The 72089-nt window shown below is 43.2% G+C and overlaps 2 protein-coding genes across 6 annotated transcripts in view; one reads left to right on the forward strand and one right to left on the reverse strand.

The window, feature by feature from the left end:
- The first annotated feature begins 16783 nt into the window (after positions 1 to 16783).
- On the forward strand, positions 16784 to 30656 carry rtbdn (retbindin). Its single transcript, XM_086185049.1, has 6 exons — positions 16784 to 17033; positions 17967 to 18136; positions 19296 to 19395; positions 20361 to 20489; positions 25543 to 25639; positions 29487 to 30656. Exons 2-6 carry the CDS (start codon positions 17977 to 17979, stop codon positions 29823 to 29825), a joined length of 825 nt encoding a protein of 274 aa, XP_086041175.1. The 5' UTR covers positions 16784 to 17033; positions 17967 to 17976; the 3' UTR covers positions 29826 to 30656.
- A 6236-nt stretch (positions 30657 to 36892) lies between these two features.
- septin12 (septin 12) overlaps positions 36893 to 72089 on the reverse strand; it is an 80125-nt gene continuing 44928 nt past the window's right edge. For all 5 annotated transcript variants that reach the window (XM_086183918.1, XM_086183921.1, XM_086183923.1 and 2 more), the window contains 7 exons: positions 63347 to 63428; positions 62445 to 62582; positions 50250 to 50367; positions 50066 to 50161; positions 49563 to 49659; positions 48907 to 48958; positions 36893 to 40029 (listed from right to left, as the gene is read on the reverse strand). In XM_086183918.1, coding sequence (XP_086040044.1) covers positions 39864 to 40029; positions 48907 to 48958; positions 49563 to 49659; positions 50066 to 50161; positions 50250 to 50367; positions 62445 to 62582; positions 63347 to 63428 — 749 coding nt within the window. In that variant the 3' untranslated portion in view covers positions 36893 to 39863. The remainder of the gene's footprint in view (positions 40030 to 48906; positions 48959 to 49562; positions 49660 to 50065; positions 50162 to 50249; positions 50368 to 62444; positions 62583 to 63346; positions 63429 to 72089) is intronic.

The following is a 72089-nucleotide window of genomic DNA, read 5'->3' on the forward strand; positions in this document are numbered from 1 at the left end:
CGTCACCGTCGGAGTGCAGCAGCAAAGACCCCCAAAACCATGATACTATGCAAAAGCCCTCTTTGCCCTACATGCTATAAGAAGATGCCTGCAAGAGGAGCTTGCTGAGCAACTAAATAATATTGTTATATAAGGTTACCCGTTAGGATGACCTAACTAACCCTAGCATGAAATGAGTAAATAGCATCGCACAAGTTACACCACACATTTTTAGTTTTGGGCAGCAAATAGGGTGCTAATGGCTTGAGCTACAGAATGTAGATAACGTTCATACCCTTTCAGCACAGGACCTGGAGCTACAATTGCTGCTGTTGTTGCTGCTCCTATGCGGAAGGAATAAAAGTTTTATCGATCTGGTGAGAGCCCACAGGATTTAGAAAGAGGCAAAAGTGAGCCACAGACATGGTTCTTCCTTCCTCTGTGGCAATGAGGGGCTCCTACTAATGGGGGATCATGGGGGAGAGTCAACAGAAAGCAGGATTAGTCTTTAGACTAAGATTAGAGAGAAATAGTGAGGGTTAACTGTTACATGGTGAGGTCACGTGAAGGGTTGAAAGATCTTGTGCATGTGATGCTCTCCATCATTTAGAAATCAATAAAAAGCTGTGAGGAAGTTTATAAAAGTAAATCCGTATAGAATCAAAGCACCCATTCCTTAAATGTGTGAACAGTTTTTGTAAGGGTGATAGTGTGAAAGGGAGATGAATGTCATTGTTTTGAGGTTTTGTTCCCTTTAAAGCGTTTAGCAAAAGATTAAAAGATGGATTTTCTGGCAATCTGCTGATGGATGGGCCTAAACAGCCGAGGTGAAACCAGATACCTGTGACACCTTCGATGGAGGAGGGGCGCATTTTGGGTTACTCAGAACAGTGAACCATAAAGGCATATATATGATGGAAATATTTACAAGCATAATAGCAATGGAGAACGTGGCACAGAACGAGGTGAAGTAGTACCATGCATAATCATACATTTACAATGTACATTTAGCTGATACAAATCTAATACAAATCACAGTTGACAGTATATACAATTGCAGGGATGAATTTAATGTAACACCATTCACCTGAAAGGAGGTAAGGTTAACTGGATGGCTCGGCATGCACAAACAATAGGTAGAATTCCTGAAATTCTCATAGAGACAAAGCTTCAGCAATCTTGTTGTCTAAACCTGAAAATGTGAGCTGCAAGACAAGTGAAATTCTCCAGCACAGACACATAGTTAAGGTGCCCTACAAATCTGTTGATGAATGGAATTGAGGAACACACTTTGTTACTTATATTAACAGTAGCTTCCTTGATCAGTGTTTCCCTCAGAGAACGTATGCTTTAAACAATTTGGTACAATTCCATCAGAGACACAAACCACTGGTTATTGAAAAAAAACTCAAAGCCAATGAAAGGGTCAGCATCTGTGTATAACCTAATGGTAAATGAGGGAGAAGAATTGAGATACCATTCCATTCTTTAAGCATCAAATGCCAGAACCAGAGCTCAGATCAGCAGCCTGCATCCAAGCTTACCTTGTCATACAGATTTTTTTTTTTTTACACTTTTGAGAGGTCAAGGTTGGATATGAAAGAGTGGCCCTGGGGAATAACCCACATGGCATAATTGTCCTAGCAGAGAGAGCAAATCTGTTTTTGAAATGGCAACAGAATAATGTGTTTTCTTAATATCTCTGATGCGGTTTAATTTTGCGTCAGGGAAACTTGCATTAGATTGCTATCTAAATTTATATCCAAAAATTTGACAATGTTGAGTTAACCTTGAAGGTTTTTGCTAAATGGATGGATGGATGCCATGCAAGGCACCAACCTACTCATCTGGAGCAATTATGGGTCCAGTATCTTGCTCAAGGACACTTCGACATGGTCGCTGGGGTCGAGGATCAAACCAGCGACCCTTAGGTTGCTAGATGGTGTGAGAAAATGAGCTTTTGATCATGTTCTGTTCATATGTCACCACCATATCAGGAGTTGATTGTGTATCAGTACATGACGTGATATTTTGCATTAAGTTGTGCAGGCTGCTAATCGCACCCGAACTGTCAAGGCTGAATGACAAAAACAACAGGACAAGACGACCTGACTGTGCAGGAGGCAGGAGTACTAATCAAGAAGTGTGATATGCATGAGTGTAAAATTACGTATGCAAAAAGGTGTGGCTTCAAGCATTTATTCACTGTCTGTTAATATCTTATTCAGAATCTCTGCTGCACTCTCAAGGTGCATGTAGTGGGGTCTCCAGATATATCTGTGTCTGCTTTGTGGTGTGAAATAAAGTGTTGATTTGTCTAAAGCAGACGACTCCAGTTGATCTCTTCTCATCAACGGACCCGGTGAAGTCGGCGTACTACAACAACGGCCACTCTACCCCTGAGCCATGCCGAACTCTTAACTTTTTGAAGGTATATTTCGGTGTTTTGATACTATGAGCTGGTCTTGCTTGAGGGTATTTATAAGAGGAAAATCATCTAATAGGTGAAGCACAAATGGCAGTATACTGCTTTTTAAAAGGATCCAAGCTGGGGCAGGGAGTGGGTCCAGTGCTGCCTCCTTTACTTACTACATCATTGCAGGCATGGTGGTCTGGCCGGTGCTCTTGGGGGGGGGGGGGGGGGTTGGTCTGGAGGAAGATGAGGGTATGATTGTTTTGTCCGGGGGTGGCGGTTCCAGACGCATGTGCTTTCGGCTCACCCCAGCAGGCGGGCTGGCCCTCTCGGGGGAGTGGGGGGTCCTGGCTGGCTGGCTGGATGTGCCCTATAGCCTGAAGCCCGCCTGCTTCAGTGGGAGAACAGGGGATGGGTGGAGGGGATGAGGATGGAGGGTTGGGGGGGTTAGCTCTGGTTGTTGTGGTGGACTGTGGTTGCCCCGCCTGGGTGTGGGGTGTGGGCGGGTGTAGGCCTCGCTGCTGGCGGACCTCTTAGGGGGCTCTGGCCGGATCTCCGGCTGGGGGGGACTCTATGCCCCTGGGCTCTGCTCGTGCTGTGGGGTGGGGTGGGGGGTGCCCAGCGGGACCGGGGTCCTCTCTCTGTGGGTTGCTTCCGAGTGGGGGTTGCTGCTCCTATGCTTTCCTGCGGGTCCTGGCATGAGTTGGGCCTGTGGCTATTTCCTGGGGGGAGGGGTGGTCCCCCCAGGAAACAGCACTGAAACCTGGCTCAGTGAAGCCGTACCTGACCGACCTGATTACATCTGCCAGGCTTCTCTCTTTATCGCGCAGACCGCGCAAAGGAGCTCTCGGGGAAAACAAAGGGCGGTGGAATATGCTTTTACATAAATGAAAGTTGGTGCACATCTGTCACGGTCCTGTCTGAACATTGCAGCCCAAATCTGGAAGCTCTGATCATTAACTGTCAGCCATTTTATTCGCTGCAGGAGTTTTCCTCCTTCATCATGGTCGGAGTTTACATCCCCCCCAAGCCAACGTGAGTGAAGAGCTGCAAATTCTCACTGAACAATTAAACGGCTTTGAAACAATACACCCGGACTCACTCTTTATTGTTATGGGGGACTTTAACAGAGCGAAACTTAACCAGGAACTTCCAAAGTACAAACAGCACATCAGCTGTCCACACCCTGGACCACTGTTACACCGTTATTAAAGGAGCATACCACCCTGTTCCCCGGGCAGCTTTGGGACACTGATCACTGCTTGGTACATCTCATCCCCACTTACAGGCAGAAACTAAAATCTGCAAAGCCTGTTGTGAAAACTGTGAGGAAATGGACCAATGAGGTAAAGCAGGAGCTACAGGCCTGCTTTGACTGCACAGACTGGAGTGTCTTTGAAGCTGCCAATGACAACCTGGACGATGTGACAGAGACTGTGACAGCCTACATCAGTTTCTGTGAGGGCATGTGTGTGCCAACCAAAACATTTCGGACTTTCAATAACTGCAAGCCATGGTTCACCGCCAGACTGCGTCAGCTCCGACTGGCCAAGGAGGAGGCCTATAGGAGTGGGGACAGGGTCCTGTGCAGACAGGCCAGAAACACACTGAACAAGGAGACCCTGCTTCAGTGTGGAGGGGCCTGCGAGACATTACCAACTACAGGAGACCCCCCCCCCCCGTCGAGGCAAACAAAGTCCTGGCAGACAACCTCAACACCTTTTACTGCAGATTTGTGAGGAACAACTTCACACCTCTCACCCACTCCGGCCCACCTCTCACCCAGACCATCAGTACTGCAGTGACCCTCGCCACACCTCCAGCTGCTCCCCAACCTGCCCCCCTTGTCACACTCAGAGTGTGTGAAGATGAGCTGAGGCGGCTGTTCCAGAAACTGAAAATCAAGAAAGCACCAGGCCCAGACGGAGTGTCACCATCCTGTCTGAAAGCCTGTGCTGACCAGCTGGCTCCAGTCTTCACCAGGATCTTCAACAGCTCCCTGGAGAAGTGTGAAGTCCCCGCCATCTTCAAACACTCCACCATCATCACGGTCCCAAAGAACCCCTCCATCACTGGACTGAACGACTACAGACTGGTGGCCCTGACGTCTGTGGTCATGAAGTCCTTTGAAAGACTGGTGTTTAGCCATCTAAGGACTGTAACAGGACCTCTGCTGGACCCCCTGCAGTTTGCGTACCGGGCAAACAGGTCGGTGGATGATGCTATCAATCTGGGACTGCACTACATCCTGCAGCATCTTGACAGCCCAGGGAGCTACGCAAGGATCCTGTTTGTGGACTTTAGCTCGGCTTTCAACACGATCATCCCTGAACTCCTCTCCTCCAAACTATCCCACCTCAACGTGCCTCCGTCCATCTGTCAGTGGATCACCAGCTTCCTGACAGACAGGAGTCAGCAGGTGAGGCTGGGAGACTTCACCTCAACAACCCGGACTGTCAGCACTGGGCGTGGAGGCGTCCCGGGGGGGGGGGGGGGGGGGGCGCGAGTCACCCAACGTCCAAACATTATTTCCCCCCTCACCTTTTGCTTTTTTTATGGTTCCACCGCGAAAAAAATTCCGACGTCCAAACATTAGTTTCCTCTCACCTTTCCCCTTGAATGAAAAGGGCATTTTGTTTTTAATATTACAGTATTATCACAGGTGGCCTAACCGACCTCAATAAATGGACCTTTGATTCATTGAAAAATTCCCTTTAAGAATTGTATTTGATGTACCCCTCTCTTAGAAAACAGGCTATAGCCACAGATTTGGGACATAGATTGGAGGAGTGTGATAAGGATCCACAGATGGAGCAGGAGAGGGGTTGATAGCCTGTGTAATACTTGCTAATAAGTCAGGTCAAAAACTGACAAGTCCAGTCTTTAGCAGAACTTCTGGATGAACTTTGTAGCTTTGGCAGAGAATGATTTTACCATTGATAGAAAAGGGCTCCACCAAAGTGCATGGCTTGGTCAGTAATAATGGTGAGATAAGTGTCCAGCTCTATGGGATGGATAGACCTCACAGATATAATTTCTGATTACACCAAAAGCTACAGTGAATTCTGCCAGAGTCTTGAAGAGCTGAGGATCACTCTCTTTCAGTGTCGCAGAGACATCACAGTCCACAACGTACTAAACTTACCGAGTGACATTCACTGAAATCTGAGTGCAACAAGATTTTTACAAGATTAATGTCATTACCTGCAAGATCTGGCTTTTCAGACTGGGTGAGATGGCAGCAAGAAGCCTCATGGGTTGTTAAAATATCAAGTCAAAATATAGATGGTACAGCACTGGCTTCCCAAAGCTTGGAACGTGAGTGAAGCTGGCATCCCACCCCACGCCAGACAATAGTCTGTTTCGTTTGTGTTTCGTTTGTGCGGTAAAAATTACCGTTTGTGCTGCTATGGTTTTTCAGTTATTAAAGATTATTTTTTAGGTCATCCAGAGTTCACCCAGGCCCCCATTTGCTCCAAACGGGACGAAATTCAGGTAAACATGTTACACTGTTGGATCTTTTCTCGACAGAAAAACTTTAATGGTACTGATTTTCCACTATCTTGTGTGCGAATACAATTCTTTTAAATGTGTTGTTTTTATATTTATTCTTAAATTTTCTCATCATTCGTTAAGTTCATGTTATTATTTTTTCATGACAGCAGACGGGGCTGGCTGAAAACCAAAAAAGGGCAACGGATTTTATTTAGCATCTGGATGATATGGGTACAAGGTTGGAATTTGTTAATTTTTGTGTGATGTACAGCCCGAATTTATGCATTTTCGATTGTTTTTCCCATAATTTGTGATGACGTGTTTTGGCTCGCGGAAGCGCCGGTGAGCAGTAGCTGAGCCATAGCGTTGGTCTATTTTAGAGAAGTTCAAGCCAGTCACTTCAGCGGTTGTCATTAATACAACCATGAATGTGAAGTTGATGACAGCGTGAAGAAGAAACTCAGGCTTGTAACAATGACACAACACATGACTTTATGGGCAAAATGAAACATGGAATGTGGAAAAAGCAGAACCTTGCACCAATCATGCAACCACTGCTTTGTGTGGAACCCAGCATGTGGGCGGATCATTGTGTTCTCTGATGCTGCTTTCACTTGACTTCCCAGGTCATCGTTCATCTCCCAGACACATGGAGCCCTCCTGCAGTCTGCTACATGATGTCCAAGAGCGTCCAGAGTCAAGCCCCTTTGAAATGCGATGACTGCCTACATGCGTCTAATGTGAACACGTTAGCTAGCTGGCTAGCAGAGATAAGGATTTTCAGTCATTGTGCACTGTAGATGTGGCTCACCAACTATTTATGTTGCAGAAGGCAATGTTTTTCATTCATATGGTAAGTTGCAGGTGCATGGCATGATCATTCTTTCAAATAAAGAGCAAACACTGGCTCTGTAATATATTATTTTTTTATTGGTATTCAAGACATGTTTTTGGTTGACAGGACTGTTGAACTGATCCATCAGCTGATTGGGGCTGTCTTTAGCTTGGTTGCCATCAGCTGAGTTAGCCAACACAGCTTGTCATCTGTTGCCTGCCTGAACTAATGCTACACTTGATTTTTTTGTTGAAGTGAAAAATTATAAATCCATTTAACACTCAAGACTCTAAATTATATATCTTTTTTCAGCAAGAAACACATTTCTTCATTGTTAAATACTCTTGTGTTTATTACAATAATAAAATGTAGGCTAATTTGTATAATATTCAATAATATACTTTTTGTATTAACTTTCTGTAAAATTAAAATGTGTCACTGTTAAATTTTATAGCCTTGTGTCAATAACATGAATATGCTATAACCAGGGGTGCACATAACTTTTTTGCCCAGGTTCTCAGAGGAGGACCTGGAGATGTGACTTGGTCCTCATTGAGCTTGCGAGCCAACCCGCCTGACATGATAAAATAATGATACAAGCTTTACTTAGAGCAAATTACTTTTAATGATTATATTAATAATCAACGCTTTATTAACATTCTTAAGTATGTAAACTGGCACAACAAAATTGCCATAACTTTGAAGTGAAATGTAAAATAAAACATAAAATCACTAAATAAAAAAAAGTGCATTCTCTATGCATCAACAAATGTAATTTTTATAAAAAATGAAATAAAATGCTCTCACTGTTCTGTTCTATTCAAGCCTAGGGTATAAATTGTACACTCTCCTCCTCATCCTCACTTTCACTGCTGGTACTGTCCTCAATCTCAGTGGTTGCCTTGGTAGCAGTAGGCCTACTTCTCTTTTGGTTGAGTCTGCGATCAGCTGTTTGCATCCACAAGTCTACAGCAGGTTTTGGATCGAAAGTCTCTGTTGTCATCTTGGACATGTGGATGTGCATCAGGGATGAGAGGTGAACATCTGAGAGGCTGGTTCTGTATTTGTTTTTTATTATATTCATGTGTGAAAATCCTCTCTCACATGCAGCACTACTTAAGGGCAGTGTTAAGGACAACAAAATGACTTTCCAAATGTCGCTGTAAGTTTCTGGGTTGCTTGTCTTCACGATTTTCACCAAGTCATATACAGAGGAAGATGCTAAGCGTTTTGCTGATTGCTTTAACCTCATCCACTCTCTCAGAGTGGACTCTTTGTCTACAGACATGATGGCCTCATAACTCTGCAGAATGCCAGAGAGTGTGGTGTTGCCAAAACTGTGGAGGTCTGTCATTTTCTGTGGCCAGGTTGAAGGATCAAATATTAAAAACTTGTCACAGGACTTGAGTGATTCATACCTAGTTTCAAACTCCTCAATGAGACATCGCAGTATGTTATTTTTGTCCATGTCAGCAGCTGCATTTGCATTGGTCTGTTTCCTGTACTGCTGGTCATCACAATCAATTAAAAGAGTCAACTGCCCGACAGCTACCATGAGCTCATCTTTGCATTCACCTAGAGTGAGTTTATCTTGCTGAAACTTAAGCGAGAGGGACTGCAAGACTTTCCCTGTGTCAAGCATGTTGGCAAGGAAACACTGAAACCGCTCTGTGCATGCATGTTTCAGGGCATGATCATCACTTGAAGCAAGCTGGACTTTTATGGCAGGCAACAGCCTCCATATTTTCAATAGAGTCTCCTGTCTCCACGCAGACCATCTAATGTTGTGAAATTTGCCTAATTTCACAAAAGCAATGCCATGCTCGACACACAATTTCTTTCGCTGTGCTGTTCTCTTTGCACCCCCCTTCTGTAAATAGAAGCTAAGCACCTTGACAACAGTACGATTAAAAGACTCACAGTATGGCACCATGCGATCCGCTGATTTCGTGCAGTTCTCCAGCGTGTGGGCGGTGCATAGAATGTGCACAAGGGAATCCCAGATGACGACACTCTCACGTAGTTTAGGAATAACGCCGCTGTATTTTCCCACATTGACAGGAGCTCCGTCTGTGCACACCGAGACCAACTTTGTCCTCCACTCGTCTGTTAATCCACATCTTTGGAAAAGTTGCACAAGTCCATCGTGAATTTCCTGTGCGCTTCGCTGGGCACCCAGATTGATCAATCCAAGGAAATCTGAGCAGTATTCTCCCTGGCTCGATATGGACACAATGTACACGATTTCCTGTTCCATTTTGTTTATGTCCTCGGAACCGTCAAAGAGCAGCCCCCAAAAGTCTGCAGCCTTTAATTTTTCATGCAGATCTGAGCTGATTGTTTGAGCGATTGTATGCATGAGTGTGGTTCCACCTTCGCGTGAGTGATACGCGGTTCCCACCTGAACTCCAAGTCTTTGCAAAAGTGGCACGTCCTCTTCATGAGAGCGCATAGGACGTGCATGTTTGGCTTTGTGAAAAGCGAGCAAAAACATGTTTGTCAGTGCCTGGCGCTGTTCATCATTGATTTTATCCCACAAGTGTGCTCCTGGCTCCCTTCGATAGCTTGCTCAATTGTCGCATGCTCTCTGCTCTTTTCGTGCTTGTCAAAGTTTGGATGGCTGAAATTCTTTGTTCCCACATAAAATGCGCTGCTCTTATCAGCCACATTGGGATTTTCACGGCAAATCTTACACCACATTTCCGTGCGTTCGTCATTTGTTTGTAGCCATGGCACCTCCTGCAGCCATTTTTCAGCAAAAGCTCTTTTTTTTTGGTGGCTCCGGTGACGACTGTCTGATTTATTTGTGAAGGGGGTGGGGAAACACGAAAATAATTACTTAGCGGGGCCTGTCTGTTTGACATTTTGAGAAGTGCTTTTCCCCGCGGTCGGTAGCAGTCGGTACGCAAAAGCGTATAAAAGCCTTTGAAGCCGAACGCATTTGTCCAGGTTCCTTACGCATGCGCGCATGCGGACCACTTATGTGCACCCCTGGCTATATCATATAACAGCTGATAATATAAGTTTTGCAATTATTTTTTGAAAAATACATATTTTTTATTTTTAAGAGCCATGTGTCGATATCAGATTGAAGCCATAATATATAACGAACACACACACACACACACACTATAGTTTATGCAGTCATTTTAGAGAAGCAACAAAACAAAATTTTGTGGTCATTTAAGGTAGAATACTCTGTTTACCTGATTTTCTTCTTCAAACTTTAGGCAAAGCAAGGCAAATTTATTTGTATTGCGCATGTCATACACAGGGCAATTTAATGTGCTTTAAATGAATAGATTAAAATACAGGAAGGAAAAAGAAAGACATTAGTCTAAAATCAAATGAAATGAAGAGAGAAGAAAAGAGAGCATGACAGTGCAGACTATGAATAGGCACACGAGAAAAAGAAAGTTTTCAGCCTGGTTTTGAATATATCCACGCTTGGTGAAAGTTTAACCTCAATTGGTAGCCTGTTCCAGTGATTTGCAGCATAGTAACTAAATGCAGCTTCTCTGTGTGTATTTGTCACTCTGCTAAGCACCAGTTGTCCTGAGTTCACAAATCTAAGATTCCTACAAGGTTTATATGTTCTAAACATGTCACACAGGCAATCGGGAGCTAACCCCTTTAGGGATTTGTATACTAACAGTAATGCTTTGAAGTCTATTCTCTGAATAAGGTAAGGGTGGCTTTTTAGAAGTTATCAGAGATATTAACTGAGCGCCCTTGGTCTAAGGTTCTTTTCAAGGAGGAGGATTAAACAATTACGACAGATGAGTGAAGTTGAACTACATTGCCGGCATTTATTTAAATAAAGAACACAAAAGAATTCTTGTCTTTGTTTTTTTTTTCTTTGTATAGTCCCTTTAAATTGTCCTTTAGATTGTCTTTCAAGTCCTCAGAGAGGAAAATAGAAGAAATAGAAAAGTAGAAAAAACCTCAGAGCTCTGAATCAAAATAAAATAAAATGAGTAAACCCAATGTCCATCTACCCAGGTAGTTTGTTTTTATGTATCCCACGTGCGGGTGTGTGCATTAAATCTCCTTATCTGGAGCCTTTGGATGGAGACACGGGAAGTAGGCGAGTGGCAAGATGCTCCTCTTCTCTCTACTGGCCGCGCATGCATCCAGGGACGTTCCGACGACGAAATCAGACTCTCAAAAAAACCCAACCTGCATAGCAGGGTAACAGTACTGTAAATAACTCCTCTTAATCCCTCTAGTCAGATCTGAAACTTATTCTTCATTATCTTACTCAAAGTGCAGCATTTCAAACATAATAGTCCATTGAGTCCATAAAGTGCACAAAACAAAACTCAGTCGCTAGCTGAGTAGCTCAATAACATGGATTTGAAATGGTACTCACAAGCATGGCAGTCCATTAGTTCAGTGCAACTCCAGTTGGTTTTTAGCTTACAGTCAAAATGCATCAAAATTGCTCAAAATAAGCTTACACAACGAAATCACACAACTACTTGAACCAAATACATCATCATAAGAGAAGTTTTACATGCTCAGTTTGTATTTTTACCAAAAACCATGAATCCCAACCGTGTTTGCTAAGCACTCGCCTTGCGAGGGAAAAAAATGAAAAAAAAAACAACAACTCACCGGAGTTTCTCAGTCAAGGAAAGCATGTACACGATAACAACGCTGTCCAGGTCTTTCCTTGCACAAATGTTGCTTCTCAACGAAGGATTACTCAAAACAAAGTAGTTTTTAACTGTATCATATGAATAAATAATGAAATCAACTCGTTTTTAATCTTTGCTTCACCGTTCTTCTTCTGTTCATGCAATCATGTCTTGGATCACGCTCTGTTCACATATACAGTAGTTACTCTTCATCTACTAACAATCTCCCTTCCTAACAGTGTTGCTACTGCCCCTAGTGGACAGGAATTGAATTTCAAGTACATAGATAAATGACACATAGTAAATATAATAGAAAATGAGAAATGAGGTGAACAGGAGGATTTCAGTGGGTTACATCTGGCTCACTGGAAGCCAGTGTAAAGTCTTCAAAACTGGTGTGATGTGTTCTGTTCTTTTGGTACAAGTTAGAACCCTAGCAGCAGCATTTTGGATCAGTTGTAGCTGCTTAATGCTCTTTTTAGGAAGGCCTGTTAGCAGACCATTACAATAGTCCAATCTGCTGAATACAAACGCATGGATGAGCATCTCTGTGTTTTTGGGTGATAAAAGATTTAATTCTATTTTTGTTTTTGAGGTGATAAAAAAGCAGTTTTGGTGACTGCGTTGATGTGGCTGTCAAAGGTCAGATCTGAGTCTGTCACAACACCAAGGTTACGGACTTGGTTTGTTGGAGCCCGTGTCTCAAGATAATCTGTGATGGTGGTCCTTTTGTCTTTATTTCAATGTATAAGATGGATTTAAAAAAGGTCCATCATCTGTAAGGTCTATTAAATAACTAAGTGAGTAAAGTCAAATTATTGAACAGCTTGAACAGTTCTGTAGGTTCAGTAAATAATATCACTTTTCCTGTAACATGAACAAAGCAACTTTTGGTCATATAATTGTTATCTACCTAGTGCTGGTGTTAGGTTTATTGCTGTAACTCAGTTCAACAAATCACTGAGGTCCATACAAGTACAACTTAATGATCCCTTGCTGCTCCCTTACATAAACATCTACATGACAAAAACAATTAGGAGGGCAGGAGGAGAGGCAGGGTGTATTAAGACGTAATGCATTTTGTAGACATTTAGTGTAAGGCAACAAGAAAACAACACAAGCTTGTTAATTTTACCTAATTACAAACCAGCTAATTAGTTACCTAAAAAACATTCAAAGCTGTGCTTAGACATGCTAATGAACTGACTAATACACTGCCTGGCCAAAAGAAAAGTCGCCACCAAAACAAAAGGTCACACACTCTAATATTTTGTTGAACCGCCTTTAGCTTTGATTATGGCATGCATTCGCTGTGGCATTGTTTCAATAAGCTTCTGCAATGTCACAAGATTTATTTCTATCCAGTGTTGCTTAATTTTTCACCAAGATCTTGTATTGATGATGGAGTGAGGATGGAGAGTCTGACTGCAGCGCAAACTCTTCTCCAGCACCTCCCAGAGATTCTCAATGGGGTTAAAGTCTGGACTCTGTGGTGGCCAATCCATGTGTGAAAATGATGTCCCTGAACTACTCTTTCCCAAATTGAGCCCAATGAATCCTAGCATTGTCATCTTGGAATATTCCCGTGCCATCGGGGAAGAAAAAATCCATTGATGGAATAACCTGGTCTTTCAGTATATTCAAGTAGTCAGCTGACCTCATTCTTTGAGCACATACTGTTGCTGAACCTAGACCTGACCAATGGCAGCAACCCCAGATCATAGCACTGCCCCCACAGGCTTGTCCAGTAGGCACCAGGTATGATGGGTGCATCACTTCATCTGCCTCTCTTCTTACACTGATGCCCCCATCACTCTGGAACAGGGTAAATCTGGACTCATCAGACCACATGACCTTCTTCCATTGCTCCAGAATCCAATCGTTATGCACCCTAGCAAATTGAAGCCTTTTCTTCCGGTTAGCCTCACTGTTAGTGGTTTTCTTAAGGCTACACAGCTGTTCAGTCCCAATCCCTTGAGTTTCCTTCGCATTGTACATGTGGAAATGCTCTTACTTTCACTATTAAACATAGCCCTGAGTTCTACTGTTGTTTTTCTTCAATTTGATTTCACCAAACGTTTCAGTGATCGCCAATCATGATCAATCAGGACTTTTTTCCGGCCACATTTCTTCCTAAAAGAGAATGGGTCCCCACTATCCTTCCAGTTTTTAATAATGCGTTGGACAGTTCTCAACCCAATTTTAGTAGTTTTTGCAATCTCCTTAGATGTTTTCTCTGCTTGATGCATGCCAATGATTTGACTCTTTTCAAACAGACTAACATCTTTTCCATGACCAAGGATGTGTCTTTCAACATGGTTGTTTAAGAAATGAGAAGTAACTCATTGCACCATCCATCCATTTTCTTCAGCTTATCCTGTTAAGGGTCGGGGGGGGGGGTGCTGGAGCCTATCCCAGCAGCTTTCAGGCGTGAGGCGGGGTTCCCCCTGGACAGGTCGCCAGTCCATTGTAGGGCAAACATCTGTAGACAGACAACCATTCACACTCACAGTCACACCTACAGTCAATTTAGAGTATCAATCAGCCTCGTCCCCTCTTGATGTCTTTGGACTGTGGGAGGAAGCTGGAGTACCAGAGAGAACCCACACAGGAACAGGGAGAACATGGAGACTCACACAGAAAGATCCTGTGCCCAAGCCGGTACTCAAACCCGGAACCTTCTTGCTGTGAGGCAGCAGTGCAACCACTGCACCACTGTGCTGCCCTGTCATTGCACCAGTTGGGGTTAAATAACTTGTTGCCAACTGAAAGATAATCACCCATGCAGTAATTATCCAATAGGAGGCTCGTACCTATTTGCTTAGTTAAATCCAGGTGGCGACTCTTTTTTTTGGCCAGGCAGCGTAAATGGCATATGTTTACTACTACTTATTACTTTTAGCTCAAGCTAACTGATTAGTTAATTAACAAATGTTTAGGCAGAGCCATTACTTTTGGTTTAGCTAACTAATGAGTTACCTTCCAAATGTTTAGGCTTGTCTGTTACTTTCAATGTTGTTATTTGATGGCACCCTTACTGGAAGGTACGAGACTTATTGTTCTGTTAAAGGTTTTACAATATGTTCAGATTTGACGTCATCACACTCTGTGTATGTGTTGCTATGGAACTGATGAGACACTGTTAAAATGTTTTTCTGTGTTAAGAATAAATACCACGCAGCTGCATGTGTCAACAGAGAGAAAAACATAAACTAATAAGCTTGGCTAAAATGATAGAACAAAGTCAATCCTCTCCATGCACCAAAAAAAGGCAGCTCAAACTGTTTAGCTGATAAACAAATGTTATGGCTTGTTCTTTGTTTTTGGGTATTAGCTAACTAATTGGTTGACGAACCCTAATTACTTGTAGCTAACTATTAGCTAACCTATTCATTGATAAATCTAAGTTTGGGCCTGTCTATTGCTTTTGCCTGTACTGAAAAAAAGATATTAAGTTTATAGCTGGGAATGTCAACTGACCTGACCACATGCAAACTAGTTTCATACAATCAGGTGTTGTTTTTGGGTTAATATAATATATTTCCCTTCTTCTCCCAATTAATATAACACTTTGTGGGATCACAAACAAAATTGCTATTTTTCATTTGAGCCTGATTCGCTGAACTGACATTTCTGTGTAACCGCCCCTGGCAACTGCAGCCTGAGGGTATGTGTTCCATTGGCTGTGAATCCCTGTTGTTCCATTAATAATTTTTCAGATGTTTTCTAGTCATAAATATTTGATGCTGGTTAAAGTGCCTTGCATTTTGGATAAATAGGTCAATAGAACAAAAGAAACAAAGTCTAAATAGGGGAAATTAATGTCCATCAGTTGGCGAGTTGAGGATGGGTGACACTATTTGCCAGCTGAGGGCAGCCTACAGCTCAAATGAAGGCACTGATCCAGCCCTGTCAATTAGAATGACAGCAAGGGTACACGCAGAGAAACGATGGCCGACTTTGTCCTTCCTCCCTCTGTTCCCTGAATAGCTTTCACACAAAGGATATCATTATTTCCCCTCTAATTACCAGATGGTGAACTGTTTGTCTGCCTCCTGCTACTCTACTCTCACCCCCAGAAATAAAGTGCTCTGTGGCAGTGACAGCTCAGAAGTTATGGAACAGTTTAACAGTTATGGAACGTGAATGAGCCTATATTTTTTTCCCTTCAAGTCCTGCAGTAGAACCTCAGTTCAGTTGTAAAAAAGTCTCCATTTGCTGTTGATGATGTTGACTTTAAGATGTTCTTTTGCACTTTGCTGACATTCTGTGTAATCTGACAAAAAAATAAGAGAAAATTATAAATTTAACATTGAAACACAGTCATATATAATGGAAAAAAAACCTAGTTTTCAGACATTTCAATTAAATCAAGGAAGAAAAATATAGTCTTTTAAATCACACTGTCATTTTTAATGACAACTATATCGTATATATAACCTGTTAATTCTGCAGTTAAAAAACAAACAAACAAACAAAAAACGACTGTCAGTGGCTGCCAGAACTTTACTGTAATAAATAAGTTAGAACTTTTTCTATTATGACGCTGGCAGGGTGTTGACATCACAGTTACAATACATTTACATTTACATCTGTTTGATAATGTCTGATCTCTTCTTGTCCCTTTGTTACCAAAACCAATCATGTGTTAGGCATGTTGCCCAATACCAGTCTTGGTTTTAGGCAGAAATATCTAGGCCACAAGACACTCTCCATCTGCTCTTTTGTGGCCAAAAGCCTTAGGAGAGCACAGTGGAAGACAGAAAGAGAGAGACAGAGAAGTAGAGAGAGAAAGAGACTCATCCAGGGATTAGGTTGGCACATCAGGTCCAAGGGGAGGTGAGATTAAAAACCAAGAGCAGAGCACACTAATACATGGAAGAAAAACACAAAATCATGTGTCCATTTATTCCCTTTAAAACCATATTTTTGGGTTGTCATGAAAAAAGGGGCATGTTTAAACTGTAGCTATGAATGTGCTCCTATGGATTCACTTTAAAACAGCATGTTGAAGGCAAGGTCACATGTCTTCTGATTGCCCTAAAAAATTAACGGACACACGGGCTGAGTTGAACTCTGTTTTCCTCGGCATAACACAGAGAATTATATCTAACCATCCTAACACTCATATGTCGGTGCAGGGATAAATATGATTCAGCCCCTCACGATCCTCTCCAAATCAAGTGCAACAACACATTCCTCATGGGGGTCAGTTTTTTCCCTTGTATTCTATTTACAAAAAAACCAAAACTAATTCAGATTTCTGATGAAGAAAGGTTTTCAACAGAGAGGATTTGGTCAATGTCTCAATGGGAGATTAACTGAGAGGGAACCCAGTTTTCTCTCTGTGTGTGCGTGCAAGAGAGGTAGGGAGGAGGAGGAGGGAGAGCGAGAAAGAGAGAAAAAGCTTCCCAGCATGGGGCAGAGGGAGGGGTGAGCTACCCGTGGTAAGGACCAAAATGTCCTTCATATAAACTGGTGACAGAGAGGCGACCGGCAATCCCAGGCAGCGGACAACCAAACCAACACAGAGGGAGCCAGAGAGAGGGTGAGACGTGAGCACCACTCTACAAAGCTGGACGAACACATTGGGGAGAGGAGGACAAAACACCCCCATACTACGACATAGAGACAGAAGCTAATCCAGACGCATCGTATACCCCATCACAAGGTAAACTGAATTTGATTTATAAACAAGTAATGGCAATATTTAATTCTCATAATAAAAACATATGTTTATATTACATGGTTGCACAGCCCCAGAAAAAGCAACACAAAAGTGCTTCAGGGTCAATGGAAAATTAATAGTAAGAAAAAACAACCTAGAAGAATTGGTTATTTGTTTACTTAGGTTTTATAGGCTGCAACGCAACCTTTTTAGACATTTCAGTTATTCTACAGGTTTTTAACATGGTACAAGATAGCTCCATATCTGGCCCAAACTAAATAACCTAAGACATGACATCCTGGACTTTGTCTTTCATAATGTCTTAAAATTAGGCAGATTTAGGGTTTTTGACCCAGCTTGTTGAGTGTGTGTTTACATCCAACTGCACATTTTCAAAAAAGTCAATGAAACATAATCAGATATCATAAAAATGAATATGAAGTGTGTCAAATTCCTCTCTTTGTTCTGCCCTGTTTTATACTTTTGTGGGACCACAATAAAACTGTCCAGGAACCATGACATTGCCACTTCCAGCAAATTCTTGTTATGTAGGCCATACATTGGCTAACAGCTTGTCAGATTACACAAGTACGCATGTCATCCATTTGAGCCCAGTGTCTCAGTCCCACCTAATTAGCCTTAGCCTCTATACTGGGTCACTGCAGGTAGAGCTGTACCCAGCTAAACAGCCTGCTACAGCCAGTCTCACTGTCTCAACATACCTCTATGCTAATATGAATGAAGCTTGTCAAGTTTCTTTTACAACTGTGATTTTTTTTTATTGATGTGCATGAATCTGAAGTCATGTATCAAATTAAGGTTGAAGAAAAACCACTTCAAGTGGTAATAATCATACTCTTATAGCTTGCAGCGTGATAGCTCAGTGTGGTATTGTATATGTGTGCCAGTGTCCAATGGGCTGAACTCTTCCTGCAGACTTGCTGAGATGGACATGCCCCCTGGCTCCCTTCTTTTGATATGTGCTTACTGGGTAGCTGTGCTGATTGGTGAAATCCATTCAGAAGGGATGTGTCTTCAAGATGGCAAGCACAAGACCATGCCCAGTCCAGAGCCACACCTGAGGGAGTGTGTGCTTTATGCTGAGAGTAAGTGAACTTACATGGAGTAGACAGGGAATTTTAAGATTTCTCCTACTTCAATCCCACCTATTCGTAACTGTCAAGAGTCAAGGCTTATAAAAAGATCCCATATTATGTTGGTTTCTTCCATTATAGTTTGGTCTACTAATCAACTTGAATGTATAAATGAACTCCAATAATATCAATAGTGTTTATGTATGTATATATATATCTATATCTATATATCTATATATCTATATCTATATCTATATATATATATATATATATATATATATATATATATATATATATATATATATCTATATATATATATATATATATATATATATATATATATATATATATAAAAACAGAAGGCACAGCACAGATGAACGAAACACAATGAGGGAGTATTGGGGCCACTGGTGGGGAAAAAATTTCAGGTTTGTTCATTATGAACTTCAACTTTTCAAAAGTTGAAATTTAAGAATAAAGTTAAACTTATTCATTGGAGTTTTTTTACATTGTGCAATTTGAGACTAAAGAAATAAAGACAAAATTTGGAGAATAAACTTGATATTTTTCCCCCTATTTTGAAGTTTTTCTCAACGTTTTGTCTTTTTCTCACCGTTTGATTTTTTTCAAAGTGCACAATGGAAGAAAAAAATTCTTCCTCTCATTTTTTCTCTCTTCCCTGGCCTTGATACGCCTTTGTACGATACAGTGAATACAACTAAGCTGAGCTAATGTTATAAGTCAGCTTGCCAGAATGAGTGTCACAAGGTCATGATGCTGTTTTGAAGAATTTTTACAACAATAACATTATATTCATATTTTTTATAAACTTTCATAGTTTGACAATATGTTTCCAGTCATATTTTGAGATTACCATCAGCAAAATAAAAAAGCTTAAACTTAAAATCATTTCACAGTCCACTAGTGGGTGCTCTCTGAAAAAATACTGGTTCAATATTTAAAAAAGGTAAAAACTGTGTTGCGCATTTTTAACAGTGTACCTAAAATAATTGTAACTAAAACAATTTCATGTTGTCCATTGTTCAAAAAAAATGTGCATTTCAATGTCTTTATATGTGGTACCGCCAATAAGTAACTGTGAATTGTAATCACTTAGGGGTGAAGGTTACTGCGTACTGACAGTTGGCTGTTCTTCCCTTGTTGCTGATAGATAGTTGCTGCACAGAGGAGGACATTCAGGACATCTCCCATGTTCCCTCTGTCAGCAATAAGAATGAACCCTGGGACAAGTGTGGGCCTCTCAGCCCCGTGTAAGTACACAAGAGTTTCCCATTTTACCTCAAAGTGACCATTTTGTATAATATACAGATTGAGCACAAATGAAGTGATGCATAGTAACTCTGTTAATTGTTTTAGTTTTATGACTTAAATCTTTTTATTATGGCACTGATTATCAGAGCATTTGGCTGTTGTCAACCAAAAACACACAAAAAATAAAATAAATAACTACACCACTTGCTATTTCCAGGCAGAAACATTGAAACATTTAGCTACTACACACACACACACACACACACACACACACACACACACACACACACACACACACACACACACACACACACACTAAATCAAGACACATTCAAAACATATGGTCGTTCATTAAGACTTCAAAATTTCAGTGACGGAAATTAGTGGATGTTTTGATCAGCACCATCCAGCAACAATACATTTTTGTTTAGTTTTTGCACAATTAGAGTGGCAAGAAACCAAATAGGATGAATACAGCTGTCTTTCTATTCTTCTTGTATGCCTCATTAGTGTCAAATTTCCTATCCAGCCTCTTTGGTCATGACATTCTTCACTTGTTAGTCACCAATGTTTAGCATGTCTAAAAACACACAGTAGAATCAATCAATTTCACATTTTAGCCTTTGATTAAGTCTATTTTGATAATCTGATGACCTGGCCCACTATTTCATAAAAAAAAAAATTGTGCTAAAAAAATTGTGCCCAAGGCCAAATTAATTCCCGACCATAGGTTTAAATTAACAACTATGCTAGCTCACTGAAGTCAGATTTAGATACAGTTACAGTAAAGTTGTCTGAGCAAACCCTAGAAAGGCAAACTAAAGGGATTAGAGTCATTAAATGGCATTAGAATTAATGAGATTAAAAAATTGATTAAAAAAACACTACAACACATCTTTATTGAGTCAAACCTCCCAGGATGGAGAATTTTTTTCAGCATAACCGCTCCTGTGTCTCCCTACAGGTGTGAAGGCTTTCTGAAGCGTGTGTCGTGTTTTTACCGCTGCTCTCCTGATTCTGCACGCTGGCCTCATCCTCATCATCGCTCATACATCCAGGCTGTGCCACTCTGCCACAGCTTCTGCCGTGATTGGTGAGGTTTCTAAGCACATTATAGAGAAAGTCTAAATCCAAACACAATCACAATTTTCCTCATCGCTTTGGCAGTAAAGAGCTAGTGTACATGTGAGTAAAGATGAGAGAAAAGTGGAAAATATTGAGAGGGCTGTACATCATACCTGACACAAAACCCTTTGTCATTAGGGGTCCCAACCCAAGTGGGGTGAACTGAAACTTTATTCTATTAAGTATAAATTTGTGTGTAATGGAGTCCAAACAAGAAGTGCTTTGTAACAGAACGTCTTATTATCTATTAACTTTGGATTTTTAGTCCCTATGCCCCGGTGAACCTTGCCTAAAGTGGGAGAATATCATATATATCTCAGGAACAAAAAGTCTAATCATCACCAAATTTTGGTACATTAGTATACCTCCAAAAAAATGACTCAAAAAAGCAAAGCTACATGGCCAATAAAACTTTTTGGCAAAGCTGCAAAAAACGTGAAACATATTTTTCACAATGTTCTCAGGGTCAATGTCTGATTTGCACAGAATTTAGGAACTTAGGAAATGTAGGATCCACTGACATTCTTGACAAAATGTAATCAAAGGACTTCAGTATCATGAGAACTGTAAAAGTTCTAACCAAAATGCTTCCTGTATATTGCAGTACAGTGTTGTATGTCATCATAACAGCTTATCCAGATAACATTAAAGTTGGTCCAGACTTTGCAGATGAAATACTGAATATCTCTGGTAAATTTTGTACAAATCAGTGGATAGGTGGTGCTCTTGCTCAAAATTGTGCAAAATGAAAAACTTAATTTTCCAAGTCCTTTTACGCTGTTTGTCCATCTTGGACAAAAATTTGGACAAGTAATGTATATATACTACAGTTATACAAGTAGTTCCAAACCCAGCAAGGCATTTAGAGCGCTCAAACTAGCAGGAGAGCACATGCCACTCATCACTATAAATGTGAATAAATCCTGTTATGCATTTTGATTTATTTGGTAGTCTCAGTGTGACAGAATAGTTGGAAGAGGCTGAGAGGAACCAGGATGTACTGTTTAACTGATGCTGAGCCATCCTGCTATAGCCGAGAGATTCTACCCTCTCTTGTCTAAAAGAACCCAGACAGAAAGTAATTGTGACTGCACTTAAAATGTTTCTATAATGTTAAACACTAACAAATACTAACTGAAGCTGAATATTTTGCTAGATAGGATCCAGTTGTGAGTTTTTGAAGTCATTACTTCTATCTTTTTCACTTAATTGTAGCTTTTGGGTGACCAAACTAGAAATATTCTGTTACTAGGTCATTTCTAGGTTGGACTACATAAATTCCTTTTTGATGTACATTTTTATTTTGTCAGTAGTTGTTGCATAATCACAATATTATATTTGAGGGTGGAGGTTTAACATTATTTAGTTATTACAGTAGTACAGTCAGGATTGAGGATGTTTGTTTGTCCTTTTTATTACTATGGACCTACTAAGTTTAGTAAGAGAAGCAGCATGTCTTTACTCTTTTTGGGACTTTTCACCACCACATCTGCGGAACCTGTGAGCCGCCCCATTGTTTACAGCCGGGATCAGCTGTTAGCATGGAGCAACGGAAAGGTACTCCCAAAGAAGCGACCCGGTATTCTGAAGGAATTACGGCGTCGGAGAAGGAGCTGCAGAGCTGGAGCGAAGTACCGTGAGAGGAGGAGACGGTACAAACCGAGCATTCCATCTATTCTCATTGGTAACATAAGCTCTTTACCCAACAAGATGGAAGAGCTGACGGCACTTACCAGACTGCAGTGGGAGTACCAGCAGAGCAGCCTCCTGCTGTTCACTGAGACTTGGCTCACGGACCAAACTTCGTCGTAACTTTGGATGGCTTTCAACTGGTGAGAACGGACCGAAGTGCGAGGGAGAGCGGTAAGAGGAGAGGTGGCGATGGGGGACTGGCGATGTCCGTGAATGAGAGATGGTGTAACCCAGGACACATCACTGTGAAGGAGCAGCGCTGTACCAAAGACACTTAAGCCATACCAACTGGCTCGGTAGTTTTCACGTTATTGTGTTGACTGTTTACATCCCACCCTCAGCCGATGCTACAGCAGCCTGCGAGGACATTCACACCACTGTCTCTCAGCTGCAGACGGCACATCCACAGTCCCTTATCATTATCTCTGGGGATTTCAACCATGCCTCGCTCTCCACCACTCTCCCCAACTTCACCCAGTATAGCCCTGTTCAGACTACACTACTTTTTTTGTTGGCGACATGCCCTGCTATTCACATCACCCGATGCTCAGTCGGGCTGCTGTTCACACTACAAGATTTGTCGGCAGACGGGAGTGTTCAGACTACACGATTTCCCCTGTCAGTAGGCGTGGCCAACTGCTCAGCTGGCCAGGAAACTCTTAACGCAGCGCACACCCCTTTCATTGTAAACATGGACGTGGAGCAGAATGTAGCCCTCCAGGTCGTTTGTGTGCTACTATGTAGCAAAAAAACCAAAAAAACAAAAAAAAGAACGTGATAAAGCAAGTTCGAGACGTTGAAAGGCAGGGGTGCTCACGCCAATGCTCGACCAAGCCTTCTAGATCCTCCTGTGTCCAAGGATATCGCAAACCCTTTGTAGAATCCATGCCTCTCATCATTTTTGTTGTTGTTGTTATTCGCTATGCGCGGCTCCCCCGCTGCCGGAGCTCTTTTTGTCTGGGTTCGCGGTACCTCCCATGTCTGCTTTCATTGGCTGCAGCTCCGTTTACGTCACTGCAACAAGTCCTGGATATCTAGCAGAGCTAGATGTCCACTTTTTGTCATCAAAGTCACATGCGACCTCCCAGTCCATTGTCTTCAAGCTGTTCACACCTTATTACTTTTGTCGCAGTGGTCATTAGTGCCTCACCCCAGTTCGGGGGAGGGAAGTTGCCGACACCTAAAACTGTGTAGTGGGCTTATGTTGACTGCCACACAAGGGACGACAAAACCTTGGACTTGCTGTTTGCCAACACAAAGGAGGCTTACAGCTTATCACCCCTCCCCCCACTTGGCCACTCAGATCACAACCTGGTCATCCTTCACCCCACCTACACCAAAGAGGAAACCCCCCACCAATAAGGTGAAAAGGATGTGGTCTGAGGACTGCAGTGAGGCCCTGAGAGACTGCTTTGAATGCACAGACTGGCAGGAACTCTGCAGGCCCCATGGTGAGAACATTGACGCCCTCACCCACTGTATAACGGACTACATTAATTTCTGCGTGGAGAACACTGTGCTAACGAAGAAGGTGCAGTGTTTCTTCAACTATAAGCCTTGGGTGACCCCGGAGCTGAAGGCCCTGCTGAAAGAGAAGAAGAGGGCTTTCAGATCCGGAAACAAAGAGGAGCTGAGAAGGGTGCAAAAGGATCTTAAACATAAGATCGGGGGGGGGGCAAGGAGAGTTTCAGGAGGAAGATGGAGGAACAACTTCAGCAGAGCAAAGTCCGAATAGTCTGGAGGAACATGAAAAAAATCTCTGGCCACTTTGAGGACAATGGAGGAGCCACAGCTTCTGCTGACCGGGGGTGGGCTAACGACCTGAACCTGTTTTTCAACAGTTTCGACTCTGGGCCACTTAACACCTCCCCCTCCCTACAACCTGAGCCTGAGTCTGGAGAGGGTTCCTGAACTGTGGAAGACTTCCTGCATGGTTCCAGTGCCGAAGATCACTCACCCCAGGGAGCCAAACCACTTCAGATCTGTGTACTCAGTCTGTACACTTCAGACTTCAGATACAGCTATATATATGATACGGCCATCATCGGATGCATATCGGATGGGAACGACCGGGAATACAGGGGTCATTAGGGACTTTGTGGACTGGTGTGAGGTCAATGCCCTGCAGATCAACGCCAGGAAGACGAAGGAGATGGTGAAAGACTTCAGGAGGAAGTCACCCCCTACTACACTGGTGAACATCCAGGGAAAAGATATCATGACACTGGACTCGTACGAGTACCCGGGTGTTCACCTCAATAACAAACTGGACTGGTCCACTAACACTGATGTCCTGTACAAGAGGGGCCAGAGTCGACTCCACCTGTTGAGGAGACTGAGGTCCTTCTCTGCTGAAAACTTTTTATGATTCTGTTGTTGCATCTGCCATCTTCTATGCAGTAGCCTGCTGGGGGTGGTTGATGCACAGACAGAGACAGGAACAGGATCAACAAACTGGTGCGGAGGTCTAGCTCCGTGCTAAGATGTCCTCTTGAGTCTGTGGTTGTGGTGGGTGAGAGGAGGATGTTAGCAAAGCTGACATCCATCATGGACAACCCCTATCACCCTCTGTATGAGACCGTGGGTGCGCTGAGCAGCTCCTTCAGTCAGAGACTGAAACATCCTCGCTGCAGGAAGGAGCGTATTTGCAGGTCATTCATCCCAACAGCAGTGAGACTCTACAACGCTTCATGAAGCTGAGAGTCACTCGGACACTTTTATCTCCTCCGTCACCTCCCCCCACTGTCGTCACTTTACACACACATATTTATTATTTATTTACTTATTTATTCATCTAAATACCTCCAACCCTTCACCCATAGTTGCAAACTATGTATATTTGGTGTCTTGTATGTAGTGTTTTGTACATACGTAACTCTGCATATAATGTTCTTCTCCTCTCTTTGATATATTTAACTTTTCCTTTCTTTCTTTCTGTAATTTGAGCTGTGGCAACGCACAAATTTCCCCGTTGTGGGATCAATTAAATTCTATCTAATCTAATCTAATCTAATCTAGAATTACAGTCGTACAGTCAGTATTGAGGATTAAGCATCATACCCTCTTGTGTAGTACGGCTTAAATGAAAACTCATTAGGAGTGACATATGTTGGGTGATGTTGTTCTAGCACTTCCCAGTTGGCTCAAGGTGGAGGAACATTGAACATGGGATTGGGATTTTTTCTGATTCTGATTCTAAACTGATGAAAAATCAAACACAATCAAACTCAATGGAAATAATTTCCTTGAAAGACACCTCCATTGAAAATTTGGACATAATTAACTTTCAATAATTTATATTATTTCACAAATGTCCATTCCTTCTCCAGGTTTGATGCCTGCAGGATGGACTTGACATGTGCTCGTAATTGGGCTCGAGACCCCAGAGGACAGAATTGCACTGGAACCTGTGTTCAGTATCAGCAGGTAGGCTGTGATTGGGATCATCTGTCACTAACTGTTCATTTTCACTGGGATCCATTTTGGCAGAGCTAACAGGTTGAACATCATGCATTTACCTCAGACTTGGGGTATAAGTGTCATAGAAGATGAGTAACTGAGTTGGTGGTGGAGAGTGGTAAGTGAAGGGTAAAGAGTGCAGCGGCTTAACCTGAAAAGATTTGGCCTTGCTTCAGTTGGCAGAGGCTGAGTGACTGATTTAAAAAGAGGCAGAGTGACTAACTGATTTTTTTCTATTAATGTGAGTGATGGAGTGTGTGTGTTGTCTCATTAATTGTATTCATAACATCCTTAAACTGTCAGCCCACCGTATTTACAAATGTAAATGGCTGATTAAGGGTTAAGACTTGGGTTTAGGGATAGAATAAAGTCAGGCAGTTGCGACAAGGTTAAGGAAAGGTGCTTGAGTGAGAGGCAAAGATGTGTTCCCCTTTGTGTGTTTGTGTTTTTTTGGGTGCTTGTCATGGCCCATTTTTATGTGAGTCTCTACTAACGACAAAAAACAGTGTCTAATGATTTTAAGCAACCTTCAAAACAGTATTTTGAAAGGGTCGTTGATACAAAGATAAGTAGCTGCTTTCAGCTCACTGGTTTTCTATTAAGCCGACAGAGATTGGAGATTTCACAGTGGACCACATCATGATCTGATTTCAAAACACAGTAGTCCAGCTCGTGACTGAGATGTGGTGCAGGGCTTAGCAAAGCTGCAAACACCTGTTCCAGTCATCTCATGAAAATTCCTGTAAAATTTGAATAGATAGGGACCATGCTATAGGGCCATATTTCCAAATGATGCTCAAAAAAAATCCATAGTGTCCTCTCAAAATCCTTCATCAAATGCAAACGATTGTGTCATGATTTCCCTACCCTTGTGAAGACCCACTTCTTCTCTTCCTCTAATTAGCTCAGATACTTAAAATGTGCACTGAATACAACCAATCAAAGGAAAAGTTTGGATGTGGGTGGGTCTTAGGGATTTGCCCTCAGTATTAACAGTTCCCCCTGGGTTGGAGAAAATAAGGCCCTCTCGCACGGAATATACAGTATTGCCCAACTTGTCAAATATTTATAAATGGTGGAAACAATCTCACCCCATGCCCATGGGGAAGGATAAACTGTTAGTGGATGCAATACACTAGCTGAAGATGAGAGGAGAGATGAGAAGATTCCCAACCATCCGCTACAGGGCTTCCAGTACCATGTCTAGTCAAAGGTGGCAGTACTAGCCTAGCCATTAGGGCTACTAGCACAGTGAAGTGTTGATGAATCCACATTTGTGATAAGTCACTCATATTGTTATATATTATGTCATCATATAATAGGCCTCCTTAAGGTTGCTATTTTTGTAGCAGGCTTATAAATAAAGCAAAGCGTAAAATCTTGAGAATGTTGGTTGTCTATGGAGGTAGAGGGGTGGAGGAGGTTGCAATGATCAGGCAGTCCAAGACAAAAAAGTTTCGGAACCACTGCTATAGTGCTATATGTTGCACAAGATAATTATGAGAGCAATTTGTGCTAATTAAATGATCTCAATCATCTTGGCATGTGGTATTAAGCCTCTATAACAGGGAAACCAAAAGTGGGGCCCAGGAGCCAAATTTTGCCCATCAGATGAAAATCCATCCATCCATCCATCTTCTACTGCTTATCCTGTTAAGGGTTGTGGGGGGGGGGGGGGGGGCAGCCTATCCTAGCTGCCTTTGGGTGAGAAGCGGGGTACACCCTGGATGGGCTGCTTGTCCACTGAAGAGCCAACCCATATAGACAACCATTCGATTCGCTCTCAGATCCACACCTATGGTCAATTCAGAGTATCTGATTAACCAAGTCCCCCCTTGTACGTCTTTGGACTGCGAGTGGAAGCCAGAGTACCTGGAGAGAACCCACACAGGCACAGGGAGAACATGCAAACTCCACTCAGAGAGACCCCGTGCTTGAACCCGGAACCTTATTAGTGTGAGATGACAGTGCTAATCACTGCACCACCATGCCGCCCCAAATGAAAATAAGTAAATGAATAAATACTACTGTTACTACTACTACTGCTACTACTATTATAATAATGATAATAATAACAACTAAAGTATTTAAAATGATATAAATTAGTTTGATTAGGCAGTGGAGTGGCAAATCGGCACAAGTAAACTAAGACAACTGGAGAGGCAGCGATAGTGGTACATAGACAACAGCCATTTCAACACAATACGTGTTTGCATTTCGCCAATGGCCTACCATTAAGTTTGAGTTTTGGCCTCCCAGAGGAAACCTTTGGGCAAACCTTCTCTAGGCTTTGAAAATTTCACATGACAAACAAAATGCAAGGGTGTGTGTGTGTGTGTGTGGGGGGGGGGGGGGTGTAGGATAACTGTGAACTTCTCCAAATGTAGGGTAGAGGTACATAAACTGCTGGATTTGGAGAAGTTCACTGCAGTAGAAGTCAATTTACACAGAAACAATCTAATATCTTTAAAGGCACGCACGCGCACACACTCATTCTAACTCTCTCTTCTTGTGTTCACAGGTAAGGTTATTACCCAGCCACAGCCCGATTCATCCCAGTTCAGTTTCTCTCTCGTTTTGATTTTGAGGGACTGAGGCCATATCGGCAATAACTAGTCATGTCTTTGCCAAACACAGGCACAAAACACATGGAGAGTGGCATCTGTGGAACAAAATTAGAGATTGAACGATGTGAGGAAGGGCATCACAGTGATTGTAGTGGTTGGCACTGTCAACTCACATTAAGAGGCTTCTGCTCTGGCAGGCCAGTTTCTGTCATGGGGAATTAGGTTACTAAACCATTTAAAATCATAACTTTTTGTGTTAATATGATATTGCAGTCACCATTTATATGTGTAATGTACTGAATTCACTTTGTCAGCAAATGTTCTTAATGGCAAGGACCAAAATGTTTTTGTGTATTACGAGCATCAGGCTAGCACAAAAAAGCCCACTTCCTCTTTCTCTCCCTCAAACATGGTAAATATATTACAGTTTCTTCATAGAGGACACTATGCGAGTCAGTCTTAATCCCCGAGCAGACAGAAAGATGAAAGGAGAGGACATTTATTGGGTGAGTGCCATGCCTAAACAAAGAAAATGAAAGAGGTGTGTGTGGCATTAGAAAGAAAAGGAAAATGGTGCAATGGAGCTCTGTAGTTGAGCTTGAAAGCTCCCTGAGGGGAAAAAATGAACTATAGGAAGAGGCACAGATGGTGACTTCGCAGCACATCCTTATGACTGATTCAGAGGCCATCATTAGAGAAAAAACATGGGTTTAAACACAAAAAAACAGCAATACAGTGTTACTCAAACTTAACAAAATACCTTTCTTTTACCTTGCTATTTCTACTTCCAGTAAACCTTGAAAGTTTAAACTTCTAAGTAATGTGATATCCCTTCAGTCTGCCTCATCAAAGGGGAGAGGAGCATCATTTTTTTCATGATCAAGGATGTCAGCAGCAATTGTACTTTTTTCCTCAAAGCTTTGGAAAGACTAATTACTTTCATGCCAGATAGCAACACAAAAGATGTTATAAGTGAACTTTCCACTTCCTTTATATCTGTCCATCTACTCTCTGAGGCAGAGTTGTCACTCTAACATATAGAGGGAGCAAAAGACTATTCGATACTGTTTGGAGTTTCAAGGTTTTGCCTCATACTTTGCTTTCAATGCTATTGGAAGCGCAGAAGATGAGCGAAGGAGGCAGATGAATGCAAGATAATAAATATGTATGTAGCCACTTGTGGACATATCCTCAGATATCCTATATATGAAATGTTTAATGTAAATGTGTGGTATTTGTGCATGTAGATATACCAACATGGCCGAGACATCTGCAATAGCTTGTGGGGTGATGCCTTCATGACAGTGGAGGATGAAGCAGAGGATCTGGTAGGGGACGATGGTGGCAGTCACCCTTGCGGCTGCCTGACCCTCAGTCCCTCAGATAAGGATGTGATCGCTGCCCTTAGAGCCCAGCAGGATGACCCGGAGGAACTGGATACCACCAAGACTGGCTTGCCGCAGTACCGGGCTCCCTGCCAGACCAAACTGCCCCCTCGGGCCAGGAGTGGCAGGAGAGGCAACAATGTGCTGCGCAAACGTTCGCTCATAGTGGACGATGGGGAGGGGAGTGGGAGTGGCCTGTAGAAAGAAATAATAAAATACATTTAGAGATAATTACCTAGAGCCTAATAAACCAGATCCATCTCTTGAATTTGATTTGAAGTTCTAACTAACCTTACCATATAATACCAATAATTGCAATTACGTTTTTTTTCCAAAAATTCAGACTTGCAAAGACCACCTTTCCTAACATTCTGATCGTATGCCACATGACTGCACTAACGTTTTATTGTCAAGCTCAATTTGTAAGGCTCAAGACATCATTTGACATTGGGCAAATGGGACTTGCAACATTCTATTTGTGCTTTTGCTTCTTCATTCATCATTAAGCTGAGGATTATTCATGACAGTATGGCTGGTAACACATTGTACCTGCGACATCTTCACTACTCTGCGTCTCTCTTCAATCATCTAGGTGACTTGAGCCTGTGATTTAGTTCACTGATACATAAAGAACTTTCTGTTGTGATGTTTTACTATATCTTCCTGCCATGAGGTAGAGTGTCGTACAGAGTAATTAATGTAACTTAGGGTTTAGACAGAAAGTATCTGGTAAGTCATGACACAGGAGATGTATGTTTCAACCCTGTTACAGTCGTAGGGATGGATTAATGTTCTAAACCTAAAACTGTCTATTAACTCAAGGAAATCTGCAGAAGCAGCACTGATACTGGGGAAGGATGTTCTGGCACCTTCACTGTCGATATACCCTGGATATTGCTTTTATAATTACATGGTTTGCTTCTTTAGAGCGGCACTGTTAAATTTAGTTGTTTTGATAAAAGAGAAACTTCTCTGAAATTGGTGGTTCTGTACTTTTCTTTACACTCTAAATAAAGGAAACTGATTATCATATTGAGCATTTTTTCCAGTCAAACCCATTTTTTTACTCTTGAGTCCATTTGGTCAGGGACTACATCAATGACATTAATGATACAAATCTGATGTGCCTGTGCAAGAAGGAGCATCAATGAAGTTTAACTGAATCAGAGTTAACTTTACATGAAAGTTAACTAATGCATTTAATAATCATTTACTAAGGACGTTCAGGGTAACTTTATGGGATACATTCCCCATTTTAAAGTAAGTTTATTCTTTATCACATAGACCTTACATAGAGGCAGCCTTATTTATTTCATCAAATAGCGAAGTCCCCACTGAGCATCATGCATAAAAAACCTCTGGAAATGGACACAACACAAAGCAAATACATGGCTTGCTTCCTCTGTGTCTGTTTTGCTTGATGATTTCACTGATGCTTAATTCTCTTACACAGTGGAGCTGATGATTTTATTTTATAATCCAGTTCACATTTGATGATGTTTGCAAATTTGAAGAGCTTTTAAGGTCTAAAATAATCATCTTCTATTGCTCCTCTGATATAGAAACTAAAAAAAAAAACGCCTCCACAAGACACAACAGACTGACTCCTTTTACACAATGATCATTTTTATGGGATAAAAAATGTTAAGGGTTTTCTAGGTGGGAGATTTTTCTGTAAACATTGTTCCACCGGCTATCAGCAGCAATACAGACACTTTTGTGGCAAAACTTGCAATGTCTGTAGCACAGACTGCAAACAGGCTCTGATTAAAAAAAACTATTGCGGCAATTGCAATAGATTCTGCGCTAATACACTTTGTTACGAATAGTATAGAAAATTAAGATGACGCCTGAGGGTCAAAAAGATGGTCAGCAATTGTCATATCAATAAAAAATGTCCTAGATGTAAAAGGACTTACTACATATCCATCAAAGATCCTAAAAGCATCATCAGGCTCTGTGGGATTTGTAAACAACCTAAAACAACACTGCCACCCGAGAACAACATGTTAGAGCAAACATCAGCCGTTGTCCCCTCGGTTCAGAGCTCTGAATCAAGCAAAAGAGATGGCTCCAAAAAAAACAACCTCTGACCTGAGGAAGACATTAATCACAAAAAAAAATTGGTATTTTTTGATTTTGAGATTAGTTAGAGCACAGGGTCTCATATCCCTGTGCTTGTGGTCATCCAATCACTGAATGGGGAGCGAGAGACCTGGGAAGGTCCTCACTGCGCTGTAAGTTTCCTTGTCCGTTCCCGGCAAAAACAGCACAAACATATGACTTTCATTTCACACTACGGGAAAGGCTTTGATCATCCTATCATTTTAAATGCTTATGTGCCAAACATTGCGGCAAAAGCCAGCACATGAAAGTTCTAATGGCCTAATCTTGGGACCCTCCCACCACCTTTGGGTGGTGGGCGTAGCCCCCAGGAGGAACCGTGCACTTCCCAATTCCACCTAGGTGAGAGTGGGAAAAACCCTAACCCTAACCCTAACCCTAATCAGGGTTAGGGTTAGGGTTAGGGTTTGGGTTTTAACCAACCCTCACCCTAAAACCCTGAAGCGTAAACTCAAGAAAGAGAAACACAAACTCAAGTCAGAGAATAATAAAACTAAATAAGTGAACTCAAAGAAGAGGAAAGGAACATAAGTAAATTAGAAACCAAGAGGACAGGAAGGGAAGGTAGAAATTAAGATCAAGAAGGGAAAGTATAGAAAGGGTAACAACAAAAAGGGGAAAGGAAAAGAAAGGGACAGCTGAAAGGGGATAGGAGTGTGAGAGACACAGACATGTACCGCAAACCCTAAACCCAAACCCTAACCCAAATCCTAACCCTAACCACCCACTGTGTTAACCTAAATTAAAACAACCCAAAGAAACTGAAGCCAAATGAAAAACAAAGTCAAAGTAAAGGGTGTATAAAAAGCCAAATAAGGACCTAAACGGAAACTTACGTGTGGAGGGAAAGGAAGGTGTAGGAGCAGTAGAGCTAGAAGGCAGAGAAGAAAAGGTAAGGGCAAGGGAAAGAAAGGAGAAAAGAAGGAGTATAAGGGAAGAAAGGAAGTAAGAGGGATTGGGACAAGAAGGAGTAGTAAATAGTTGGTTAAATTTAAAAAAACAAGATTTAAATCAAGTCCAAATAGGATATAAATAAGCTAAATAAATCTATATTAAATCACATAAGGGGAATTGAACTAAAGAAGAAATAACTTAACTAAAGAATTAGACTAATACAAACTCATAAATAAGTAACCTAACTAAAGAATTAGACTAACTAAAACAAAAGGAAAACTTATAGGGAGAAGTAAGGTAATAGGACAGCAGGAGAGGAGGAAAAAGGAAAAACAGAAAGCCAAAGGGATTCATAGTGTGAAGAAGACCTACCTGGTGCCACACTAAAAGGCTGGCTCCGCCTGAGGACGGCCCAAGTGGGGCCGAAACGTCGCAGCAAAGACCAGCCACTTATTTAAGGCAATTAAGCCTAAATTTTTGGACAACCCCACCACCTTCGGGTGGTGGACCCAGCCCCCAGGATGGACAGTGCATTCCCACTTCCACTTAGGTGGGGAGTGGATTCTAACCCTACAACCTAAGCCGCCAGTGCCTCCTGGGGGCCTTAATTTTTAAAGCCCAAATGGCCAATTTTTAAGTCCTACAGCAACCCAAATAATCCTAACCTTAATTATCTACCCACAATTTATCCCCTAAAAACCTAATTGGTACTAACTTTATGCTAACCCTAGCCAAATTTAAACCTAATAATTGGAAATTCTAGCCCCACCCCATCCCAAACCCTAACCCTAACCAATTTGAAATCTAGCCAGGCCATTGGAATCAGAGGACACGAGTATATTTCAAAGATACTGACACCCATGCATTACTACATAAGACCAGTTATCATCCAAAACACACCTTTAAGGGTATCGTTAAGTCCCAGCTCATAAGGTATCGTCGTCTTTGCTCTGAGCTGGTGGATGCTGAAAGGGCCACTTCTATCCTCTTCGGGGCCTTACGGAAGAGAGGATATAGTAGAACCTTTCTACGAGACATCAAGAGAGAGGCGTGGAACAAAACAGGGGCCTCCTTGCCCCAGCCCACCACTAGGAAAATCATCCCTCTGGCATCCACATTCTCCTCTCCGACTCGACGTCTCACACATAGGATGAAAAAGCATTTTACCCAATTGCAGAATACGTTGCCTTTTTTCTCCTGTTCATCCATCATATTAGCTTATAAGAGAAACAAAAACCTTAAGGATCTCCTGGTCCATGCGGCTTTCTCGGAAACCCCGGGATTAAAACATCCCTTTTTCAGGAGGGCAAAGTTAATTTACAATGAACACAGCAAAAAGGGAGCCCCATTGGACCACACAGGGGTTCAAATCCACTTGTGGCCTTCTGCCCATTTGGAATCACCCTACCTGTCTTTGTGGAGACAAAGGTTATTTCCCTCTCTTTTTAAACGATTGTAAATTTTATCTTTTAAAAAAAAAATTAAAAAAGATTTTTTGGAGGATACTTACCTGATTATACATGCCCGTGCTTATCCTCTCCTGGATGGAGAGGAGATTTTCCCCTTCCAATAACCCTAACCGTGCATTCTTTTCCTCCTTCGGGAGAGGGGACAGGGTCCCTACTTTTATCCCTAACCCTAACCCTAACCCACTTAAGTGGGAGTGGGCTAACCCTATAACCTAACCCTAACCCTAAACCCTAACCCTACCTTATACCTAACCCTAACCCTAACCCACTTAGGTGGGAGTGGGCTAACCCTATAACCTAACCCTAACCCTAAACCCTAACCCTACCTTATACCTAACCCTAACCCTAACCCTAACCTCCTCCCTTTACTCTGGCCTAACCCTAACCCTCATGCATGCACACGCACGCGCGCACACACACACAGGCACACAAACACACAGGCACACAAACACACACACACACTCACCGACACTCACCCACACACTTCAGCACACAAGTGCTATCCACCCCATACTAACTTGCAAAATTCATACCCAGCAAAGTACTACCAATAGACTCCAAATCACCCCAAACATGCTCCTAGACACTTTCCACAGGACACTTTTCACAGAAAACACTGTCAAATTTTCACTCACTCCCATTCACTTGAAGGGGGGAATTTAAAATCCACATTACTCAGGATAGGAACATCCTAGAGACTCGGGACTAGGCTCGTTGGAAAGCCCGTGACCACATTTGGGGGGGGGGGGGGGTACCCAGAGTCTCAGCACTCTCACACCTACAGGTCAAAAGTGCACCGCCAATGAAGGTCAAAATAGGGGCTTGTTCGCCAATAACTCCGCCCCCTTTGCTCCAATCAACTTGAAACTTTCACCAATCACTCCGCTGACCATCAGAACCCTATGCACCAAGTTTCAGCCTCCTACACCTTACGGTTCCAAAGTGCACCACTTTGGGTGGGGTGGTACTCTTACCTTATACCTCCTCTGTTACCTCATCTGTTACACCTCCTCTGTTACACTAACCTACAAAATAAGACAGAATTTTACCCAACTTGAAAACAACATGCCATTTTTTTTCACAATTTTCCATCATTACAGCTTACCACAGAAACAAAAACCTCAAAGACTTCCTCATCCATGCAGAGTTCGCTAATGAAAGGGAAATAAACAACGTGCATTTTAGAAGACACATTTTTATTTACATCCCACATAGCAACAAAGGAACCCCATTGGATGACACGCTAAAGCTACATTCATCCAACCTGGTTCATATCATTTTGTAAAACTCTATGTGGGACAAACAAAAAACAAACTGAAGGACAGAATCTACCAACATCTATATTGTATTCGCAAAGAAACCGAGACAGCGCTCCTCCATCGCCACTTCAGAACGTATGGTGTTACCAACCTCGTCCTTTTGGGGGCACTGTCCACCGCATCCCTGTCACTCCGCAAGAGGAGAGCAAAGGAATCAGCTTTGATGCATAAGCTGGAGACCATCCACCCTCTCGGCCTTAACGAAAGACGCGATATTTAATTGTAATGTAGAAATGACCTCTCTTATTTTAAATACTGTTTTTAATCACTAAAGACCCCCTTTTTAAAAACAAATTAATTAAACTACAGAACACACATCTTCACTCACCTGATGAGATCCACTGGTGGCAGAGAGGTAGGTACTGTGGGATCAATTCCAGGGCCAGCACAGAGGGATGACCCATGGGTTTTCTCTCTTCCAAAACAAATACAAAAGGGTCTCATATGACCTCCTCTTATTATTTTTTTACAAAAAAAGGATCAAACAGGGGATACTTACGGGATGGGAGGAGCCCGTGCTTTTCCTCTTCTTAAAGGCCCCTACCAGAAGAGAACTTTCCCTTCTCCTAACCAAATTTATAATTTGACTCTATATTTAACACAATTAAAAATTAAAAACACCAATTTTAAAACAAATATATAATAACAATTAATGAATTTTAAAAAAAACTTAATCTCATCAAATTAAAATTAATGAAGTCTCCCTCTCTCCCCCCCTTTTTTTGGGATGGATTGGTGGAATCAGCTCTGACCACTAGGGGGGGCTGGATGGAGTGTGCCTGGGTCCCGTGGCCTTCTTGGGTCGCGGTTCCCCAAACCTCTCTTTTCCTAGCGTTATCAGTCATAGCAGAAATCAAAACATATTACCAGACAAACTTGCGTGTTTACTTTCCTTATTATCTCTTGTCAAAAGAAAAAAATGACGGCGCCAAAGTTAATTTAGCAGGCTGCCTTCCGCGCCCCGGCTGGACTGGTACATCGGGGGCAGAGTGGGAGACTAAACGTTGCTACTGCAAATGCTCACGTCTTCTGCTTTGAAAGCGCAGCCAGAGGGAGACTGTGTTGGCTACTGATTGTTGTGAGTGAGCATAACTCTAAATAAGTCATCTTCACTCTAAACGCTGAGTATTTTGCGTGTTTTACCACGCAAGTAACTGTTACTTCCTAAATACCAGTAAGAACTGCATATTGTTGATAACCTTGTAAAGTTAACTAAGGAATGTAAGTCAGAGCAGCTTTTGGATTTTACAGTGCATTCATTTGAAGTAAATTTCTGTAAAAAAAAAAAAAAAAATGGTGGTGGTGGTATGCTGACCCCTATTATTCACTACCAGCAACTGTTACTTCATATTTTATTGACAGAGAATTTAAGAATTCCCAAAATCCGATGTTTTATTCAAATGACTTCACACTAGACTTAAAAGTGACACAAATATACATGTAAATCAACAGTGATCACATTGATAGAATAAAAGATTTTATTGTTATTGTACATGATACATTGAAATTTGGAGACTATAATAACTAAGACATTAATTGTGGGAACAGTTAGTATATGCTGAGTATAAAGACAAGTGGAGGGAGTCTGATATGAAGGTGCAGTGCTGAAAAGAAAGGCGACAGTAACAATTACATTCAGTATGTGATAAGAATCAATATGAAAGATGTCCAAGGAGGTGGTCAACAGCTACTTGAGCATTCCCTTACATACAGGGAAATATTATTTCACAATTAATAATGTGGCAAGAGTGATCAGAGGCCAATGCAAAGCCTAATTATGCGTGTTGTCATGTTTCATACATGTTTGTCATGTTTTCACAATCAGCCCGCTAGCTTCAGTATCAGAGTTGACTCTCAAGATTGTGTGTGCTAAATCTACTCATGATAAACTTTCATTTACTCTCTGTGGGGAGACCGCTGAGAATGCCCCATCATTAAGATATTTTTAACAATGCACATACCACCAATCCAGTTCATATATCACCAAGTATTTCACTCCTGACTGACAGCATCTGTTAAGACTGTTTTATTATTGACAACAACATATGTGGTTGGTTGAGGGGAGCTGTGGCGTGCGGTATCACAACTGCAGTAAAAAAAAAAAGAAAAAAAAGACTCACCTTCTTTAAAGTATTCTAGTATGCCTGTTGTCTGCCCTTATTTTCCTCAATACAATTTAAAATTGTCTTGAATGTCCCAGAATTGTTGTAACTACATTTCCTCATAAGCACAAAACTGATACGTGAAGCCACAAGCCAGACTAGCACTTTTTCACTATGTCTGCAAAACTTAAACCTGAACTGAGGCACTAAGCTGGAGTTTGCAGAGCATATCCATCGTGGTGTTGGAAACATGACATACAAGCATACATACAGATGGCACGAAGAAAAACATCTGGAAATAAAAGTAGCACAATCAGACACAAATTTACATCTTCACATATTAAAATGCTATATATTCATTTTGGGTCGGCCTGGCAACCATTGTGAATGCAGGAAGGAAAGTAGAGAAACCTAATTTACAATTTAAAAAACATTCAAATAGCTACAGAGAATGGATTATGTTAGAAAAAAGCTAAAAGAATCTCTCAGATAAAACTAAACTAAAAACTATGGCAGAAAAATATGTCCATTACACTTAATACAGTGGTTGGAAGTACAATAAACTGGCTACTGCTGCAACAATAAACTCTTGCTCATGTTGCAGCATTTGGATCCATTTGTTGTTTCAACCCTAACAGAGTCTGATATTCCTGCTTGGGACTCTGCCCACACCCTGCATGCACCAGTGCTTCATAATGGAGCTATTGTTGCATGTACAGTGATGTGTGCTGCACATTCAGTCACACCCAACAGCAAAAATGCAACAAACACCAACCTTTTAACCCATAATTATCTATTATTCCTTAGATGGCAAAGAATTTATGTCAGTGCTGATGATTGCAGATGAATGATAAGCTACTCTGAGTCTGACGACACAGATCAAAGCGTTATCTCTCTAAAATAATTGGTCTTTTTGTAGAAAATCATCCAACCATCCAATGTCTGCTAGACATTATGGTCAGTTGATGGAACTAAGTTACAGCAAGCCCTCCTGCTGCCGTCTAGTCATTTAGTCTCCTATGTATACTGTCAAATTTGCTCAAGTTGAAAGTAAAAAAGGCATTCTTTTCATACAGACCAATTACATTAACGGTAATACAAGCCCGTCATTCATCTCTGTACAGAATGTTGAAAGGCGTCACTCTCACCAGGTCTAAAGACGGCAGCAGCAATTATTCTTCTTAATCTTTTTCTGAACATGTATTATACTTTTGTTTGGATTCTCCTTGGTGTTCATTCTCGGCTTTCACAAGCAACCCTAACATGAAAGATTTTCACCGACACTGGTTTAAATATGTAAGAAAAATACATTATGTTAAACTGAAGATTCACCCCTGTGACCTTTGGAGAAATTTTGGCACCCGATTTTAGAATGATTGGACCCAACACAACGCGGTGAAGAGGAATTGCAACTCTTTGGGATTCACTGAGTACCACAAAGTTAGTATAGCAACCATCAGTCATTTGTGTGTCATAGTGGTGTTAAGCTAATCAATATCAGCCACACCTGTGTCATTGTAGCAGAGAGCAATTGAAGACGTCAATCTTTTTATCAGTTTCACAACATCATCCAGAGCTTCCTTACTTTGCTTATGACTAATTGAGGTGGACTCATGTGAAAGACTTCCTCTAACCCCTGATAGTTGGCCTTTCCTTTATTAATCACTTGATCAATTAATTTCTGTCAATCTGTTATTTTAGTCTCTAATGAGTAGTTATGAAAGGATGAAGGTGGCAGGAGACAAATATGAACTCAACATTGAACTGTCAGTAAGGCAGTAACTTCCTGGATCTATTTTTCATCCATGTGCATTTGAAACAGGCCTTGCAAATCTCTGATTTGGTTTCTACTCAAGTTGAGCAGATCTCAGCTTCACACTTCACTGAAAGTGTTGCCATAGTCATTGATTAAGACAATGGAATTGTAGTATGGTCCAAAAGCATTACAGACTCAGGGGAGCCACCCGATAAGGACGCGGCTGCCCACACACACACCACATAGTAAATCATTTAAGTGGAAAATGTTAAATGCTGTTGCTTCCACTCATGGCTGCCTTCTCTTACCTCCCCACTATAAACAACCATAATTCTAGAAAATATAAATTTCCTCACATTGAAAAATAGATCTATATTTTAGTCTCCCATTAAAAAGTCAAATACATTTCTCATTTAAACATTAACCAGTAGTTGGTCCCATGATGAGCAAACGGGAAAAAAACGAGATATCTTTCTCCATCAAATCTAATATTGAGAAAAAGGCTTTCCTTCTACAATCTCTGATTCTGAGAGGACAAAAAGCATCATTCCTAGAGGAGGAGGCCGATGGTGACATCAGAGGTGACTGTCAGATTCACATTTGTCAGCAGTTCCATTTTCCATCGGCCAAAGAGACAGTCCCCGTTCACAGAAGTTGATGTTGCTCTCGTTCAGTCGTCGTACGCGGTAGGTTTCATAGTGGATGTTGTGTGTCACATCTTTCAGGTCCTGCAGGTGAGACCTTTGAAGAAACACATGCGGAAATGTAGTCTGATTAACATCACAGCAGTGGTTCAGACAGTTAAACATAGCAGTGTAACCAATATGTGTGGCGGTGTTATTATATGTTAGTGAATGAATAGTGTGAATTAAAAGTGTGCAGAAGGAAGGTGTGTGTATGAGTGACAGTGTGGACATCCATAATTGTGTCTCTCGTCCCAATAAACACCTGTGGCTTGGACTTTGACACCCTTTAGGCCCAAGAAAATCTGCAGCTTGACCCACAGTAACGCTGTGTTCTATGCGTCAGAAGGCTCTAGTGGGATAGGTGCAGAGGAGTATGAGCTAGGCTCCAACAGCCATGCTCCCTTATCAATCAATCAATCAAACTTTATTTATATAGCACCTTTCTTACAATAAAATATCAACACGAAGTGCTTCACAAAAATAAAAACAATCAACAGCAAATACAATACAAAGCAATACAATAAATGTTAAGAACCCGCCCCTCCCAACCCACATGACCACATACATGCATGCACGCACCCCCCCCCCCCCACACACACACACAACCACACGCACACATCCACACACGCATACACACAACCACACACTGACTATCAGTAGAAACATGGCAGGGCACTGAAAATCCTAGTGAGGAAAAACCACCTATGGGAGCCATCGACACCAGGAGGTGCCACAGCCCACAACCACAGGGAGCGCTGCCACCGAGACCCCCTGACCCGGACAGACTGGGTAAACTCCACATATAATGCAGAGCCCCCCAGCTCTCCGGGCCTGGACGATCCCAAGGATGACGCCTCCGCGGGCGGACCAGACACCTCCCAGTGTGGAGGGCCCCCACGAGGAAACACTGGAGCTAAAAACAAAAGGACTAAAATTGAAGGATAAAAGAGACTAAAGCAGTTAAGTCAGTTAAAAGCTAAACTAAAAAGGTGAGTCTTAAGCCTCCTTTTAAAAACATCAACAGTCTCTGCGGTCCTGATGTTCTCTGGCAGGCTGTTCCATAACTTTGGGCCATAATGGCTGAAAGCAGCCTCCCCGTGGGTTTTTGTTCTGACTCTAGGAACGACTAAAAGGCCGGTGCCAGAGGACCTCAAGGTTCGTGAAGGTTGATATGATAAAAGCAGTTCAGATAAATAAGGTGGGCCAGGACCATTAACACACTTAAAAACTACTAAAAGAACCTTAAAATCGATCCTTATATTTTGTTGATGCCAAATGGCATTTACAACATTTCAGAGTTTCCCCTGAAACATGGGGGACTGTTATGACGCTATCTATACCAAGGCATGACTACATCATAACACCAAACATGCAGGGATTCAGCTGGATAAGCTGACACCCTACACCAGTGGTTGGAAACTAGAGGCCCACGGCCCAGAAGTTGTCCCCCCTCCCCCCCGCAATGAAATCTGGCTTATTTTGACAATTTGATTTTTTAAAATTAATTGTTGTATTTCTCTGCACTACAGCAGAATAACAAAAACCAGAAATAGAAACATCAAACTACATTAAAAGCTTTTATTCTGACACATGCTGAAGGAAACGCTGACCCACATGAGTGTAGAGTGTGACATCATCCATCCTCCAGCACTTCTGTGTGGAGGAGAGTGTCCTGTGTCACTGAGTGATGACATCATCCTGCCAGTAGCTGGTTCCTCCACAACTGTCACAATCAGCTGGTTCAGGTCTCTGTCAGTCACTGGTCTGTGGTGGTAACTTTGTACTGGAATGTGGCGCCTCTGACTGGGACGCTGCTGCAGCTGCAGCTACAGGCTTGAATGTAGTGTGTTGGAGCCTCTCAGCTACACTGAGAAACAGACCCTGCTGCTGTCAATGTCCCACAAATAAACCCAGGAAAGTGATACTGCTGTACCACTTGCTGGCTCAGTGAGAGCTGATCTCTCTCACCCGTCAGCTGATCTCTAAGTCATTCAAAACAAGACGGTAATTAATGAAGACTTTCAGATATCAGTGACGGACATATGTGAATGAGGTCATGGACACCATCCAAAGCAATGATAAATGAATATTTAATCCTCTAGAAATCAGCCAGGCAGGTGGTGCAGTGCTCAGCACTGTCGCCTCACAACAAGAAGCTTCCGGGTTTGAGTCCTGGCTCGGGCACAGGATCTTTCTGTGTGGAGTCTGCATGTTCTCTCTCTGCCTGTGTGGGTTCTCTCCTGGTACTCCGGCTTCTTCCCACCCTCCAAAAATGCAATTGGGGACTAGGCTGATTGATACTCTAAATTGACCGTAGGTGTGACTGTGTTGTCTGTCTCTGTGTGTTGGCCCTGCGATGGACGGGTGACCTGTCCAGGGTGAACCCCGCCTCTGGCCCGAAAGCCGCTGGGATAGGCTCCTTCCCTCGCCACCCTTAACAGGAATACGCGGAAAAAACAGATGGATGGATGGATACAATACTCATTTGCAAAAGTATTGATACCAACGGCGCCATCTTCGCCTGCAGTTGACACACAGGATCACTAAGCATCACCGCACACACAGACTACCTCTTTGCTCCTCCCCTTACTAGAAGCTCAACATGTGTTGGACAGAGCTGGCGGAACATGGCGAGTGCTGCTGTGGGACCTTCTTGACAAATTTTCATTGAAAATGTCAAAAGCAAAAGCACAGTATGGAAGTATTTTGCACATAAGTCAAACAGTCAGGGGGGAGTCTTATATATCAACAGCCCTGTTTGCAAGCACTGCTAAAAGGCAGTGGCAACAAAGTCAAGTCGCACCAGCGACTTGACAATACATTTGAAAGACACACAGCCCACTCTGCACCAAATTTCTAGAGGTCAGTAAAGCTCCCCATTTCAACAACATTGAAGTATGACGCATTGTTATGATCAGCGCTCTCAAGTTTGCGTTCTCTGTGGGCGTGAGATGTGAGAACGGGGGGAGTTCCATCATAGATGTGTTGAATTTTTGTGTTTTAGGCTATTCATTGACGACTACTTTTCAAAGCATCAGCGAGGCTACATGCTATATACTGACAGGGGTCTCAAGTCTCATGTATTGAGCATGAGACTCATGCATTTCAGTCCGTTCACACACTCCCAGGCCACACGTTGTATTTCTCACGCAGAGAAGTTTGCAGGGTAATGCCAACGAAGTTGCACCACGATTTTTCAAACAGAACAGGAAGAAAATCCCTCCCTGAGAGCCTTTGAAAATAACAGTCGTCCTCTTCTTTCGTTGCAAGCCTGCGTCATTGGCTTGCAATTAGATAGTAGGTAGTGGAGTATCTAAATCTTGCCCAGATACAGCAATGCTATTTTCTGATTGGCCATTCAGTAGCTATATTTTGTTAGATTAGCTGGTGAGTGGTAGGGAGGGCCTTCTGTACTCTTGGGGAGGGATTTTCTTTTCAACCCCTTCACCATACCCTATGCAAGTCATCTCATCACTGATTTCCATTTCTGGGGAATATATGTGTCCAGGCAGCTGGTATGACAGTTAATAGCTGAATGATTGCTAGCTTATTTCAGCAGCTATTCTGACACCTGTATTTCTTTAAAAAATAAATTTATTTATTTAGAAATTTGCGCCTTTTAATAATAGGCACATCCTCTCCATTGTGAAACCATTGGCCTCGGCTAATTCCTTGTATTTTATCCAAAAACACTGATCGTGCACACACACGCAAACACACACACGATCCCCTTATTATGACCCAATATCACTTCTTTATATGGTAACATGATATTCCATTTCCCCTTCATGTTGAGACTTTCCTCTACTGTCACAATCCCTGTCTCGTGTCTCCTGATGTGTTGTGTAGTCATGTCCTGTCTTCCTGCACTCCCCCCCCTGTGATTACCTCACAACCTGTGCCTCGTTTCCCTTGTGTATTTGACCTCCGTGTTTCCCCTTGTCCGTGTCGGGTCATTGTCAAAAGTTTGTTAACAGTTGTTGCTAGTGTGATATGTTGCCAGTTTGTCTCCAGTGTCCTACCTCAAGTCCCCCGTCTTAAGCCTCAAGTCTCCAGTTTCCCCCCTCACGTCTTTACAAATCTTGTCAATAAACACCTTTTTGTGAACTCTCCTCGTTCCCCGTATGCGATTGGGTCTACTCCCCCCCCCCCCAGCTCAGACCATAACATCTACATCTGTAAGCTATACGGTGGCAATAGAACCAAATCCAGACTATTCCGATTACACCAGCTGAGGCTTGGCAACACTGCAAATTTTAAGAGATTTTGATTAAAAATGATCTAAAATGGTGTTATTCATGCAAACTATTTTTCTAACCTGTTGCCATGCACTACTTTAGACTGTAAAGCACTTTGTCAAGCATAAATTGCACAAATGTGCTGTATAAATAATGCTGAAGTTACTCAAAGGATACAATTTTGAATAACTCATTCAAATAATGTGCAAAATTGTCGCTTACATTCAAGTGCAAAAACTGTTCTCTTTCATTTGCAATTTTAAGTTCACACCACTGTCTCTTTTGATATTTCATTACTATTGTGTGTATATATACATTTGTGTGATATATATATATATATATATATGTGTGTGTGTGTGTGTGTGTGTTTTTTGAAAAGCTTTTAGCTTCTTTTATCGTTATGCCTTTGGTCTTTCCAGACCTGTTTTTATGTAACATCTAGGCTACGCCAATTAATTATTAATTGCAAGAATATTGCATTTTTGTTTTCTCTGAAAAATATTGATATGAGTGTGAGTATTCATGATCAATATATTTATGTTTAAATGCCTGTTTCTATTCATTCATTGCTCTTAATTAAAAGCATTTAATATATATTTGTCTTATTTTAAAGGGGTTTCAGACTTTGATTTATTTTCAATAAGTTATTTTGAATGAGTAGCCCACCGTGTACTTTCTCATTCTTCAGGTACAGTAGCCCTCAGTCCCAGAAAGGTTGAAAACCCCTCATCTAGATCAAGATTAAACAAGAGCAACCCTGAAGGGTCGCTGGTTCGATCCTCACGTCCCCCGGTGACCACGTCCAACTGTCCTTGAGCGAGATACTGAACCCCTAATTGCTCCTGATGGCCCTGAGATGATGACCCCATCCAGGGTGAGTAAGCAGTATAGAAAATGAATGGATGGATGAAATCAGTGACATTTTATTTCAAAATTTTTGCGTATGGCAGGATGACACCTCTTTTTTTCTATTTCTATCATGATTTTGCAAGCAGAGGCCTCTCCCCTACACCCACTGAAACACTCCTCTTGATCTACTTTTAAAAATGCACCTTTGCGTGACATCAGTGACTTGACTACTTCTTTTATTTGTACCAAACATATTTTACAGGTAAAGTCCAATTGGCATCATCATAAGTTAGTGGAAGTGGACGACAGTTTATCAGTAATTTTGCCTTCCAATGTTTTTTTTTTTTCCATATGGAGCTTATTACTCACCTCAGAGCCTTTCCCAGTAAAGGTTACTGGGGTGCCTACTCACTCAGTCACCAGTTACTGCTGCCTAAGTAATAAAAACTATGCAATTTCCTGCATTCTAGTGCATTTTAAAGGTGGTTTTGTAGAGCAATGACAAGAGAGGAAAGACCTAATTAAGTGGTGTTTGGTTACTGCTCCATGTCCCAGACGTGCTCTCTTCCCCTTCAGTGGCTGTCTCTCACCAAGGCTCTATTTGGCACCCACAAATCAAAATGGAACAAAGAAAAAAACTTAAGACTTTGGACTTTGAACTTATGCTGTCTTAAGGTATTTTTGGGATATTTTCCCCTCTGAATGGGAACAGGACACAAGGCATGACAACTCAATTGCTTACGGTACTTAAATGAATTTAATAAACTTATTCAATCAGCATTTACAAATATAAATGACGATCAAACTAGAACAAATATGAAATGACTTAATTCCTCATAAAACTGACATTTCTCAGAAATCAATGTATCTCAAGGCTGGGTGACAAACTCCTTCTCTCTCCCTCTCGTTCCCTCTCTCCAGTTCTCTTTCCATTCTCTCTCCTATCTCTCTCTTGTCTTCACCTGATTCTCCCCCTGTAGTTGGATGATTCTTATCAATGGGGGTTGGATTGTTCTTATCGTTTTTTGTTGTTGTTGGATGGTTCTTAGTGTCCAGGTATTGGTCGGATGGATTGTTGTGCTGGTGGTTGGATTGTTGCATAGAGTTTCACTCTCTCTCAGTCTCTCTGTCTCCCTGTCTCTGTCCATCTCTCTCTCTCCCCTCCCTGTCTCTCTCTTCTCCCTCTCCCTTTCTTTTTTCCCCTGCGTGGTTTTTTAAGATAGTTTGTTCTCTCTCTCTTTTTTCCCTTTGTTTATTTATTCATTTATTTTTTCCACCTTATGGGGTTAGGAATTTATCCTCTCTGAATGATGTTTTCAGTACTGAAAGAAGAACTGTAGTTAATAAAATGTAATGTAATAAATGTAATGAAAAAAGTTTAAAAAAGTGTCCCTGTCTCTCCCTCTCCATGTTTCTCTGTCTCTCTCCCCCTCCGTCTCCCTCTTGCTCTTTCTTTCTTTCTTTCCCCTCTCTCCCTGTCTCTCCCTCTCCCTGTATCTCTTGGTCTCTCTACCTCTCCCTGTCTCTCTCCCTTTCTTTCTTTCTTTCTTTCCCCTCTCTCCCTATCTCTCCCCTCCCTCTCTCTCTTTCTTTCTTCCCCTCTCTCCCCATCTCTCTCCTTCTCACCATCTCTCTCTCATTCTCTAAGTAAAAAAATGTGTTCCAAAATGTGTTGGTGGTTGGATGTAGTGTTTCACTGTCTCTCAGTCACTTTCACTGTCTGTGCCTCTGTCTCCCTCCCTCTCGCTCTCCCTGTCTCCTTCATCTCTCTCCCTCTCTAACTAAGGGGGAGACATCTCTGGAGTCAGCAGAGTCTCTGCTTTCATATATGTCATTTGTTTGGTTAGCATCGGGTAGCATGAGGTGGTGAAATGTGCAGAGGCAGAAACGGCGTTTTCATGTTTTTGTTACATGCCGACATGCTTGGGTTGTGAGCTGTGTTTCGTTTGGTTGGCAGTGCTTAGGATGTGCTTTTAGCTGAGTTTCTCTCCACCATGTTGGTACGCTACATGTCAGGATTGGAGCCTACTAGCATGTTCAAAGATCGTCTGTAGTGCAGCACCTCTCTGTCCCCCTGGTTGGGGTCGCTCGGGCTCAAAAGATGCGTCTGTACAGTCCTTAATGTTACCTTTATGGGTGGGGGACAGTGGCGGGGTGGCCGTGGCCTGGCCCCTTGGTGGCCTACCTGACTGGCCAGGAAAAAAACATTTTTTTCCCCTTCCCCCTCAAGCCAGGCAGGCCAGCTGGCGACAGACAGCGCAGATAAAACAAAGGTCTCAATTCTATGGAGGCCTTTCCTTCAATCAATCTGCTCAGTCAGTGCTGCTGCTGCAGGCTCCAGTTTGTGTAGCGCGAGCGAGCGACACGAGAGAGCTGCACTCACTCGGCTCGCTCCCATGCTCACCCCCTCCCGGCGGTGCAGCGTGCCGCCATTTCACTCGCCGGATGGCAAAATAAGGATTCCCCCCACTTATAATGGTGGCAACGCCAATGCTCATCAAATGGGCCGAAAACGATTAAAAAAGTTTTTACTGAACACAATCTGAGGTGGTAGCAATATTTATTCCACCTTCAAAATAAAGAAAAAAAAAACGTTTTGACCACTAATTAATGTTTGTCATTCATCCAGGCACAACGCAAAGGCCATTTACAGAATAAAAAAGAATTACTGGCTCTTTCAAAGCAATTAGTTGATGGGAAAGTCTGGTGCTTTTAAATGTGGTATCTTAGCATGCATCTTAGCATGATGTTTACGTACGTAAAGCACTCGTTGCAGATTGCATACATTGGTTCAGCCTTTGAATTAGGTGCTAAAATAAAAAAGCATTTGTCAGTCCAGTTAGGGTTAAATCGTCTACTCCCATTCTCAGTTTTCCAATGTCTCTGGATTGAGGTCTGTCAACGGTACCACCACCTCTACACCTTGCTATGCAGAGTGTTGCATTCACTGTCTGTTCCAATGTCGATATTTCTGCAGGTCAGTGAAATGTGTTTACCGTAAATTCTGGACTATAAGCCGAGACTTTTTTTCGACGCTTCATGCCCCGCGGCTTATACTCCGGTGCGTCTTATACGAGGATTTTACCTTCACCCTGGGGTGTGGTGGGCAGCGGCAGCGGGCAGTAATTCCCTATTGTTCCTGATGGCAGCTCCAAGTACCGTACTTAGGGAAATTCCTGGCCAAATGTTATGGTAATTTCTCTAAGTACTGTACTTGGAGCGTCCAGTCCATGCCGCGGTGCAGTGTAAAAAGAGCATCACACGATATTTTCAGTCATTTGTACTCACCCTCAAGATGGAGAGCAGAAGAAGGAATGCTTATGATGCAGCTTTCAAGTTAAAGGCAATCAATCTGGCGGTTAAAGATGGAAATAGAGCTGCAGCACGTAAGTTTGGCATAAACGAATCGATGGTGAGACGCTGGAGGCGGCAACATGACGAACTGACCCAATGCAAAAAGACGACAAAAGCTTTCAGGGGTCATAATAGCAGATGGCCCGAACTTGAAAACGCTCTGAAAGACTGGGTCAACACGCAGAGAACGGGTGGCCGAGGTGTTTCCACCATGCACCGCGGCTTATTTACCGGTGCGGCTTATACGTGTACAAAGTTGATTTTTTTCCCTAAAATAAGCATCAGCGGCTTACATAACAGTGTGCTCTATCGTCCGGAATTTAATCCCTTCTTTCCTCTGCTATTCTTATGGGAACATGGATCAGGGCATTCAGTGGTTGTTTCTGGGCCACATGTGGCCCGCAGACCACCACTTGAATAGGACTGGTATATACTATTCATTGTTTTTCCATCTCTTGTATCATGAACATGGGTGTAACAGTTGAACTCACCTAATGAGTAGATCTCTCAGGTTGGCAAACTCACAATGCGCCTCATTTTCAACTGGGAAAAGAGAAAAACAATGACTGTTCATTCTACTAGATAATAACACAGACAGGCACTTGCACACACAGATACACACACACACACACACACACACACACACACACACACACACACACACACACACACACCGCCTGTGCTCTGCCAACAGACTGAAATCTTCAAAGTCTTCAAAGTGTGACAGGTCTCATGACAAAAAAATATATGTACCAAACTAATGTGGTTTCTGTGTGACAACTGAACTTTGTTGAGGAGGTGATTACAGAAGCCTGTTGTATTCACGGAATAAAAAGTCGACACCTGATCTCATAATTATGAGATGTGTTGTCTGAGTGTGAACTTTCTTCAGTGGAAGCAATGTGCTCCCTACATGATGAGGGTCCATGCTCAGCAAACAATAACATACAAACAGGCAACATCAGTTTATAAGCTGATTAAAAACAGACTCAGATGTTCTGGGGCAGCCGACTCCACCTCATCTCACAGCCAACCTTGTACATCTGTATTGGATATCCAGTAAAGTGTCCAGTGGAAACATCTCTGAGTCTCCAGCCTGTTTTTGGTGTCTGAATGCCTTCATCACACGAAATTCCTCTACACTCACCTTCAATGATTCCCCACTTGGTTTTACGACCCAACACCTTGTTTCCATTCACCTGGTGCTCCTTGTCAGTTCCCACCACAGCAAAAGGAATAATTGCCTGGAAATCAATGATGCACATGTGTCACTCAGGGGAATGTAACAGCTGGAGAATCAGCGCACTGTGATTGAGGGTACTGCTGTCAGTACAGTTCATATTACTATCATGGATAAAAACTTTAAAGAAAATTCCAGCAGCAGTATATGAACTTTGAATACTGGGGAAAGCCAGTTCACAGGGTTTAGGAGAGAATGTAACCATACTGAGTCCCAGGAGGTACAACAAGGCTTTTGCGGATGGAGCTGGCTGAGGTATGAACAGGGGATAAACCTCTGGTCATGAATGATACCAAACAAAGAACACAAACAAAGTGGGCAAAGAAGTCTCCAGTTGTTTGTTGAGTGTGAAGTTTTTAAAACTTGTATTTGGGTGTAAGTAGGCGTCGTAAGAAAAGTCCAGCTGTTACCCGGATCTTGTCATTGAGGATGCGCTCCTCAGGATCCTCATCATACTCTCTCTGGGGGTAAACATGAATCCCACTGGCATCCAAGTCTTGCCTTATCTGTCAAAGAGGGTAAAGGTCAAAGGTCAAACACGGGTTAGGTGGAGGCTGAGCGTGTGTGTGTGTCTGTGCGTGTATGTTCCCTCACCCTCTCCTTGAACTCCTGTCTTTCCTCAATGGTGAGTGTGTCAGCTTTGGCAATGACAGGGACGATGCTCACTATCTTTCCCAACCGCCTCATGAACTCAACATCAATGGGACGTAGCCTGGAGAAACACAGATCTGGCATCAGTCAAGATTAACAGATTTACTGGCCATAGAGACAGTGCTGATCAGTCTATTAGAGGTATCACAAGGGGAAAATGAAAAGTTAAAACACTTCCACTACAGCTGCTCAGTAGAAGAGTCACCATGAGGGAGTAGTCTAGTCTGCAGTAGAAGGTGTATTGTGAGGATTTCCACCCCCTTATTCACATTTATGGATTGTGTGTGTGTGTGTGTGTGTGTGTGTGTGTGTGTGTGTGTGTTTGTGTGTGTCACTGAGAAGGCTGAGAGGCTGAGTGAGCTATTGTAGGAGGAAGCAGGAAACCTCGGCGAGCACTGCTTTTCAAGTTGTGAAAATAATTAAAATAATGCTATAAATGGTGTATGTCACAAACCCCTACCAACAACGACATGGATATATAACTTCCGGTTTTAAGTAGTGCCACAGAAATCCTCGAGCTTTGTAGTGGTAATAGGGTGCAGTGCTGCGTATCATGTAGAGTACACTACTGCTTAAAATCATTGTGTGTATTCAGAGAAACTCAACTGAGAATCTTGACTTGTCGTTGCTTATATTTCTCCACGCTGACGTGTGGCTGACTGATGAGGTACCACGTGATGCTCCACGTTCTGTTACAATCTGACTATGTTGTCAGTATACTTGAACAATCTAAGGCACTTTTCAAATATGGTGAACACCAACCTTCTGTGGGCGGCAGGAAAGAAAGTCCCTGATCCAGAGAACTAAACCTGATATTATACTGAGCTTGGTCACCCAGTTAGGGAGTTACCCAGTTATATTTGAACAATAGCATCATCAAGTTTGCAGATGATACCACGGTAGTGAGGCTCATCTCAGGAGGAGACGAGACTGCTTAAAGGGTGGAGGTGGAGTGGCTGTCAGTCCGGTGCACCACCAACAACCTCATCCTGAACACCTCTGAGTCAAAGGAACTGATTGTCAACTTCAAGAGGTATAGACCAGACATTAAGCCCTTTACAATAAAAGGGTACAGAATGGAGATGGTGCCAGACTTCAGGTTCCTGGCCACCTGTATCAGTGAAGACCTGACTTTGACTGCGAACTCCACAGCGATCCTGCAGAAGGCCCAGCAGAGACTGTACTTCTTGAGGATTCTCAGGAAGAACAACCTAAGAACTGAGCTCTTGGTGTCCTTCTACCGCTGCTTGGAGTAGTCGGTGCTGAGCCATAGCATCTCACTGTGGTTGCACTGCAGCAGAGAGGAAGCAGCACCAGAAGGTCATCAACACCACCCAGAGACTGACCAGCCACCCTCTCCCATCTCTGGAGGAAATCTACAACACCCACTCCCTCAGGAGAGCCCACAGCATCATCAAGGACTCCTCACAGCCCGGCCACCACCTCTTTGAACTTTTACCCTCAGGGAGGCGTTTTAGGGCAATAAAGAAAAAAAAAAAGACCAAAGAACAGCTTCTACCCAAGAGCTGTCATCGCCCTGAACACCACAAATACAATAAATACTTGAACAGCTCTTTAACTTTCAACCTCTGTACATATCAAGTGCAATATCCATACACATCAAGTGCAATACCACAGTTTAGATTTATGTTTTTATAGTCTTATTTCTTCATCTTTTTATTCTTGTAAATTACCAGCTCCCCCCCCCCCATTAAACTGTACAGTCTTTAATATGCTTTTTGCACTTTTTTCTGTTTTTTTTATTTGCACTGTTTCGAGAGGTGCTATATTCAAATTATGTTGTATTTTGTTGGACAATGAAAATAAAAAGAATTCTGAATTCTGTTGAATGCACCATTGCAGCTACCGCCACTGATGATCTGACATGGGAACTGGACTGGATATAAATATGGCGGCTACAACTATGGAGGTCAGAAATCATTCAGTGAGCTTCCTCCTTGCCTGATTATTGGGGAGGTCAAAGATTCAGTCTCTTTTCAACACTGTAAAGATTTAGAGGGTGGGCTGCCAGACCGTCTGAGACAGTTTTCCTGTTCTTTTTTAAATAGATTTTATTAATTGTTTATCATAACAAAATAGAACAGACAAGCAACACAATAACACGTGCTCTCAGTAGTCACCAGTACACATGCACATACATACACGCTCCACTTAGTTATGTCAGCCATCCTGTATGATGGAGGTACAGAAGAAAAAAAAATAAAAACAAGAAGATAAGTGAAAGAATAATACAAGAGCACAAGGCAATATCAGGGTGTAAGGTTGAAGTAAGACAAGTTCAATTAGAGATAATAAAAATAAGTTAACTCAAGACGTAATGACAAATAATAAGATAAATAAAATTTTGTATACTTCATAAATTAAATGTACCCATCAGTGCAGTAAAAGTTTACCCCGGAGGGGTGGAGGTAAGTATCTTAGGTAGGCCGATCACATTCTCTCAAATAGACCATCATTTCTTTTCATTCGTGCAGTGAGTCTATCTAAAGGCAGAACTTTAAACGTTTCCTGGTACCATTGTGTGACTGTTGGGGGTTTGTCACTAATCCACCATCCCAGAATGCATCTCCTGGCCAGAAACAGGAGCCTGTCACAAAGTTTAAAATCTGAATTACTCAGAGATAACGTCTTCGAGGCCAAGCCCAGTATGAAGAGGCCAGGATCTTTTTTGACTTTAAGAGAGAAAATTTTACTCAGCTCCTGGGCAACATTGTTCTAAAATCTCCTAATCATATGGCATTCATTCCCAGAAATAATGAATGCATGTCCCAACCGATGAATTGCATTTAATACAGAGGGGAGAAACCTGGTTATTCATCTTGTTAAGGATCTGTGGTGTTATGTGGGATCTATGCAGAATCTTATATTGGGTTTCCCTCATTCGGTTGCAGACAAATATGTTTTTGACAGAGGTTATTGCTTCCAGCCATTCATCTTCAATAAATTGCTCATCAAGATCCCTTTCCCACTTCTGTATCACATTCCTAATATCTGTTGAGTCGAGGGAGTACAACATGGAATAAGAATGGGAGAGAAAATGTCTTGTGTCTTTCCGATTAATCATAAATAAATCTATGTTGCCCAGAGGAGTAGTGTCCGTTTGGAGATTTTTAACCTTTGACAAGATAAAACTACAGAGTTGAAGGTATCCAAAGAAGTGTTCCGATGCAATGTTGTATTTTTGTTGAATCTGTTGAAAGGGACATCAGTATATTATCCTGGTAAACATCGCGAATAAGCCTGATGCCTGTCTTATGCCAGCTGTCGAACATGCTATTTTGGATTACTGGGGGAAACTCCTCATTCCTGGTCAGAGGTGTTAATGCAAAGGATGACGCATTTTCCCCAAAATACTTTGTGATGTCCCGCCAGACTCTGATGGTATTGCAAATAACAGGGTTACATTTGATGTCTACAGAACTCTTTTTTTCCGTAGTTAGTGAGTTTGCTCAGTAAGGAGTAGGGGGAGGAAGACCACTCATCAATACTCGTGTCAGATGTTAAATGAGACTGTAGCCAATCACAGATTATACGGGTGTGGCAAGCCCAGTCATAAATCTCAAAATCTGTAGGGCTAAGCCGCCTCGTTTCACCGGTAACTGTAAAGTTTTAATTCTGATCCTTGGTCTTTTATTGTGCCAGATAAATCGTGAGAAAGCCCTTTCTATGTCTAATATGGTTTTCTTTGATATCCATAATGGTAACATCTGCAAAGGATAAAGCAGCCTGCGGCGGGGAATTGCATGGCGAAGCGGATGTTAAGTCCGATCAGACGTTCGCACACCTTGTTGAAGCCGCGCCGTTTCTCCTTCACTGCAGCTGAGAGGTCCTGTTGAATGTACAGTTTCTGTCCCTCGTACGTGAGCTGTCTCCTCTCCCTCAGTGCTGCCGTGATACGCTGTTTGTCCCCGGAATTGTTCAGTTTAATAATGACGGGTCTGGTGCGATCATCGCGGGCAGGTCCGGGTCCTCTGTCTGCTCGGTCAAGTTTAATTATGCCCCGTTTAGTATCCATGTTTAATATTTTTGGCAACCAGCATTCAAACAAAGCCACAGTCTGTTCACCTTCAATTCCTTCCTCTACTGTGCTGTGGACACTCGGTTCTCAGCTTCGTCTAGCCTTTTACTGTTGCCTTCCACTCAATTTGTTATGACTTCCAATGCGCTCATAAATTTGCTTAGTTTCTCCTCTAATAACTTGCCGATGCTCTCCATGACTTCTTGAGCTACCTGTGAGGAGTAGCCACTAGCATTCGGTCAATCTTGTGGCTCGACATCCTGACGGTTTCTTGTTATTATTTTGTATTTACTTGTTTTTTTCTGGCGGGACCGAGCTGCTTTCTTTGCTCAACATCCTTAGGAAGCTTAGATTGGTGAGCAGGGTACAGCGCCAGTCTGACCTCTCAGCTCAGTGATGTCACCCCCCCCCCCCCCCGTTGTCTTGTTCTTAAAGAGAACTCTAACCCATCACTCGTGATTCATTCATCTATGTTCATCTTACTGCAGGGAGGCTGCAAAATAACTCATCACTTTGACATTGGGATATAGTGCACAGGCGTCGACCCGGACGGCCACTTCTAGTTGCTCTCGCTCTTTGCACTTTATTTGCTCTTTTTCCTTTTTTATTTTCTCTTTTTGTATCATCTAAGTACTAGGTAGCGAGCTAAGTTGTGCCCCTCTGGAACAATGTGGATCAGAGCAGTTTTAATCACTTTTCTGGTGGCTGGCATACTTTTTTTCAGATCACCAAGCCACTAATGCACAACAACACTACAGCACTGGTATTGTTTACAACCTGGACCAGCTGATGGTGCTACACCTGACCAGATTGCTCAACCAAGTCCACCAAATCCCAGATGAGATTAGGAGAAAGTTTCGGGGACGACAAGGGAAGGGAAGGAGGTCAAGGCAGCGCAAGGCACAGAGGGAGAGAAGGAGATCCATCCATTGTCTTCTGCTTGTTCCCATTAAAGGTCGTGGGTGGGCTAGAGCATATCCCAGAGGCTACAGGCGAGAGGCGGGGTACACCCTGGACAGGTCGCCAGTCCATCGCAGAGCCAACATAGAGAGACGAACAACCATTCACACTCACATTCATACCTACGGTTAATTTAGAGTATCAATCAGCCTCGTCCCCAAATTGCATGTCTTTGGACTGTGGGAAGAAGCCGGAGTACCAGAGAGAACCCACGGGGAGCATACAACATGCAAACTCCACACAGAAAGATCCTGTGCCCGAGCCTACGGTCAATTTAGAGTATCCAATCAGCCTAGTCCCCAATTGCATGTCTTTGGACTGTGGGAAGAAGCCAGAGTACCCAGAGAGAACCCACAGGGAGCATAGAACATGCAAACTCCACACAGAAAGATCCTGTGCCTGAGCCGGGACTCGAACCCTGAACCTTCTTGCTGTGTGGCGACAGTGCTAACCACTGCATCACCGTGCTGCCAGAGGAGGAGATACAAACTGTATGTCCCCTTTCTCATCATGGGCAATGTGAGGTCACTGGCAAATAAAATGGATAAGCAAGCAGCACTAGCCAGGAGTCAAAGGGAGTACCAGGAAAGTAGTATGTAGTAGGCTTTCCACCCAATGTCTGAGTGATGGGTCATCATTCTGCGCCATACAGAGTGCCAGCACGTCTCACAGCTCTTACTGTCTTTGTCATGTTAATGTCTCTGTTGTCTTTGTTAGCTGATCCATTATGATCACAACTTCAAACAAAGTTGTTTACACTAGACAAGCCCTTCATGGACAGCGATCTTTGGCCAAACACGGATTAAAACACTCTATTCCAGCGAAGCTGTTGAAAGTTTACCACGGGTGTCGAGCCGAAGCTAAGCTAAGAGCTAAATCAAGGGCTAGGAGGATGAAATACAAGCCAGCTATACCATCGATCATCATGGGTAACGTCAACTCCCTAACCAACAAATGTGACGAGCTGGAGGCACTGGTGAGAAGCCAGCAAACTTACTGGGAGTGCAGCCTGATGTCTTTTTCAGAGAGCTGGCTGACTGAGAGCATGGATGACTCCTGTGTGGACATACCCGGCTTCACTGCAGTCCATGCGTACAAGGACGTCAGGACAAGCGGAAAGAGCAAAGGTGGGGGTGTGATCCTGTACGTGAACAGCTGCTGGTGTAATCCAGGACACATCACAGTGAAAGAGAAGATCTGTAGTCAGGATGTAGAACTTCTGGCAGTCAGACTCAGAGCCTACTATGTCCTTAGAGAGTACTCTCACATTGTCGCCATTGTTGTTTACAATCCCACCATGCGCTGTACCGGCAGTAGCGTGTGACGTCATCCATGACGCTGATGCTAGGATACAGACCAAGCATCCTGATGCATTCATCCTTATCTCAGGAGATTTTAATCATGTCAGTCTCTCCTCCCACCTCACTGGTTTTGTACAATATGTCAACTGAAAATAAGACACTTGATCTGCTGTATGCCAATGCCAAGGAAGCATACACTGCCTCAGCTCCTCCTCCTATAGGCAGATCAGATCACAACCTGGTGTACCTCCAGCCCTGCTATAAACCCTGTGTCCGGACGCAGCCTATAATCACCAGGACATTCAGGAAGTGGACTCCAGAGGCCAGGGAGTCCCTGAGAGCCTGCCATGAGTGCACAAACTGGGATGTACTGCAGGACACAGAGGGGAACTGGGGGGACATGGACATCAACAGGAAGGTGGACTGCACCACTGGCGACATGTCTTTCTGCAGGGACACGATTGTACCAGTGAGGGCTGTGCACTGCTTCCCCAACAATAAGCCAATGGATCACCTGTGACATCAAGAGGCTCCTGAACCAGAAGAAAGCTGCTTTCAGGGAGCATGATCGGAGCAGCGCAAGCAGGTGCAACAGGAGCTTAAGAGGAGCTTGAGGATGGCCAAGATGGACTATAAAAAGAAGGTGGAGAGAAAGCTGCGGCACAATGACACCAGAGAGGTGTGGAGGGGAATGAAAAACATCACTGTCTCCAAACTGAAAAAGAGCCAGGCTACAGCAGGTGATGTGGACAGAGCCAATGAGTTCAACCTGTTCTATAACAGGTTTGACACTGCGGCCAGGGTCTGCTCTGCCTCACCATCGCCCCCCTCCACCTCTCCAGCAGCAACCCCCCCCCCCCCACACACACACCACTGTCTCCTCACCTGTCCAGCCCCAACCCTGCAGCAGTAACTCCCCTTCTGCCGAGCTCCCCTTCCTCCTTCTCGGTAGATAAGGTGAGAATAGAGCTGAGGAGACTGCGACCAGGAAAGGTGCCTGGCTAGACAGCACTGGGGCCCCCAGGGGACTGTGCTGGCTCCGTACCTGTTCACCCTCTACACATCAGACTTCACTTACAACTCACAGTCCTGCCACATCCAGAAGTATTCTGATGATACAGCCATCGTGGCGTGTGTGAGGAAGGGACAGGAGGCGGAGTACAGGGACCTAGCGGGAGCCTTCAGTAGCTGGTGTGAGAGGAATGGACTGATTCTGAACACCAAGAAGACAAAGGAGATGGTTGTTGACTTTCGCAGGACTAAGCCACCTCTGCACCCAGTGAATATCAGGGGTGAGGACATCGAGGTGGTGCAGTCCTATAGGTACCTGGGTGTGCACCTGGATAGTAAGTTGGACTGGTCTGTGAACACAGATGCACTATATAAGAAGGGCCAGAGCAGGCTCTTCTTTTTGAGGAGGCTCAGGTCATTTAATGTGTGTGGAGAGATGCTGCACATGTTTTATCAGTCGGTGGTGGCAAGTACAATTTTGTATGCTGCTGTCTGCTGGGGAGGCAGTGCGACAGAGAGGGACACCAGAAGGCTGGACAAGCTGATCCGCAAAGCAGGCTCAGTATTGGGAAGGCGCCTGGACTCGCTGGGGATTGTGGTGGAGAGGTGGATGCGGACCAAGCTGTCTGACATCATGGATAACTCCAACCACCCCCTGCACCACACCCTCATGGAGCAGAGCAGCAGCCAGAGCAGGCGCTTACTCACGCTGCGCTCCAGAACAAAGTGTCACAGGAAATCGTTCATTCCTGCAGCCATCAGACTCTACAACAGCTCGGCCGAGGACAAGGGCCGCTGACCCAGACTCTGTTGTACTGTCGAAGATCCTGCCTCCGCTCCCCTCATGTGCAATCCACTACTGACCTTTTATCCCTTTTATCCAACTGTTTTTATTGTTTTGAGTATTTATTGACACAATGCACTTTAATTTACAAACACTTTTTATCAGACTTTTTTTTATCAGGCTCACATTTTTATCCTTCTATAATTACTTTTATAATGACTATGTATCGATCGTGGTGTGTGTATTCTGTGTATGTGAGCTGTGGGATACATTGAATTTCCCTGAGGGGATAAATAAAGTATCTATCTATCTATCCATCCATCCATCTATCTATCACATGTTTTACAGAAACATGGCTGCACCAAGACATTTCCGACCACAATGTGTCCATCGATGGCTTTCAGACTGTTTGGGCTGACAGACACTACTTGTTTTGGTAAGTCATTGTTGTGGGGTCAGATCCATTAAAATTTTGTGAGAAAGCGATAAAAGCCAAAAAGCTACCATTCACACACGCTCAAACTGCCACTGCGCGTCGCCTCAACCAGTGCCAGCAGAACCCTGTTAGCGTTGTTGTTGCGTCCATTGCAATATTGTGTCTTTTGCAAAGCATACAAACTTGGCGCAGATTTGAAATGTCCGAGTGCTAATGCAGCGAAGGAGGATGGAGTTTTTGGCTAATGTGGAAGGGAGCCAAAGAAGCAACAGGTGTAGCCTGACAGGCGGCACAGTGACAAAATTGGGATGCGACAGGGAGGTTGCGTGAAACCTGAGGCGACACGGGTTGCCTTTTTCACACTGCCGGCAAGCCGAGTCGAGCCGAGCCTAGCCGCGAAACGCTCGGTCGCTTGGCGAGTCGGACAATGCAGGTCAAAATGCAGAGTCGAGCCTTTCAGAGTGCCCAAAAACCTGTGTTGACCCGTGTTTTTGATGCAGTGTGAAAGGGGCATTATACACACCTCAACCCCTGTTATGTGCCTCTTGTAAAACGCCAGCCTGTGACCACAAAGACAGTGAGGACATGGTTGGAGGAGGCTTATGAGAAACTGCAGGGCTGTTTTGAGGTGAGTGACTGGCAAGCACTCTGCTAGCCCATTAATGTCTTCTCCATGTGGCTCACGAAGTGCATAACAGACTATATCAACTTCTGCGTGGACTGCACTGTCTCTGAAAAGGTCGTGAAATGTTATTCAAATAACAACCCATGGGTAACAAAGGACATTAAGACCATCCTCAATGGTAAGAGGAGGGCTTTTAGAGCTAGCAATAGGGAGGAGGTGAGGACAATCCAGACAGACCTGAAAGTGAAGATCAGGGAGGCTAAAGGAAAGTACAGAAGGAAGCTGTAGCAGAAACTCCAGCAGTACAACATGAGAGAGGTCTGGAGTGGAATGAGGACTATCAATGGCTTCAGATCGGCAGGAAGCAGCCGTGTTGAAGGAGGCCTGGGCAGTGGCCAATGAACTTAATCTGTTTATTAAAAGATTTGAGACAGCAGCACCTGTCCCTGCCCATCCCCCTATTGACTTGTCTGCTGTCTGCCCCCAATCATCACCCACTCCACTGCCCCCCTCCCCCTCCCAATAAGCCCCCCATCCTACACTGAAGGTCATTTTCTCACTTCCCCCGGCTCCCAGTCTAACAGCCCTCTACAACCAGTTGACTCCACCCCTCCCCCTTCTACAGTGAACTTCACAGCTGACCATGTGAGAGGACAACTCAGGCAGCTCCACTCAAACACGGCTGCAGGCCCTAACGGTGTCAGCCCTCGGGTGCTCAAAGCCCGTGCCCCACAGCTATATGGAGTGCTTCACCAGATCTTCACTCGGAGCCTGACTCTTCAGATGGTCCCCATGCAGTGGAAGATGTCCTGCATCATTCCTGTGCCAAAGACACCACATCCCAGCAGCTCCACGGACTACAGGCCTTGACCAGGCTTTGACCTCACACTAGGGCTGCAACGATTAGTCGACGTTGTCGACAAAAATCGATAATAGAAATAGTTGACAAAGAATTCCATTGTTGACGATTGTCGCCAGACGCGTTTTTCCAACAGAGTGAGGCATCTCACTTGATTATAATCTCTGCCGAGAGTCCCTCATGCGCAATAGCGTCTCTTTCTCTGAGTGGTAACATACAGAAATGGCCATCAGGTACGCGTAGCAAAACTTCTCAAGTTTGGGAGCCTTTTAGCCTGGATAAGGCGAAAAAAAAGACTACTTGCAAAGTTTGCTAAGCAGACCGTGCGTATCATGGCAGTACCTCGGTGATGCAGGAACATTTAAAGAGAAAGCACGTCGGGCAGTTGACAGAAACGGAATCTGACTCACCCTGGTGAGATTCAAGTAACATTCAAGCCAGTACGGTTTTTATGACATACATAGCATAAGCATATTTTCGCTATAAAAGAGAGCTTGAGCGTTATGAGACTGTGCCTGTCAAACGTGTTTTAAATTAATCAATTCAATAAAAGATGTATTTTTCCTTGTACCCATCTTTCTAGTGTTTATTATTTTTTGCCACATAATTAAATCAACTTCATACTTAATTTAAGAAAAATTTATAATTATCCGATTTGTCAACTAATCGTTTCAATAGTCGGTGACTAGTCGACTATTAAAATAGTCGTGAGTTGCAGCCCTACCTCACACATGATGAAGACCCTGGAGAAAGTCATCCTCGAGCAGCTTCTGCCCTTGGTCAAGCCAGTTTTGGATGCCCTCCAGTTTGCCAACCAGCCCAGACTGGGAATTGAGGATGCCATCATTTAACCTGCTCAACCTTGCCCATGCCCATATTGACAAGGCAGCAAGCACTGTGAGGGTCATGTTTTTTGACTTCTTCAGAGTTTTTAACACCATCCAACTGGTTTCACAAGGTGAGAAACTGACAGCAATGCAGGTGGATGCCCCGCTCGTGTCCTGGATTGTTGGCTACCTGACTGGCAGACCACAGCAGTGTTGTGCCTGAACGCATTCATTGAACGATAGTTCATGAACGTGTTCATATTTTGGGAGAACGCGAAGTGAACATACAGCACTGCTGCCTAGTGAACGCTATTGTGAATGCGTTCCATCTGGTGTCTGTGAACAGTTCGCTCTCTCGTTCATCTTCGTTCAGTGTGGTACCAGATTTCAGGTAAAAATCCGGCTGAAAAAAACTCTGTAAACACCTCTTAATATGTAACGGAAAAACACCCAATCTGGCAACGCCAGCCACCAGTGTCGTGCCGCTGCACACGACATCAAAATAGAAAGCAGCGTGGAGGAGGCGACAGGAGCAGCATGTAGTTGTAGCCCACGGACAAGACAAAACTCGACCCAACAAACCAACAAGGATGTGTCATACGGTCATTCAAACAAGTTTTATGACAAAGTCGAGGAAGATGGCAAAAATCTTACATTTCTGAGCAAACTTTGCCCGCCACGTTTCAAAAAGAAAATACGCACTTCAGTTACATCCACCGCAAACCTGAAACGGCAAATTGAACTGAAGCACCTGGGTAGCCTTTCAAGGTATTTGCAAGTAAATAAAAGATGTAGAAGGATACAAAATTGAAAATGAAGATGCAATCTGACACATTGTTTCATTGTTGGAACTGATAAAATAATTGCTGTCTGTGGTACTACATGGGCTGGAGCAATATTTTTTTTAAACAATAGCTCACAGTAACATATGGGAAAAAAAGAACTGAATGAGTTTATTTTTAGAACTGTGAACTTAGTTCAAAATTTTGAATTATGAACTTTGAACTGAACTAGGTCATTTTAAAATCTGTCAAATGAACTAGTTCATGTAGAAAATGAACTTTCCCAACACTGGACCACAGGATGGTTGTTGCGTTGACTGGGGATTCTTATCTGTGTTTGAGTAGTTGTCTGTCTCTGTGTAAGTCCTAGGATGGACTGGCGACCTGTCCAAGTGCCCCATCTCTCACCCAGTGACAGCTGAGATGGACAATTTCTGAACTAAAAATGGAATGAGGCGACTCTGCAAAGGTTGACAGATTCCTTGCAGTGAATGAACTTTGGCTGAGCACTGACCTGTGTCCAGTTGCAGCAAGGAAGTAGATGCAGCAGTGGACTCTGGTGTCGGGGATCCTTCTCTTGCGGTTGACATGCAGCTCCTCTCTGAGGTATTTCTCATACTGCTCATTGATGTACTTCACCACGGGCTCCCAGCTGTTCAGGATCACCAGAGAGTGATATTCAGATGAGTGGACTATGTCAGTCAGGGGTCAAATAGGTCCGTCTGTCTACACTGTCGATTCAGCAGTATTAAATGCTTATCTGACATATCTTTTAGTTGTTCCAGTAAAACCAGTTTTTGAAGAGTGCATGTGGTTTTTCACTCGTCTTTTCTCGGCCTCTGGACTCCTATGACACATCTGTCTATTCACGGGGGTAAAACCTTTTTTGCTTCACAGTTTTTAATGTTACTGGGAGATCTGATCAAAATATATGTCACAATAGCTTTAATAATCTATTTTTTTTAAGTTTGGACATGGTCAGCATTGAGCATGCTGCTATTTACTGTGCTGTCTCAGCTCAGGTTGTGTATTTGTAGTCTGTTTGTATTACCATTTAAACCATTGTATAAATGATGAAATTTGAGGTTTTCCTTTCACTTCCATCACTGGAGCCACAGGCAGGAGGGTTTTCTTGTTTGGCACCAAACAGTCCACATAAGAAAGAAAGGTGGTTTCCTAGTTTCAGTGTCCAGTAATGAATCTGATTTTTATCCAAGCTAATTTATCTGCACTCACATCACAAAAACTAAACTTTTCAAATGTTATAGTCACTGCAGTTTACAAGCATGTTGTATGTTTTGAGAATCTGTTTGTTAAATAAAAAATGTTTCTGGCATCATCACTTGATTGTAGGTGGGTGCTAGGACACTGTCCACATGGATCGGGTCCATTCTAAGATGTGTCCTCATTACTCACCACTTGTCATTGTTGATTTGGTCTCCAAATCCTGGAGTATCAACCACGGTCAGCTTCATCCTCACCCCTTTTTCCTCGATCACTAGAATGAAACATACAGGGGTGTGTGCGTGTGTATGTACACACACACAAATATATATATGAGGGGGTGTTTCATGTGAATATCTTTTCATATACTCAGCAACACAGGCCCTCTATGAACACATAACACAGGCCCTCTATCAACAACACAGGCCCTCAATCAACAACACAGGCCCTCAAACAACAACACAGGCCCTCAATCAACAACACAGGCCCTCAATCAACAACACAGGCCCTCAATCAACAACACAGGCCCTCTATCAACAACACAGGCCCTCAATCAACAACACAGGCCCTCAATCAACAACAAAGGCCCTCAATCAACAACACAGGCCCTCAATCAACAACAAAGGCCCTCAATCAACAACACAGGCCCTCAAACAACAACACAGGCATTCTATCAACAACACAGGCCCTCAAACAACAACACAGGCCCTCAAACAACAACACAGGCCCTCAAACAACAACACAGGCCCTCTATCAACAGCACAGGCCCTCTATCAACAACAGAGGTCCTCTATTAACAACACAGGCCCTCAATCAACAACACAGGCCCACTATCAACAACACAGGCCCTCTATTAACAACACAGGCCCTCTATTAACAACACAGGCCCACTATCAAAAACACAGGCCCACTATCAACAACACAGGCCCACTATCAAAAACACAGGTCCTCTATTAACAACACAGGCCCACTATCAACAACACAGGCCCACTATCAAAAACACAGGCCCTCTATCAACAACACAGGCCCTCTATCAACAACACAGGCCCTCTGTCAACAACACAGGCCCACTATCAAAAACACAGGCCCACTATCAACAACACAGGCCCTCTATTAACAACACAGGCCCACTATCAAAAACACAGGCCCACTATCAACAACACAGGCCCACTATCAACAACACAGGCCCTCTATCAACAACACAGGCCCTCTATCAACAACACAGGCCCTCTATCAACAACACAGGCCCTCTATCAACAACACAGGCCCTCTATCAACAACACAGGCCCACTATTAACAACACAGGCCCTCAATCAACAACACAGGCCCACTATCAAAAACACAGGCCCTCTATCAACAACACAGGCCCTCTATCAACAACACAGGCCCTCTATCAACAACACAGGCCCTCTATCAACAACACAGGCCCTCTATCAACAACACAGGCCCTCTATCAACAACATAGGCCCTCTATTAACAACACAGGCCCTCTATCAACAACACAGGCCCACTATCAAAAACACAGGCCCTCTATCAACAACACAGGCCCACTATCAACAACACAGGCCCTCTATCAACAACACAGGCCCTCAAACAACAACACAGGCCCTCTATCAACAACACAGGCCCTCTATCAACAACACAGGCCCTCTATCAACAACACAGGCCCACTATCAACAACACAGGCCCTCTATTAACACACAACACAGGCCCTCTATCAACACACAACACAGGCCCTCTATTAACAACACAGGCCCTCTATTAACACACAACACAGGCCCTCTATCAACAACACAGGCCCTCTATCAACAACACAGGCCCTCTATCAACAACACAGGCCCTCTATCAACAACACAGGCCCTCAATCAACAACACAGGCCCTCTATTAACAACACAGGCCCTCTATCAACAACACAGGCCCTCTATCAACAACACAGGCCCTCAATCAACAACACAGGCCCTCTATTAACAACACAGGCCCTCTATTAACACACAACACAGGCCCTCTACCAACAACACAGGCCCTCTATCAACAACACAGGCCCTCTATCAACAACACAGGCCCTCTATCAACAACACAGGCCCTCTATCAACAACACAGGCCCTCAATCAACAACACAGGCCCTCTATTAACAACACAGGCCCTCTATTAACACACAACACAGGCCCTCTACCAACAACACAGGCCCTCTATCAACAACACAGGCCCTCTATCAACAACACAGGCCCTCTATCAACAACACAGGCCCTCAATCAACAACACAGGCCCTCTATTAACAACACAGGCCCTCTATCAACAACACAGGCCCTCTATCAACAACACAGGCCCTCTATCAACAACACAGGCCCTCTATTAACACACAACACAGGCCCTCTATCAACAACACAGGCCCTCTATCAACAACACAGGCCCTCTATTAACACACAACACAGGCCCTCTATCAACACACAACACAGGCCCTCTATGAACAACACAGGCCCTCTATTAACACACAACACAGGCCCTCTATCAACAACACAGGCCCTCTATCAACAACACAGGCCCTCTATCAACAACACAGGCCCTCTATCAACAACACAGGCCCTCAATCAACAACACAGGCCCTCTATTAACAACACAGGCCCTCTATCAACAACACAGGCCCTCTATCAACAACACAGGCCCTCAATCAACAACACAGGCCCTCTATTAACAACACAGGCCCTCTATTAACACACAACACAGGCCCTCTACCAACAACACAGGCCCTCTATCAACAACACAGGCCCTCTATCAACAACACAGGCCCTCTATCAACAACACAGGCCCTCAATCAACAACACAGGCCCTCTATTAACAACACAGGCCCTCTATGAACAACACAGGCCCTCTATCAACAACACAGGCCCTCTATCAACAACACAGGCCCTCAATCAACAACACAGGCCCACTATTAACAACACAGGCCCTCTATGAACACACAACACAGGCCCTCTATCAAAAACACAGGCCCTCTATCAACAACACAGGTCCTCTATTAACAACACAGGCCCTCTATCAACAACACAGGCCCTCTATCAACAACACAGGCCCTCTATCAACAACACAGGCCCTCAATCAACAACACAGGCCCACTATTAACAACACAGGCCCTCTATGAACACACAACACAGGCCCACTATCAACATCACAGGCCCTCTATCAACAACACAGGCCCTCTATCAACAACACAGGCCCTCTATCAACAACACAGGCCCTCAAACAACAACACAGGCCCTCAAACAACAACACAGGCCCTCTATGAACACACAACACAGGCCCACTATTAACAACACAGGCCCTCTATGAACACACAACACAAGCCCACTATCAACAACACAGGCCCTCTATCAACAACACAGGCCCTCAATCAACAACAAAGGCCCTCAATCAACAACACAGGCCCACTATCAACAACACAGGTCCTCTATCAACAACACAGGTCCTCTATTAACAACACAGGCCCACTATCAACATCACAGGCCCTCTATAAACAACACAGGCCCTCTATCAACAACACAGGCCCACTATCAACAACACAGGCCCACTATCAACAACACAGGTCCTCTATCAACAACACAGGTCCTCAATCAACAACAAAGGCCCTCAATCAACAACACAGGCCCACTATCAACAACACAGGTCCTCTATCAACAACACAGGTCCTCTATTAACAACACAGGCCCACTATCAACATCACAGGCCCTCTATAAACAACACAGGCCCTCTATCAACAACACAGGCCCTCAATCAACAACAAAGGCCCTCAATCAACAACACAGGCCCACTATCAACAACACAGGTCCTCTATCAACAACACAGGTCCTCTATTAACAACACAGGCCCACTATCAACAACACAGGCCCACTATCAACAACACAGGCCCACTATTAACAACACAGGCCCTCTATGAACACACAACACAGGCCCTCTATCAAAAACACAGGCCCTCTATCAACAACACAGGTCCTCTATTAACAACACAGGCCCACTATCAACATCACAGGCCCTCTATCAACAACACAGGCCCTCTATCAACAACACAGGCCCTCTATCAACAACACAGGCCCTCTATCAACAACACAGGCCCTCAAACAACAACACAGGCCCTCAAACAACAACACAGGCCCTCTATCAACACACAACATAGGCCCACTATTAACAACACAGGCCCTCTATGAACACACAACACAGGCCCACTATCAACAACACAGGCCCTCTATCAACAACACAGGCCCTCAATCAACAACAAAGGCCCTCAATCAACAACACAGGCCCACTATCAACAACACAGGTCCTCTATCAACAACACAGGTCCTCTATTAACAACACAGGCCCACTATCAACATCACAGGCCCTCTATAAACAACACAGGCCCTCTATCAACAACACAGGCCCTCTATGAACACACAACACAGGCCCACTATCAAAAACACAGGTCCTCTATCAACAACACAGGTCCTCTATTAACAACACAGGCCCTCTATCAACAACACAGGCCCTCTATCAACAACACAGGCCCTCTATCAACAACACAGGTCCTCTATTAACAACACAGGCCCACTATCAACAACACAGGTCCTCTATCAACAACACAGGCCCACTATTAACAACACAGGCCCACTATTAAAAACACAGGCCCTCTATCAACAACACAGGCCCTCTATCAACAACACAGGCCCTTTATCAACCCACAACACAGGCCCTCAATCAACAACACAGACCCTCTATCAACATGCAACAACATTCCTTTGATGTACTTTCAACACAGGCCCTCTATCAACAACACAGGCCCTCTATCAACAACTCAGGACCTATATCAACACCTCGGGGCCCCCTATCAACTACTCAGGCCCTCTATCAACACCTCGGGCCCTCTATCAACAATTCAGGCCCTCTATCACCACCTCGGGGCCCTCTATCAATACACAACAACACTCCTTCGATGTACATTAAACAGCAGACCCTCTTTCAATATACAATACAGACCCTCTAGCAAGATATTACAGTGGAGCCTCTATCAACAAACAACTACTCTAAAACAAGCATACCACACATGCTCTTTGTTAACATATAATGGCAGACTTTCTATCAACATATGACACAGACCCTCTGTCAACATACAACTCTCTCCATCAACATTTAACAGCAGACCCTCTCTAAAGATACAAGATAGAAGCTCTATCAACACACAACAGGCACTATTTTTTGACATACAACATCCCTCTCTATCACAAAATGAGAGGTTATGACAACTTTCTCATTATCACATGTGAATGCTTTGTTAACTGACCCTTATTTTTTACTTTCCAGCATGTATCACATTGAGGGTTAAATCTTCTTTGTACTTGAGGAAGTGATATCTTGTATGTTGCTTACATGTCACATGAGTCACATGTTCAGCCTGTTCCAGGTGTTTTAGCTGGAGGAACGCTTCAAGTGTGGCAGGTTGAGACACTTTCCCATAAATGATTGTTGATGACATAATGTAGGTACAAGGGGAACACTGAGTCGTGTAACATTGCTGATCAATTGAATCTTAATGTGTGTCATCATTTGACATATCTTAACAGTTTCCTCTGTATTGTTTACTATCAAGGGTTGTTTGTTGGGGTCTTAATAATTCATCATCTATCGGCCTGAAAATCATATACAGGGGGCGCGTCATGGAGACAGGGGTAGGAGTGGCTGAGGGACTAAGTAGGAGGCTGGTTAATTTTTGGAACTATTGGAAGTCTGACGGGCTGCACGGTGGTGCAGTGGTTAGCACTGTGGCCTCACAGCAAGAAGGTTCCAGGTTCGAGTCCCGGCTCGGGCGCGGGATCTTTCTATGTGGAGTTTGCATGTTCTCCCTGTGCCTGCTGCGTTCTCTCTGGTACTCCAGCTTCCTCCCACCGTCCAAAGACATGCAATTTGGGGACAAGGCTGATTGATACTCTAAATTGACCGTAGGTGTGACTGTGAGTGTGAATGGTTGTTCGTCTCTCTATGTGTTGGCCCTGCGATGGACTGGCGACCTGTCCAGGGTGAACCCCGCCTCTCGCCCGTAGATGCTGGGATAGGCTCCAGCCCATCCCCGCCTCTCGCCCGTAGATGCTGGGATAGGCTCCAGCCCATCCCCGCCTCTCGCCCGTAGATGCTGGGATAGGCTCCAGCCCCCCCGCGACCCTTACTAGTAGGAATAAGCGGAAGATGACGATGGAAGTCTGACCTTTTGATTAAAAAACATTTAAAAGGAAACTTTGGAACCTATCAGGGAAACCTTGGAATGGTATTTCATTAAATGGACATTTAGGATAATTATGAATTCGTGAAAATGAACCTTTGCAGGCTAATTTTTTTAAAATAATTTCCTCCGATAAAAGTTGTATGTGTTATCTGGTTTGTCACATCCATAATTAACACCTATCGATCAAAGTGGTTTCATCTTAAATTGTTTGGTGGGCTATTTCATTCTTATCATTTATGTCGTAGACAGTTTCGAGGGGATTTTCTTCATTTGTTTTGTTATTCACAAACTCCATACATGAGAAACAAACCCCTTATCATTACGAACTTTTAGAGGTTACTGTTCCAAAGTGAGTAAGAATATGACGATAAATCAAAGGAACCCCTATATTTTTATCATCTGTGTGTGTCTTTCTGTGTGTGTGATGGCGGGAATGTGTGAAGAATGCTGAGCAGCAAAGTAAAGACTATCATTTCAAGTCCAAGCTAATATTAAGCAGGCACAGAGGAATCATTTTCACTAACCTGCTGTCTGGACACGTCTGCCAGTCAACAGAACACAACAGAAACTGGTTTCACCAGTTTGAAGTTGCCACGATCCCTTTCTCGTGCTTCCTGTTTTATTTTGTAGTCATGTCCTGTCTTCCTGACCTCCCTCCTGTGATTGCCTCGTGTCGCACCTGGTTGATTGCACCACCTGTGTCTTGTTTTCCTCCTTGTATTCAACCTCAGTGTTTTCCCCTGTTTGTCCTGGTTCCATTAAGTTTTTGTGACGTGCGTTAGTTTATGCCTGGTATGCCTTCTTGTTTTTATGAGTTTCGCATTCTCCAGTCGTCATTCTCCAGTCAACCGTCGTCAAGTCTCCAGTCCACCATCATCAAGTCTCCAGTCTACCGTCGTCAAGTCTCCAGTCTACCGTCAAGTTTCCCCGCCATTATCAATAAACCTCTTTTGTGCACTGCCCTACACTGTCTGCAATTGGGTCTCCATCATTCCCTCATCATCCTTCCACCACAAACCCTGCTCATAACAGAAGTGGTGAAACCAGTTTCTGTTGACTGGCACCACCACTTCAAACTTTTAACAGAAATTTGAGTCACGACAGAAAATGTCAAAGGAAGAATTCATTGCATTAGCTTGACAGGATGGCACAGGGACAACATAATGTTGGTATGGTCTAGTACTAATGGCCAAATTACAGTAGGACACTAACAGTGTCCTACTGACTCCCTGCAATCATCTTTACAAGGTGTTGAATAATGACTAAACAATATTTTTCTTAATATTGTGAATTTTGTAATTGCAATATCAGTGAAATAATCACAATTCATTTTTTCCCAAAATGGTCAGTTTGGTTTTTTTTTTGGCTACATTCATCAGTGCCTTCACAATTTTCACTCTGCATCTGCAGGGGAATGTAAACAGCTGTTTATGCCCCTTGATGTCACTACGATGATGGAAGGAAATCAGTTGACAACACAACCTCTGTTTAACCAGCTAATGGCAAAATAGTTACGATCTCAGCGGCTCAACCTGACGGCACGGAAAACTAGTTCATGTAGAAAATGATCCTGCATCTTGTTGCCCAGCAACATTGGATGTTTTTTGATGTTCTGAAATGTCATATAAAAATGTAACTCAGCAAATCAATCCAATTTATAACAATTCATAAAACAAACACAAATAAACTCTCTCCTCTTATCCCCCTGCCCCCCACCCCTCTCTCTCCTCCCCCACCCCCATCTCTCTCTTCCCCCTCTCAACCCCAACCAGTCGAGGCAGATGGCCGCCCACTCTCAGCCCGGTTCTGCCTGAGGTTTCTTCCTGTTAAAAGGAGTTTTTTCTCACCAGTGTCACTGAGTGCTGCTCCTGTGGGAACGTCGGGTTTCTTCCATCTGAGTTAAAGAGTGAGGTTCTAGACCTGCTCTTTGAGTAAAGGGCCTTGAGATGTTTTTGTAGTGATTTGGTCCTATATAAATAAAGACTGATTGATTGATAAAACAGATTATTTTAAGTCATTTTTTAGCTATGAAGTAGCTGAGAGACCCCCCCTCCCATACACACACACACAGAGGTTTCCAGGATGAGGTGGCTGGAGATGACCCCTGAAAATGTCTCTTAGTTTGTACCTAAAGCTGCATAATATATCAACCAACACTTCATCTATAACGGCAGAGAGGGAGCGTAAAGACACGACATAATGACATAGCTATAATTACGCCTGACACATTCCTATTAGTTTAGTGACACACAGAGACAGAGACAGAGATGTGAAAGGTTCACCGTCATGTGAAGGCCAGCTTCACTTCCTCTGTTACATTAGTAGCTTTGTCCAGAGCAGCTTACAACTGCACATGTTGTAACAGTAGTGAAAACAACTTTTCAGCTCACTTCTCACCAGCTAAGAACTTGCTAGCTGTGTGCTAGTGACAGCACTATCAAGATGTCACGCCATGAACGGTCTTATGATTATTTCTGTTTTTTTTTCTTCAATTTAATGAATACTTGAAAGACATGACCATCCCTAAATGTTGTTGTCCTGCATCCTGCTCACAAGGGCTTAATCTTTGTGGCCCAACTTTGTTTATATTAGTCTCATGTAGAGACAAATACCCAAGACAACCAGCAAGTTAGCTCAGTCGATCATTGTGTGTGTGTGTGTGTGTGTGTGTGTGTGTGTGTGTGTGT

This window comes from Aulostomus chinensis, chromosome 18 (assembly GCF_037954235.1).
Source record: "Aulostomus chinensis isolate RoL2024-O1b breed Wild chromosome 18, RoL_Achi_v1.0, whole genome shotgun sequence".
Taxonomy (NCBI): Eukaryota; Metazoa; Chordata; class Actinopteri; order Syngnathiformes; family Aulostomidae; genus Aulostomus; species Aulostomus chinensis.

What these genes read in the sequence shown, in the direction of transcription:
- rtbdn (XM_086185049.1), top strand. Translation starts at nt 17,977, where the DNA reads ATGGACATGCCCCCTGGCTCCCTTCTTTTGATATGTGCTTACTGGGTA. An exon ending in GTGTGTGCTTTATGCTGAGA is followed by an intron (nt 18,137 to 19,295) that starts GTAAGTGAACTT and finishes TGTTGCTGATAG; the next exon opens with ATAGTTGCTGCACAGAGGAG. An exon ending in CCTGTGTTCAGTATCAGCAG is followed by an intron (nt 25,640 to 29,486) that starts GTAGGCTGTGAT and finishes TTGTGCATGTAG; the next exon opens with ATATACCAACATGGCCGAGA.